Consider the following 72,089-nt stretch of genomic DNA (forward strand, 5'->3'; position numbering starts at 1 on the left):
CACAAACGCCGCTAAAAGCCTTAACCTTTAGCGCCGCTTTTCCCACAAACGCCGCTAAAAGCCTTGACCTTTAGCGACGCTTTTCCCACAAACGCCGCTAAAAACCTTACGTTTTTTGCGACGTTTTAGAAAGCGCCGCTAAAAGTTTTAGTGGCGCCGCTAAAGGCTAAAAAAAGCGCCGCTAAAAGTCTATTTTCCTGTAGTGATTTAAAAAAAAGATTGAAAATTGGAGTGCCTATTTATTATCTCAAAGTGGTAAGGAGTTTTTCATTAAGGCAGTTCTCCAAACCATTCCTTCTTACTCGATAGCATGTTTTCTGTTACTTAAGACCATGGCCAAATTTTGGTCACAGAAAAGTCATGGTAAAAAGGGAATTCATTGGTGTCATCGAAATCTCCTATGTGAATGTAAAGAAGATGGGGTAATGAGATTTCAAAGTATTACCAAATTCAATATTGCTTTATTAGCCAAGCAGGGTTGGCACCTTATTTATTACTTATTTGAATTCTCTTTTAGCTTGTATTTTAAAAAGCAAAGTATTTTCCATTTACATATTTTTTAAATGCAAGGTTAAGAAGTCTACCTTTGTATACCTAAAAGAGTGTTTGGGCTACACAGGGACTACTATAGAAGGGTTTGGGTTGGAGCGTGGGATGGGGTGAAAGAATATCTAGTAGAGAAGACTCTTGGTTGCCAAAGTCTGCAGGGTATAGATTAAATACTACTGTTATTAATGATGATATTAGACTTGTATCAGATATAATTGATGATTGATCTAGGGTTTAGAAAGAAGACCTTATTCTCAATACCTTTCAAATTGAGGTTGCAAATAAAATTCTGCAGATCCCTTTGTCGAGAGTTGCTCATGAGGATATTCAAATTTGGGGTAGAAAGCCGATTGGAGAGTTTACTGTGAGAAGTGCCTATAAACTATTACAAATAGGTTCCTTACTTTCTAATGATAATATATTACAACCAAATCCTAACTACTTTTACAAAAAATTATGGGATTTACATCTCCTTCCGAAAATAAAAACAACAATATAAAGAATTTTGTGGAATTACACGCCTACACTTGCTAACCTAAGGTACAAGAAAATAATAGTGGGTACATTATGCCCAAGCTGTCGCAGATCAGTGAAGGACTCTATTCATATGTTTCGGGACTGCCCTATTACAATTGAGGCATGGGTCAGTCTGAATTTTTCATGGATACTTAATAATCTGTGTAGAAACAGTAGGGAGTGGATTACCTGGGTTTTCCGAAATTCATCAAGTGAGTAGTGTAGATTATTCTGTTGTGGTATCTGAACGTTTTCGACTAGTAGAAACCAACTTGTCCACGAAAGAAAAATGATGTCAGGAAAGGAAATTTCTGACTGAACTATTAGATATATGAGAGAACTTGATGGTATAGAAAGGGGAAAAAAATACCGTATTGAATATTCAAGAGCAGTGGACACCTCCATGCGAATCAATCGTCAAGATTAACTTTGATGGAGCTTTTGATGTCTATCAGGCTAGATCGGGATTTGGGAGTGGCTAGGAACTCCTCAGGGGAAATCTTGGCCTTGATGGTTGTTTGTGATAAGGCGACTCTCTCTTTGTTTGCCGCGAAGGCGTATGTATGTTATCAAGCGTTGAGATTTGGAGTCCGTTTGGGTCTTGATTCAGTTGTAATTGAGGGAGACTCGTTGAAAATGATCAAGATATGCAGGTCGGACAGAAGGGACAAATCGAAGATTGGGACTATTATTGCAAATGTTCAACACTACATGTTTCTAGATTTGGAAGCACACGTCTTCATCATCTGGCTATGGAAGGTTTGAAAAAGAGGGAAGATTTTTACATAGATGGGGCCATTCCGAACTTTGTGTAACGAGCAATGGAGAGGAAGAGGCAGCAGAACCCGAACTGAATGGGAAAGGGAAATGGGTAGCAGATAAAACTTTAGGGTTTTCTTTTTGGAATATGGACAATTAATGGAAATTACTAGAAGCCAGCTTTCTAATTTGCTTGGATAGGACATGTATTTTAATTTTCTTCTTTTATTTGTTTTGGGTTAGATAGATTGTCCTGCTCATGGGTTGAGCCACCCGGCTTGACTAAAAGATTTATCTAAAATATGGGAGAGTTTGAAAAAAAATATAAGTTTAAAAAATAAATTTAGATAAAAAAAAGGTTGGTTTAAAAAATGTGTCAGGTCTCAGGTAAGGCATTTTTGGCTTGGGCTCAGTCTGACTTGACCTGAATTTACTAAAGTACAAAAAAAATCTGTTTTTTAATATTATTTTCTTGTTGTTTTCTCCCTATTTTGCTATCATTTTACTATTATGTTGCTACTATTTTGTTGTTATTATTTGGATATTGTATAAAACTTATTTTATTGTTAATTTTTTATTATTTTAAAGGTATTTGTTAATTTTGTTATTATTTTAGGGACATTTGCTTGTTAAGTTACATCTATATTAGTGTTATTTAAGTATATATATTTTTAAAATTATTTTTAATTTGTTGGAAAATATTTATTTCGATGTTTTCGGTATTTTTAATGTATTATATATATTTTAAAATTATATAAAAAATAATATAAAAGTTAATATGGGTGAGCCGGGTCGGGCTTGGGTTTTAGCATTTTTATCCGAATCGAGTTTGAGTAAAATTTTAAGTCTATTTTTTGAGCTAAGCTAGGCCCGAGTCTAATAAACGAACTTGAATTTATAGTTGAACTCAACCCGAACTTGGCCCGGCCTGACACATGCACACATGTAGATAGGTCTGATAGTGCTTTCTATTTGCTTTTTGCTTGTCTTTTAAGTTTTTTTTCTGTTTTGGGCTTGTTCACCTTTTGGTTTTTCGGGTATCTTTAGATTCTAATTTGTAATTTTGAATTTACATTAATCCAGTCCAGTATTTGTTTCAAAAAATATATAAAAAATACAGAAATAATATTTTTTAATTTTATTTCTTTTAATATTATCTTTTAAATATTTTAATAATATTTCATTCTTAATTTTAAGGAAGATGACAAACATATTTTATGATTTTTTAATATTTAATTTTGAATTAATTTACCAAACATGTAAATTTAAAATTTATATAGATTGAAATTTTGGAAGCATTAAACCTATTTTTGAGCTTTATAATTGGAATCAACGACGCATGCTTTGGGAAAAAAGCGAGTCAATCGAGCAGAACTTCTGTCTCTAATCTAACTTTCCTCTTCAATGGCGTGGCCTCGTTTGTTCACCATTATCGTAATCTCATGTCTTTCTAAAGTGCATCCGCAGCTTCAGTCAGGACTGGACCTGGGTTCGCTGACACGAGAACTGTTGCACTCAGCCAAGGAACCCGCGTTCTTCGATTGGTTAAAGAGGGTAAGGAGGAGAATCCATGAATACCCAGAATTAGCATTCCAAGAACACGAGACTGGTCGACTCATAATGTCCGAGTTGGAATCGCTTGGGATCGACTACTCATGGCCTGTTGCAAAGACTGGTATCGTGGCCTCCGTGGGGTCAGGTGTTGAGCCCTGGTTCGGTCTTCGAGCTGACATGGACGCCCTTCCTATCCAGGTTTTCTTTTGCCTGCAATCCTTTTTTTATTTTTCATAGGTTTTGTTTGGTAAGTTCGGGAGAAAAGTGTTTTTCTTTAAGGAAAAAAAATAGAAAGCTAATATACCAAGAATTCTGGCACTTCAAAAAGAATTTTTGGCTTCGCCCCTGCTAAAATACAGAATTATTTGATTCTTTTAAGACATTGGTCTAATCTGGCTAATATACCAAGAGAATAATGAAGAACTGTAATGAGCGCTGAAAATGGTAGGATGTATAATTGGGTTTGCTCAATTTTTTATGTTTGTTTTGTATATACCTTCTTCCCAAGATATGTCAGAATACAAGTAATATTTTAAGAGAAAATGAAAAGTTAGTATATTGAAGGAATTGGTGGAGTGGGAGCATAAAAGCAAGAAGCAAGGGAAGATGCATGCTTGTGGGCACGATGCTCACGTGACAATGCTGCTTGGAGCATTGTCAACCTGGAGAAGAGTCTTACGCTGGTGCTTACCATATGATAAAAGACAGTGCAGTTGATAATGTCCATGCCATTTTTGGCTTACATGTTTCACCAGAATTACCCACCGGAACCGTATCCTCCAGACCTGGCCCTATGCTTGCTGGCTCAGCCAGGTTCCAAGTCATAATCCAAGGGAAAGCTGGGCATGCTGCTCAGCCTCATACCACTAGAGATCGCGTACTTGCTGCATCATTGGGTATCCTTTCTCTCCAACACCTCGTTTCTCGAGAGACGGATCCTCTTTAACCCAGGGTAAATCTTGATAGACATATTTTCTCCATTCACAATGCTTAAAAATCCGTTTCTCACCAACCTGCAGGTTGTCTCAATAGGGTTCGTTCAAGCCGGTCAAGCAGCAAACCTTATCCCAGAAACAGTAAGCTTTGGAGGCACGTTTCGGAGCATGAGCAATGAAGGCTTGTCTTATTTGCAACAGAGGATCAAGAAGGTATCCATTAACTAAACAAATCGTAAATTTAAACTTCTAGTGTTGATATAAATGATTTACAGGTGATTGAGACTCAAGCAATGGTACATCGATGTACTGCAGCTACAGACGTCTTTGAGGAAACAATGAGACCTTACCCTGCTACTGTCAACGATGAATCAATGTATGAACATGCGAAAAAGGTTGGAGAATATGTGGTTGGGAAATCTAATGTACTAATGATGCCGATGTGCATGGGAGCAGAAGATTTCAGCTTCTATTCGAACAAAATGGTGGCTGCCTTCTTCGTGATTGGGACAAGAAACGAAACAAAAAAACCAAAATACGGATTGCACTCACCTTACTTGATTGTTGATGAGGATGTTCTTCCCATTGGAGCAGCCTTCCATGCTGCAGTAGCCATATCTTATTTGGATAATCATGGCAGGTAACTTTTTATTATTATCTTAGGATGAAGATTGACACATCAAAATTATTACAAGCATCATATTAAACTTGCCACCCAAGCAAGAATTTGAACTCATATATTTACCCAAAAGCAATACCTTCATTCATTGCTCAAATCAAAGCTCTTTAAAAATTGAATCATGATAAGTGAAATTAAGAGATCTAACATTTATTAACCTATCATAGCTCCAAATATTTTATTACTTTCTTTGATTTGAGAGTCCAAATATTAATAATTGAATGGTAAATGAAAGACACCTTGTGTGAGTGTTCTTTTTCATATTCTATTATTAATTTATCCATGAGAAGAGGGCTGGGCAGATGGGATTGTACTAGTTTTTTTTTTTTAACGGAAGAAAAAACTGATTAACTAAAATATCAATAATTATAATATTTATATATGGATAAAATACGATGTTTGAATAAAAATATATACATTTTTCCAAATTTTATATTGTGAGCTAAATAATTAAACACGTATGAAAAATCAAAACCCTTATAAATTATTAACATTTCCTTAAATCAATATAGCTTATTTAAATCTTTCAAAGAAAAAATATATAGCTTATTTAAATAAATTTTTATTTATCCACAGAAATTTTTTGTTTGAAATTAAATTATATGTTTTATGATAATAAAATATAATTTTCTATTTTAATAGTCTATATATTTATAATTTTAAAGAATTGAATTAATTTTTATCAATTTTGAAAAAATTAAAGTGTAATTTTATTATTATTAATTTAAAATTTTATAAATTTTGCTATTTTAATAGTTTATATATTTATAATTTTTAAAGAATTGAATTAATTTTATCAATTTTGAGAAAATTAAAGTGTAATTTTATTATTATTAATTCAAAATTTTATAAATTATAAAGGAATGAAATGAATTTTCTTTTTATTTTGGGGATCATGAACCTCTCGCTTGGCCATTGCTACCATATATAAAAGTAGTATTATGAGGTTTTACTATGTGACACATGTAGCGCTTCTTCCTTTTTTGTCCTTAATACCTTAAACGTTTACTGCCTTTTTTTTTCTTTTTTTTTTGTATCATTGATGTGCGTGATAAGTTTTATATTTATGATTGATCGTACTTGAAAACTAACTATTTATCACGATAAAGACAAGCACACCTATCGAACAGTAGTATAGCTTATAGCAAGACCGGAATGTTGAACCCACAAGAACTAAAAGTACTAGTATTAACTATCTTTTTATTATCTAGCCTAAAAATAAGGGATTTGCTTTATCTAAACTAATTAACTAAACTAAGAATGCGCAGGAAGTAAATTGGGAAAATACTTTTGGGAAAACTGATTGATTTAGATAATATCCAAGGAAGAATCCACCTAGACTTCAGTTGTTGTTTGACTCTGAATTAGATGATTTATTCACTTGACTTGATCCGTAGAAATCCCTAATTTATATTATTATCTCTCTCTCGAGACTAACAACGTCTAACCCTAGGTTGATTAATTAAAATCTCTTTCTAATTAAAACCCCCAGTGTTGCATTAACTTGATCTATGGATTCCCTTATTAGGCTTAACCCTAATCTGACAGATTTATGTCGCCCTATGTTTAGGGGTGCAATCAACTCCGTTTAATTATGCTAGATCTACTCTTAGATAAGGAATTTTGCTCCTCTAAATAAGCACATCAATACTTGAATCAATATCCTGGAATATTAAAGCAAAAATTAAGAACACATAATTAAGAACAAATCAAGTATTTATCATATAATTTAGAAAATAATAATAAGATCCGTCTTAGGTTTCATCCCCCTTAGGTATTTAGGGGATTTAGTTCATATATGTAAAAGAAAATATCTCAGAAGAATAATGATAACAAAACATAAAGAAAACCCAAAAACCCCTGAAGCAAATTGAAGGGAGATCTTCAGTCTTGAAGGAGAATCCAGCTTCTGAGATGGATCAATCGGCTTTCTTCGAGTAATTCCTTGCCTCTTACTCTGTGTCTCCCCTTTAATCCTCCTCTAGGGTGTTTATATAGGCTTTAGAATGCCTCAGAACCCTCGAAGGTGCCCTTGTCCAAGTAGGATTAGACTTGGGCTCGACAGGGATACGGCCGTGTGCAAGTGCTTCAAACCGTATGCAAGTCTGTTAAATAGGCACGGGCGTGTGGTATACCCGTGTGAGGAAATCCAGGCCGTGTTGATTTCCCACGTTGACCCATTTTCTCTGTTTTTGGCCAGTTTCTCTCTCTTTATGCTCACCTAAGTATAAAGTATGAAATTAAAGGATTAGAGCATCAAATTCCATAAATCTAATGATAATTCATCCAAAAATGTGCTAAGCATGGGATAAAAATATGTATAAATTACGACTTACCAATCATAATGGTTAAATTTCAATTTTAATCCTTCTACTATGATTATATTTGGTATTTAATCTCTACATTCTAATTTTATCCTAAGGTTTTACCATCTGACACGAGTAGTGTCTCTTTTTCTTCTTTCTTTTTTGTCCATAATGCCTTATGTGTAGTCTTTTGTCAAATTTCAATTTTAGTCCTCTACTATGATTATATTTAATATTTAGTCTTTACATTTTAATTTTATTTAATTTGGCCATCTATTTTTATAATTTAGGACCTTATCCGATAGTGTTTTTTTTTCTTTTTGGGGATTTATCTTATAATGGTCAAATTACATTTTGATCCTTCTACTATACATATATATAAGATTTAGTGTTTAAATTTTAATTACATAATTTAATTTTCTATTTCTACAATGACATTAATTAGTCCAGGTTGTTAACATTTTCAATTGTTACAATTAAATTGCTAATGTGGTTTTTTAAAAGCATCTTCCTAACAATAAAAGTTAAAAATCTATTCTAGCATGATTATTTGGAATGTGTATTTTTTGCATGTCAACTAATGACATTATAAATATCTTAAGTATATTTTAAATTTCAAAATGTTGCTCAACAATTTAATAAAAATGATAAGTAACCCAATACAAAGCACGGGCAATAAGTAACCCGATACAAAACACGGGCAAGCCATACTCGTAAGTCTTATTCTTTAACGCATAGTTATAGAAGAGGATTTTAACTAGAAAAGGATTTTTAAAGTGACAAAATTAGGTAGAAAATTATCTTTTTGTTGATTTACAATAGACTTATTTACAGGGCAAGTAGCCTATACTTAGGTATAGTTTTGACAAGATTTTAATGTAAATAAAAGTTATTTTTAAAATTTAAATTTAATTATAAAATATTAATATAAAATATAGGGTACATCACACTAGTAGTCTCCTAATTATTAGTCAATTTCTTTTTTAGTCATCCAACTATTAGTAAATTTATTTTTTGGTCATCTAATTAAGAAACGTTATAAAATGATTATCTAGCTATTCAATGTTGTTTTTTTTGTCACCAACAGGATGATGGTGGTAGCTTTTAAAATTGGCATAGTAGTGACCTTAATCTGTTGGAAACACGGTTTTGGAAAACATAGTGGAAAATAAATTTAGGGAAAAATTAGAGTTTTAAATTTTTTTCCAAAACAAGATCTTGGTTGTGATATCTAAAGTAATAAACATTTAATCAAAATTGTACCTTTTTGATTCTTCTAGGATGGGAGCTTTGACCGAGCAGTTTTCTCCGCTATCCTCAAGCTCACGTTTTCTGAGTGTGGGCTCGCTTCGAATCAAAAAAAAAAAAAAATCACAATAGTGGGGTAATTTTGTAATTTTTCTAAACTTTTGAGTCAAGTTGTAAATCAGAAAAATTTCTCTAGACAGTTTCTAGAATAATCTCTTAAGAGAATTTTTTTTACAACTTTCTCTTGAATTCAAGTGTGTGTAAATAATAACCCAACTCTCTTTATATATGGAGAGTTTAGAGAGTTCAACTATGATTAAACTTAATCTTATTAAAATAATAGAATGTTTATCTACAAGATAAACATTAATTAAATTTAATATTAAGATAATCACTTTAATATTAAATTAATAAAATACTATTAAGATAAGTATTAAATTTAATTTAATATTAAACTATTAAAATAATACTATTTTTGTAATAATTAATCTGAAATCAAATTCTCTCATAGAGTCACAGTAGAAGTGTAACACTTCCACTGCTCAACCACTGATTGCCAACCGCTGCCGTCCACTAAGACACCGCCGTCGCAGCCACCAGCATCGTCATGTCTGGTGGTGCAGGTGCAACACCCTTACGGCACTCTGAGCTGGTTCGGTCTAGGTTAGTGACGAATTGATCGGTTCGGTTTAGCCACCGATTGGATCGATAGCCTGGTTTTACATACAGGGCTCAGTTCGACCAGTTTTTAGGTCTTGGTCTCGGTTTTGGGCTCCTAGTGTGACAACCTGAATTAGGGCCTAATCGGAATAGTGGTTTCGTGACCACAAATCCAAGACAGAAATAATTATTTTATAATTATTTTGGGGTTTATGATATAATTTCATGATTTCGTGAAAATTTCGTGATGAAATTCTATGCATTGAGTGCTTAAGTTGAGACTAGGGACTAAACCGAATAAATTGCAAAACTCGTGTTTTAGAAGTTTTTAGTATGAAATTGCTTTGAGATATTAACTAGGAGGTCTTAAATAGCAATTTGACCAATTCCTAAGTTATGGACAAAAGTTGGACATGGAGGGAATTTTTTTAAAAATTTAGTAGTAAGGGCATTTTGGTTATTTGTATATTAAATGAAATAAAATGGGAAAAATAACACAAAATTGGTCATCATCTTCACTAGTTTCTGCCGAAATTTTCTCTCCTCCATAGCTAGGGTTTCTTCAACTTTCAAGCTTCATAGTAAGTGATTTCAAGCCCGTTTTTAATGTTCTTCACATTTTGAAATCCTCGTAGCTTCGGTTCACCTATTTCTACCATTATTTCGAGTTAGGGTTTATGTTTAAAATTTACCCATGAATGATAGGCATGTATTTTTTGTTTGATGGTAGAATATGAATGTTTGAAGTTAGGAGAACGATCTTTTCTAAGCGATTTTAGCAAAACAAAAAAACGACATAATCGATAAAAATACCTATTGTTCATAACTATGTGTTAGAGTGAGAATTTGATGTTGCCATAGAAGAGAAAAATGATCAGCAGGTCATTAAACATAAGAATAAGGGCTGAAATTAAATTTCCGAGCCTTGGGGAAAAATCATAATTTTGTAAAAGTTAGAGGGCAAAAATGTAATTTTTGTATAATGTGATTTTTGGATTAAAATAAATAGTTTGAGTGTTAAATGAGCTAAATATGTTGTTATAGATCAAGAAAGGCATGGAATCGACCTCGAGCGGGGAAGGAAAAGTTTTGGACTAAATTGCAAAATTTCCATATTTTGCACCGAGGTAAGTTTGTATGTAAATAATACATTAATTTCATTTATATTTTTATATTTCAGCCTATTATATATATACTACGATGTTGAAGTATAAATCGACTATTGGAAGAATGGAAATAAGTAATAGAGAGAAATCCGGTTGAACATTCGGAAAGATCGAATAAAATAGATGGAGCGTAGCTAGGTCACATGTATGGTGCTGAGTGCACATCATGTGTACAAGAAAGCTACGACATACTATGTAGTAGCTAGGTCACATTTGTGATACGGGATGTATCCTATGTAGACAAGAGAGCTACGGGAGAGATAAATGTAGCTAGGTCGCATGCGTGATTCCAAGTGTAGGACACCATGTAGACAAAAGAGCTACGAGACAAATTGGCTAGGTCGCATGAGTTGTACTAAGTGTTCACCATGTGTACAAGAGAGCCGAATTAAATGAAATATGATGGTGGGGCTGTGTGCTGAAACCATCAAGTATCGAGGATTAATCCGAATTGTTCAACGAGATGGCTTTGTGGTGACATTGTAATCATGGGCCTATAGTCGTGATGTATGAAATGTGGTGAAAATGATTTGTGATATATATATAAGTTAAAATGGGGTTAGTACAAAGAATGTGTGAAAGAGTGAAATTAGCATTAAAACTGTTTTGGACAGTAGCAGTGATGTGATTTTGAAAATCACCAAAAATAGAAGGAATTTAATTCGAGGTTGAATAAGATGTGAAATTAAAGTTTAATGAGTCTATTTTCATATAAAAGAAATAGAAAGCAAAGGAATTCTATATTTTGAGATATTTACAATTGTGTGTGACTTGCTCAGGATGACTATATGATCCCCTATTCCAACTTTGAAAAATCATTAAAAATTGTAAAAAACAAATTAAGAAATATAGTTTATATGCCTAAATTCCTTATTGAGTCTAATTTTAAATGAAATAGGTTTCATGGTTATTTGAATTGTGTACTGAGATAAATTCAATTCGTAGTGAACAGAGGTCAGATCAATTGAGCTGTGTAACAGGGAAAACTTTAACTAATAAACTGTACTAATTGGATGAACCAAAAATTCTAGAAAAAAATTAGTAAGAATGTTTATGAGTCTAGATTCAGGGAAATTTTACGGATTTGAATTTCGAGTTTCTTAACTCGAGTTATGATTTATTTAGTGATCATGATGCAGGAGGGACAGCTTGATCAAATCGGAGTAAATAGTAAAATTAAAAATATGATATAATTGAGTTATGTTGTAAACATATTAGATTCCTTATTTGTTATTTATATACTTACTTACTAAGCTATAAGCTTACTTTCTTTTCTCTCTTTTGTCTTATAGTGTCATCCATTAGCATAGGAGTTAGAGATCGTTGAAGATCCGCCCACACTATCAATATTTAAACTCAACATTTTGAAATATGGCATGTATAGTAGACTTAGTTATTTTGTTACGTGTCATAATTGTCTAGGTTTAAAATATTAATTATAGTATCAAACTAATCATTTTGTACGAAGTCTTTGAAATTGGTTTGTATTGTTAATGGCATATGTTATAATGATTCATGATCAAATTGCACGCCATATTTTTGTTTGGGTTTTATTTAATAGTATATACTATAATTTGTTAATACCTGTACCTGTTCCGTGGCGGATACGGGTAAGGTGTTACATTTAGTGGTATCGAGCTATGGTTTAGTCGGTTCTCGGACTAATAAAGTGTGTGTAAAAGTTTAGCAATACATGCCATAAAAATATTGTGATAGTGTGGTGACTCTGATTATTCTAAAGCGTGTTTTGTTTTAATATAGTAATGGATCCTGACGGGCTGCGGTGATGATCTTTGCTAATGTCGCCACTCCGTACAAGGGACCGCTTTGTGGAAAGTAGACACGAGACATTGAGACAGGGAGATGAGGCTCGGGATGCCTTTCTTCAAATGATGAACAATTGGTATACTGAGTTTATTCGAGCAAATCCAAATGCTCAACCTCCTCCACCCCCTCCCATACCTCAGACGATTCCTGTAGCTGCTCAAGGCATAGATTTGGTAAGAATGAACAAGAATCCGGTTGACAAGATTCGAAAACAAGGGGCCGAAGAGTTTAGAGCAAAGATCGACGATGATCCCGAGACAGCGGAGTTCTGGCTTGAAAATTCTACCTGTGTATTTGATGAGCTCTCATGTACACTCGAGGAGTGCTTAAAGTGTGCTGTATCACTTTTGAGAGATTCGGCCTACCACTAGTGGAAGACTTTGGTAGCAGTGGTGCCAAAAGAAAGAGTTACTTGGGATTTCTTCCAGGAAGAATTCAGAAAGAAATACATAAGTCAGTGATTTATTGATCAAAAACGGAAGGAGTTCCTTGAATTGAAGCAGGGTAAGATGTCTGTGGCAGAGTATGAACGCGACTTTGTAAGACTCAGCAAGTATGCCCAGGAATGTGTGTCCACCGAGGCCATTATGTGCAAAAGGTTTGAGGATGGGCTAAATGAGGACATCAAAGTGCTTGTGGGAATTTTGGAGTTGAAAGAATTTGTAGTATTGGTTGATCGAGCTCTTAAAGCCGAAGAATTGAACAAAGAAAGAAGAAAAGCTACTATTGAGGCTCGAGATGCCAGAAAAAGGCCGATAAGCAAGTCATTTCAATCTCAATCAAAGAGGTCCAAAGAGACAAACCCTCAAATGACAGTTTCAACTGGGGATTCACACAGAGATCGTGGTAGAGCATATTCGGGGTCTAAAGCTCAAGCTACTTCGGTGGCAAGTGTGGGTAATGTGTGACCTAGAAAGCCCAAGTGTCAGCAATGTGGCAGGCAACATTATGGTGAGTGTTGGGGAAACAAGCGAGCTTGTTTTAGGTGCGGTTCTCGCGAGCATTTTATTGGAGACTGTCCGGAGAAAGTTAAAGAAGAAAGATTTCAGAGTGCTAGACAGAATACACCGCTAGTAGAGGTAGACCATCGAGAAATAATGGAGGTGGGACTAGCAATAAAACTACAATGAAAGATTCAGCGGCGAGATCAGAAGCTAGAGCGCCTGCTAGAGCTTATACTATACGTGCCCGAGAGGATGCATCATCTCCCGATGTCATTATTGGTACATTTTCTCTCTATGATACTATTGTTATTGCATTGATTGATCCCGGGTCCACTCATTCCTATATTTGCATGAATTTAGTATCTAATAAAAAGTTACCTGTTGAGTTTACTGAGTTTACGATTAAAGTGTCGAACCCCTTACGCCAATATGTGCTAGTTGACAAGGTTTGCAAGAATTGCCCATTAATGATTCAAGGTCACTGTTTTTAAGCTAATCGATCTTTGTTACCATTTGATGAGTTTGACGTTATTTTGGGAATGGACTGGTTGACATTGTATGATACCAAGGTAGATTGTAAACAAAAAACACTAGAGTTGAAATGTGAAAATGGAGAAATTCTGTAGGTTGAAACAGATAAATCAAATAAATTGCCTATGGTGATTTCGCACATGTCTGCATAGAAATACATGAGGAAAGGGTGTGAAGCTTATCTAGCTTATGTAATGAATACTAAGTTACCTCAATTGAAGTTTGAATCAATACCGATAGTCTGTAAATTTCTAGATGTATTTCCAGAAGAATTGCCTGGGTTGCCTCCGAACAGAGAGATAGAGTTTTCCATTGATTTGTTGCCGGGTACTACACCAATCTCGATTGCTCCATATAGAATGGCTCCGACTGAATTAAAAGAATTGAAGGCTCAGTTGCAAGAGTTAACAGATAAGGGATTTGTGAGATCGAGTTTCTCTCCCTGGGGTGCTCCTGTATTGTTCGTAAAGAAGAAGGATGGTTCAATGAGGCTTTGCATTGATTACCGTTGGCTTAATAAGGTGACTATAAAGAACAAGTACCCATTGCCGAGGATTGATGATTTATTCGATCAGTTAAAGGGGGCCACAGTGTTTTCAAAGATCGATTTGAGGTCTGGTTACTACCAGTTGAGAGTTAAGGAGTCGGATGTGCCGAAAACCGCCTTTAGGACAAGTTATGGACATTATGAGTTTCTTGTGATGCCTTTTGGCTTAACAAATGCTCCAGCTATATTTATGGACTTGATGAACCAGATCTTTTGGCCATATTTGGATAAGTTTGTAGTAGTGTTTATAGATGACATTATAATTTATTCTCAGGATGAGTCTGAACATGCCGAACACTTGAGAACCATATTGCAGATCTTGAGAGAAAAGAAAATGTTTGCTAAGTTTAGTAAAAGTGAGTTCTGGCTTCGTGAAGTCAGATTTTTGGGACATATAGTCTCAGGTGATGGTATTCGGGTGGATCCGAGCAAGATTTCTACGATTGTTGATTGGAAACCGCCAAAGAATGTATCCGAGGTTAGAAGCTTTTTAGGCTTGGCCGGGTATTATAGACGTTTTGTTGAGGGATTTTCGATGATTGCCTCTCGTATGACTAAGTTGTTCCAAAAGAACGTTAAGTTTGAATGGACTGATAAATGTCAGCAGAGTTTTGAAAAGTTGAAAGCACGATTGACTGAAGCACCAATTTTAGTATAGCCCGAGCCAGGGAAGGAGTTCGTAATTTATAGTGATGCATCATTGACAGGCCTTGGATATGTGTTGATGCAAGAGGGTAAAGTGGTAGCTTATGCTTCGAGACAGTTAAAACCGCATGAGAAGAACTATCCTAAACATGATTTGGAATTGGCCGCTATTGTCTTTGCCTTGAAGATTTGGTGACATTATTTGTATGGTGAAAAATGGCAAATTTTTACTGATCACAAAAGTTTGAAGTATTTGATGAATCAAAAGGATTTGAATCTTCGACAGCGGAGATGGGTTGAATTATTAAAGGATTATGAGCTAGTGATTGATTATCATCCGGGAAAAGTAAATGTAGTTGCTGACGCCTTAAGCAGGAAATCTCTTTTTACTTTGAGAGCCATGAATACAAGGTTAGCATTGTCTGATGATGGGTCAATCTTAGCAGAAATGAGGGCTAAACCGTTATTTCTTCAGCTGATTTGTGATGCTCAAAAGAATGATAGTGAGTTGCGAACCAAGAGAACTCAATGTGAATCGAGTTCGACTCGATTTTTGAGTTGGACCAGATGACTGTTTGATGTTTGAGACGGGATATGTGTCTGAAAAACGATGAATTGATTCGAAAATATTACATGAGGTGCATGGGTTGTTTGTCGGTTCACCACAGGTAGCACAAAAATGTATAATGATTTAAAGAAGTTGTATTGGCGGCCGGTATGAAAAGGACATTTCGAATTTGTAACCAAGTGTTTGATCATCAACAAGTAAAAGTGAACATCAAGTGCCTTGGGACTACTCCAACCGTAATGGTGCACGAGTGGAAATGGGATAAGATTACTATGGATTTTGTAACGGTTTGCCTTTGACTCCTAAAAAGAAGGATCTTTATCTGGGTAGTGGTTGATAGGTTAACAAAGTCAGCCCACTTTATACCAATGCGTCTCGATTACTCACTTGATAAATTAGTGAATTATATATTCTTTGAAATTGTGAGGTTGCACGAGTACCTATGTCTATAATATCGGATAGAGATCCGAGGTTTACCTCAAGATTTTGGAAAAAGTTACAAGAAGCTTTGGGTACAAAATTGAACTTTAGTACGCGTTTCATCCACAATCGATGGTCAGTCGGAAAGAGTAATCCAGGTACTCGAGGATATGCTTAGATGTTGTGTTTTAGAATTTGGAGGTAGTTGGGAGAAATATCTATCTTTGATTGAATTTTCCTACAATAACAGTTATCAGTCAAGTATACAAATGGCACCGTACGAAGCCTTGTATGGTCGCAAGTGTCGGACTCCTTTATATTGGACCGAACTTAGTGAGAAATAGATTCACGGAGTTGATCTAGTTAAAGAAACCGAAGAGAAAGTAAAAGTAATTCGGGATTGCTTGAAAGCTGCTTCAGATTGACAAAAGTCATATGCAGATTTAAAAAGAAAAGAGATTGAATTTCAGGTGGGTGATAAAGTGTTCTTGAAGGTGTCACCATGGAAAAAGATTCTGAGATTTAGCCGAAAAGGCAAGTTGAGTCCGCGTTTTATTGAGCCGTACGAGATTACTGAGAGGATTGGACCAGTGGCATATCGGTTGGCCTAACCGGCAGAGTTAGAAAGAATTCATAACGTGTTTCATGTATCAATGTTGCGACGTTATCGTTCGATCCTTCACATGTGATTTCTCCAACGAAATTGAGATTCAATAGGATATGACCTATGAGGAGGAACCAATAAAGATTTTGGCTCGGGAAATTAAACAATTAAGAAATAAAAGTATAGCCTTAGTGAAAGTATTGTGGCACAGACATGTGATAGAAGAGACTACGTGGGAACCCGAGGAAGCTATGAGGAAGCAGATGCGAACCTCTTTATCGGTAAGATTTTCGGGACAAAAATCTCTAAAGGGAGAATTGTGACAACCCGAATTAGGGCCTAATCGGAATAGTGGTTTTGTGACCACAAATCTGAGATAGAAATAATTGTTTTATAATTATTTTGGGGTTTATGATATGATTTCATGATTTCGTGAAAATTTCGTGATGAAATTCTATGCATTGAGTGCTTAAGTTGAGATTAGGGACTAAACCGAATAAATTGCAAAACTCGTGTTTTAGAAGTTTTTAGTATGAAATTGCTTTGAGATACTAACTAGGAGGTCTTAAATAGCAATTTGACCAATTCCTAAGTTATGGACAAAAGTTGGACATGGAGGGAATTTTTTTAAAAGTTTAGTAGTAAGGGCATTTTGGTCATTTGTATATTAAATGAAATAAAATGGGAAAAATAACACAAAATTGGTCATCATCTTCACTAGTTGCTGCCGAAATTTTCTCTCCTCCATAGCTAGGGTTTCTTCAACTTTCAAGCTTCATAGTAAGTGATTTCAAGCCCCGTTTTTAATGTTCTTCACATTTTTGAAATCCTCGTAGCTCGGTTCACCTATTTCTACCATTATTTTGAGTTAGGGTTTATGTTTAAAAATTTACCCATGAATGATAGGCATGTATTTTTTTGTTTGATGGTAGAATATGAATGTTTGAAGTTAGGAGAACGATCTTTTCTAAGCGATTTTTAGCGAAAACAGCAAAACGACATAATCGATAAAAATACCTATTGTTCATAACTATGTGTTAGAGTGAGAATTTGATGTTGCCATAGAAGAGAAAAATGATCAGCAGGTCATTAAACATAAGAATAAGGGCTGAAATTAAATTTCCGAGCCTTGGGGCAAAATCATAATTTTGTAAAAGTTAGAGGGCAAAAATGTAATTTTTGTATAATGTGATTTTTGGATTAAAATAAATAGTTTGAGTGTTAAATGAGCTAAATATGTTGTTATAGATCAAGAAAGGCATGGAATCGACCTCGAACGGGGGAAGGAAAAAGTTTTGGACTAAATTGCAAAATTTCCATATTTTGCACCGAGGTAAGTTTGTATGTAAATAATACATTAATTTCATTTATATTTTTATATTTCAGCCTATTATATATATACTACCTGATGTTGAAGTATAAATCGACTATTGGAAGAATGGAAATAAGTAATAGAGAGAGAAATCCCGGTTGAACATTCGGAAAGATCGAATAAAATAGATGGAGCGTAGCTAGGTCATATGTATGGTGCTGAGTGCACATCATGTGTACAAGAAAGCTACGACATACTATGTAGTAGCTAGGTCACATTTGTGATACGGGATGTATCCTATGTAGACAAGAGAGCTACGGGAGAGATAAATGTAGCTAGGTCGCATGCGTGATTCCAAGTGTAGGACACCATGTAGACAAAAGAGCTACGAGACAAATTGGCTAGGTCGCATGAGTTGTACTAAGTGTTCACCATGTGTACAAGAGAGCCGAATTAAATGAAATATGATGGTGGGGCTGTGTGCTGAAACCATCAAGTATTGAGGATTAATCCGAATTGTTCAACGAGATGGCTTTGTGGTGACATTGTAATCATGGGCCTATAGTCGTGATGTATGAAATGTGGTGAAAATGATTTGTGATATATATATAAGTTAAAATGGGGTTAGTACAAAGAATGTGTGAAAGAGTGAAATTAGCATTAAAACTGTTTTGGACAGTAGCAGTGATGTGATTTTGAAAAATCACCAAAAATAGAAGGAATTTAATTCGAGGTTGAATAAGATGTGAAATTAAAGTTTAATGAGTCTATTTTCATATAAAAGAAATAGAGAAAGCAAAGGAATTCTATATTTTGAGATATTTACAATTGTGTGTGACTTGCTCAGGATGACTATGTGATCCCCTATTCCAACTTTGAAAAATCATTAAAAATTGTAAAAAACAAATTAAGAAATATAGTTTATATGCCTAAATTCCTTATTGAGTCTAATTTTAAATGAAATAGGTTTCATGGTTATTTGAATTGTGTACTGAGATAAATTCAATTCGTAGTGAACAGAGGTCAGATCAGTTGAGCTGTGTAACAGGGAAAACTTTAACTAATAAACTGTACTAATTGGATGAACCAAAAATTCTAGAAAAAAATTAGTAAGAATGTTTATGAGTCTAGATTCAGGGAAATTTTACGGATTTGAATTTCGAGTTTCTTAACTCGAGTTATGATTTATTTAGTGATCATGATGCAGGAGGGACAGCTTGATCAAATCGGAGTAAATAGTAAAATTAAAAATATGATATAATTGAGTTATGTTGTAAACATATTAGATTCCTTATTTGTTATTTATATACTTACTTACTAAGCTATAAGCTTACTTTCTTTTCTCACTTTTGTCTTATAGTGTCATCCAGCTAGCATAGGAGTTAGAGATCGTTGAAGATCCGCCCACACTATCAATATTTAAACTCAACATTTTGAAATATGGCATGTATAATAGACTTAGTTATTTTGTTACGTGTCATAATTGTCTAGGTTTAAAATATTAATTATAGTATCAAACTAATCATTTTGTACGAAGTCTTTGAAATTGGTTTGTATTGTTAATGGCATATGTTATAATGATTCATGATCAAATTGCACGCCATATTTTTGTTTGGGTTTTATTTAATAGTATATACTATAATTTGTTAATACCTTGTACCCTGTTCTAGCGACGGATACGGGTAAGAGGTGTTACACCCAGACCCAATTTATGATCTCAAGTCCAATTTACAAGTTCAATTACCCATTGGGCCAATTGTCTGACTTGAAAATTAGCTTCCAAAAATATCATATTAATTTTAATTGATTTGATTAATTTAATTTTACTTAATCAAAATTAATTTTTCCAAAAACATTTAGATTTTTCAAATTAATTTTTCAAGAAAATTCTTTAATCAAATTCTCTAGTTAAACAATTCTCACGACCACCTAATTTAATCTAAGAAATTGACTCAATTAAATTATTCCCAAAGTCGTAGAATTTTCTTTTGATTCAAATGTAGTCCGATCGAGCTTTTGTTGAACTAGCAGAGTGTAACACCCTTTACCCGTACCCGAGGCTGGGACAAGGTATAGGGCATTACTATGCATAAACATGACTTTTCCATGAAAATTTCGGGCTATAAAATTTGGTTCCAAATTAAAACCAATTAATCACATTCATAATGTCCCTATTATGGACCTATGAGGCCCAAGACATACATTGAGAATGGTTCGAGACTAAACTGAGAACTTAAGAAAGTTTTTGGAAAATTTCCTAGGTTAAGCCTCACACGTCTGTGTGGAGGCAATGCACACGCCCGTGTGTTTTAGGACACACCCTGTCCCTTACCCGTATGGAATTAGTTGAATTTATTTCTCATTTCGAACCTACAGGGGTTCTCACACAGCCAAGCATACATCCGTGTCCTTCACACGCTTAGACACGCTCGTGCCCAAAAACTCGAGGATTCTGTTTATGGCGTCATCATGCTTTTAGAGAAACACGGCCAAGACACACGCCCGTGTGCTAGGCCATATCCTCCACACAGTTGAGACACACGGCTGTGTCTCTACTTGTGTTTTTACTACCATGAATTCTGACCTAAAAGTTTTAGGTGCAGGGGACACACAGCCATACCACACACCCATAGGGTTGACTGTGTGTCACACACGGCCTAGACACACGCCCGTGTGTCTATCTGTGTGGACCCTTTTAGAGGCTACAATTCTAAGCTAATGGCCACCCTCTATAACCACTCATATTCATGAACCTCAATGATGTCTAACATGGCCTAAATATGTCCGAGTACTACCATAAATGGTTTATTGCATGTTAACCTCATCTCATCGGTTATGTACATGCTAATTTATCCTCTTTGTATATAGGATTTCTATCTCATTCAAAAATACATTTAGACTTGGCTCATTATTATAACTCATTGTCAATTATGACCTAACCATCCCAAGTGGTTTGGTCACATTTCATATGTCTATTTATAATATACCCCATTTAATTATCACAAGAACAATTAACCACAAACAAACACAATTAGTAGGTCATAGCCTACATTAAAATGAGCCATGTATTATGGCCATATACAAAAAGAATAAGTTTAATATTTAAGCCTTTACATAGGCTAACCAATGACACACATCACAAAATAACCAAAACCTATACATGCCATTGAAACAAAATAAAGTATCTATATAGCAACGCAAGACAAGTTGATAGTGTTGACAATGCTCTAATCGTCTTCTAATCTTCACGAGTCCATGAGCTCTGTAAAACAAGGAAAAGAGAAGGAGTAAGCATTAACATGCTTAGTAAGTCCGGATAACGGGAAAGTAAACTTACCGGTTATTTAGCATGCAACCATATAAGATATTTAGGCCAAACATTTATAGTAAAATTACCTATCACATATACTCAACCATCAAGTTAGTCTCAGTCCAGTACAATGTAACATCCTTTATAGATGAGCTCATCAATTTAAACATGTCTATTCCCATTTAACATTTTAATCCCGTCGAATTTGTTGGAATCTTGATGGATATCTCGTTTACCATCAAATCACGCAAGTGATTTTTTAAATACACACTCCCATGAACTTCACTTTTATGGCGGGATTACGAGTCCAGGCTAAATCCCCTACAATGACATATACTCTTATGAGTTCAGGTCTGAATTGCCAGTCCAGGCTAAATTCAGATTCGGATTACCCATCTGGGCTAAATCCATCAAAGCACACATATTCTTCGGGATGCTAGATCACTATAGGGTCACCTGTCTGAGCTAGATCCTTTATACCATTATTTCATTTTCGAGTAATCCATCGAACATTCCTTTTTATTCAATCGGGACATTTCATCATAACATTAATAATTCATGAGTTGTCATACAATAAATATTACTATTATAATTCATACATGTACATACATCTTTAATGTATTTAAAGATCTTTTACATTCGAGTTACATGAACTTACCTGGTAATTGCTTAGGTTTCATACTACAGTTATTCCGAAACCTTTCATTTTCCATGATCGATCTCCGGGATCGATTCCTCAAGGTCTATATCAATAAACATAAATTATTAATACCTCATGCTATTTATTTCAGACCTAAAATTCACCCCTGGGTACTCTTGGGAAAAATGACCATTTTGCCCCTAACATTTCAAAATTTTACAACTTAGTCTCTAGGCTCGTAAAATGAAATACATGCAATTCCTTGATTACCCAAGCCTAGCCGAATGTATTATAAACTCATACTAGCCCACATTTTTCTCTATTTCACATTTCTACCACATATTTTGTACCTTTCGCAAAAAGGTCCTTTTAGGGAGTTTTTTCATGAAAATCATTTAGGAAAAGATGTTTAACACACATCTAACTTTCATATTCCCCCATAAATCATCAAAGGAAAAAACATGTCACACATGGGTCATTTTGCATACATGAACCCTAGCTTAAAATATGGGTAGAAATGGAGAGAACATGTTTTAAGGATCTCAAAAATACAAAGAACATTAAAAACGGGGCTAGGAGTCACTTACTATTGCGCTTGGAAAGTGAAGAAACCCTAGCTATGGTGTCCCTTGGAATTTCGGCAGCAAGAGGGAGAAGAATGGCTGATTTTTGCCTTTATTTCCCCTTTTTATTGATTTTATTACCAAATGACCTAAATGCCCTTCCTTACTAAACTTCCAAAATTTTCCATGCATGCCAATTTTTGTCCAAAGACTTAGAAATTGAGAAAATTACTCTTTAAGACCTGCTAATTAATAATCTAAAGCAATTTCATGCAAATTGATTCTAAAATCCAAGTTTTGCAATTTATTCAATTTGGTCCCTAATTTTCAATTGGACACCTTACACTAAGAATTTCTTCATGAAACTTTAACACATGTTTACTTTCATATTCTAGGCCTCATAATAATCATAAAATGAATATTTTGACATTGGATTTGTGGTCTCGAAACCACTGTTTCGACTAGACCCAATTTTGAGATGTTACACAAAAGGACCAATTGGACATATACAATTAGGCTCTAGTGATTGCAATTATGTCCAAAAGCATCGTTCCAATAATTAAAAATTACTTAATCATGGATTCAGTCCACAAGAAGTACCATGATTGAAAACTCATTATTGTATACTATTTACGAAAGCAATTCATCCAATTAATTTATCCAATGACCTCATCATCTGTGTGTTACCCTTATATTATATTCTTGATTCCTTTGAGTTAAATCTATCTCATTGTCACTATTGTGTATTCTTAATGGCTAATATGATCACTGTTAATAAATGACTACGATAACTTGCTTGTTCGAGAACAAGCAACCCGTGGGCACATTTCATATTTATCAATCCACACACTACCAATGAGAGGATATCATTAACTCTTTAATTGAGCTATGAATTCTACTATTGATAGTAAATCCATGCCATACACAAGTCATGTACCCAACATATCGCCTATGGGCCCGATCATCTTTAGAGCATAAGCCTTAACTTATATCAAAGCACATGAGCTGCATATGCATGGTTAGTGACTAACTCAGGATTTAGGTAAATCAAACCATGAACGTCACAAGTGAATTAATTCACAAACAGATTCAAAATTAATTCATCTTAGGTCCAATCCAATGTATCATTCTATCAATGAATACATATATGTCTCTACTCGTGGAGTCAACTGCTCCGATAGCCAAGACCAGTTATCTCCCCAATTGGAATTGTAGATGACATAATAATCTTTCTCAGCATTTGAATCGAATGCTTACTTTGATTCTTTTACGAGATTATGGACTCATTTAGATTATCTACTGAAGTAAGTTGTCTTTCTCGCAATGTAAACGTTCTTACAATGCCACTTATCTTCAATTTGAACTTAGACAATCAATGAGCTAATATTTATTTGTCATAATTTCTCTATGCATGCAAAATATAAAAGACATAAATACAAAAAGACATAATAGTGAAATGTGAAATTAGCTTTATTTATTTATTCATCATTCAAATAAATTGAAAATAGTAACATGTTTACTACAATATGGACACATTTTCCAACATAATCATCAACATTTATACATTGTGTCAATTTAGTCTTCACCCGTGTCTCTCTCTGAGTAGGGTCACAAAGCTGTGCTACACACCTGTGTGCCAGGCTTTGTAACTATCTGAATTGCCCCACACTTCCGTGTGCCTAGCCATGCTTTAGGCGGTATAACTCACAGACTTGAATACTAAGGAACCCTTAGATGACACACGGTTGTGTTGCTAGGCCGTGTGCCTCATACGACTGTGTCACATGCCCGTGTGCCAAGCTGTGTGAACCCAAAATTAACCTGAAATCAAGCCATTTCATACCCTAACCATGCATAAACAATCTATCCATTTGTTCACACTTTTAAGGGACATAAACACAATTCAAACATACATAAATTTACCATTTCAAAGGCCCTAATTCAACTAACCAATATGCTATTCAAAGGCACCACAAGTATATCCAAACAACACTTACCTAAACTGTAACACCCCTAACCCCTCTCCATCATCGGATTAGGGTGACAAGCATTACTAACACTTCATACAATTAATCAATCATAATTACATACATACATATATATGTATACTAGCCATTAGCAATATAATATACAGGGTCAGGTCACAAACAATTAAATCATATCATACTAGAATATAATACAATCGAATAATGATTCATGCTATGCAATGCTAAACTTGGTCTTCCCCTGTCTACACTCTTATCACTATCTATACATTGCTAAACATAGTCTTCCACTGTCTACACTCTTATCACTATTTATCCCTTCTTGAATGTCAGAATTCAGATACATACAAGACTATTCCAAATATTAGCATCAAAGTATTGGTCCATAATCCGTCTACGATTATCTTTTTGATTTATCTTTGATGATGTTAGTGGAATGCACTTAATTTAGATTTTCTAATCCACCCTAATTCAAAGTAAAAGTTATCTTAAGCCCCTATTACGAGTCTACGAGACCTTAAAAGCAGTTTAAAAATAGGCAGGGACTAAGTTAAAACAATTCTAGAAGTTTAGGAAATAATTATGAAAATTTTGATTTCAGGGGTCACACACCCGTGTGGTCAGGCCGTGTAACTCTCTGACTTGGGTCACACGCCTATGTGTGTTGCCCATGTGGCTGAACCATGTGCACCTAAAAGTATCTTAAGACTCAAGTTTACTGTTTCCTACTTACTTGGGCACTAAACAATTCAATTACCAATTGTTTAACCTATTCGAAACATGATTAAACATGCCCAAAATGCACCAAATTCATCACCTAATATGCCTAACCAATGTACCCTCATTAGTACCACATTTTATATGTTCAAATACATCAACAGCACATCAAACATTCAAGACTTTCATTTATATCACATTTACCGTAATTAGACTATCACTTAGCTATTTACACAACTAAACTTTAATCTAACACATACCAAATATAAACTAGGCTAACATACTAACATAGCCTCAACCACAACCATATACATATTTAAGCATCATTTCACTAGTAACTAAGATAACCACACCTTACAGACGATATCAACAAAAGACTCCTTAGGTACATGCCATTACAAAATGAAATATCACAACACTTGTGCTCTAGATTTGTGATTTGATGCTGAGTAGGCAAAAAATCGAATAGTACCTAACCTGCGCATGAAAAACAAACCGGTACGCTGAGTAAAACTCAGTGGTATTTCTATAATCCGAATAAAATAAGTTTGATATAAGTATTTAAAATGCAAAAAGCAACAAGAAATCTATGTTCATGTGTTTCAATTCAATAGTATAATTTTTGCTCATTCCTTATTCACATCAACTAAGATTTTCACATGTTCAAATATATAAGTATATATCAAAGGCATTTCATTTAACATTTGAATACATCATCTCATGCAATGGCATGATTCATATCTTTGATCAATACTTGAATTCATTCAAGTTTCACATCTCAATTCATCATTTCATATTTAATTTCTCATCTCATAATCATTTCTCATATTTTCCATGTAATAGCCCATTTTTAGTCAAATCAGAACAGTGGTTTTGGGACCACAAATCTAAATTCAAAACTATTATTTTATTAATATTTTAATGTCTACAGTATGATAATATGATTGTGTAAAAATTTTGTTAAGAAATTTTATTGTTTGGTTGGTTAATTTGATTAAAAGGACTAAATCGCGTAAAGAGTAAAAGTGGATTTCTATTAGCTAAAGGTATCTAATAGCTATAGAACCTTAAAGTTAAGGTCCTTAAGTAGTAATTAGATCATTATTATGATAGTGGATGATAATGACATGGCAGATTTGAAATTTTGAATTACTAATAAGGTTAATTTTGGAAATTTATAATTAAAGATAAATAAATAAAAAAAAATATGTTATAATCATTTAGTTTCTTCTTTAACCGAAAATTAGGGCTTGAAGAAGCCATTTTTATATCTTTCATTCGGTCAAAATTCTCATGCTCATTAAGATCAAGAAATGAGAAATACGGACTTAGATCGGGGAAAGAATAAAGTTACGAAATAGTTGACTCGATTTGCCGTTTTAGCATTCGAGGTAAGTTTGTATGTAATAAATTTCAATATAAATGTATTTAATATGCTTTGATATTGCATAAATTGTGTATATGAGACTGTGGACATGAACGATAACGATTCAATGACGATTCGATATTTGAAATCTCGGTTGCACCTTAGGAATAGTTTAGGATGCTAGTGACATATCATTAGGGGATACATTGAGTTGGCTTATGGCCATGATATAGCACTTCAGGTGCGATTTATACTGTTTTGGCTTCGGGCCATACCTATCGGCTGATTTGGCTATGGGCCATGTTATCAGTACATTGTAGAAGTTACCCTGATTTGGCTACGGGCCATGGTATAGGTACTTATCGAGTGAGATCCTTGAGTATCTGAATTCTATTCCGAATGGTTCAACGGGTAAATGAAAGTCGAGAATGTATATAAAATTGATATAAGACAGTACAGGTGTGTGCACAAACCATTTTAGCATTGAATCAAAGAAATGATGATGAAAGTATATTGTAACACCCCAAACCCGTGACCGTCACCGGATTTGAACACGTGGTGTTACCGGTCTTACTTCCCTTATTACTCTCTTTGTAATAATTGATTGCTGTTCCAGGCAGGCTAGCTAACTGCATCACTGTCGCCTTAAAAATCATATCTCGAGTTTCAGAACTCAAAAACTGATTCCGTAAATTTTTCCTGAAACTAGACTCATATATATATCCATGGATTTATTTCTAGAATTTTTGGTCGGGCCAATTGGTACAGTTTATTAGTTAAAGTCGCCCATGTTACAGGGGTCGACTACACTGACCTTCGTGCGTTACAACTTGAATATCTCTCTGTACAGGGCTTTAATTCTGGTGCCGTTTGTTTCTAAAGAAGCTAGACTCAAAATTGAATCTGAAAATATAAGGCATGACTTCTAATTCTTTCTGGATAATTTATAGTAAATTTTAAAAGTCGCGACAGGGGACCCAGAAAGCGTTCTGGCCCTGTCTCACGAGAACTCTAATATCTCTCAGTATACTGCTCATATGGTCGTTTCGTTTCGTCCATATAAAAATAGATTCATCAAGGTTCAATTTCATAATTTATTCACTATTTAATTCTACTTCTACTATTTTTAGTGATTTTTCAATCTCATCTCACTGCTGCTGACAGCAACAGTTACTGCAGTAGACTATGCCAATTTCATGAATCTTTCCTTGGCCTTACTAATCATCCATCATACATGACACAAATTATGGCCACTTTATCAAAATTAAAGTTTCTAAGACTCGTGGCTATAGGTTCTAGCATCCCACTCGACGACCACATAGGCCATTTTCACATGGCTTAAAGTTTACAACCCACAATTCAACAAAACATAATAGCCTATACATGCCAATTGTTCTCCTAGTTCAACTACGAAGACAATACCAAAAGGTTTCCAGCCGGTGAGATGACTTCAACGACGGTTCCGAGCACGCGACAATACGAGTCCAAGAGACCTAAAATGGGTGACAAGAAAACATCGAGTGAGTTTATAACTCAGAAGTCATAAGCATTCATCAACCATCCATTAGTAAAATTTTCACAACATGAAACAAGAACGAGGCTAGGTACTTCATCCATATCGAACTATACCATAATTCCTCGGACCTTCGATTCAATCTCATTCCAAGTCATACATCCACATTTCATATTCTATACAATAAGATAATTGAGGCATTTTACACACCAACTCATTCACACCACAATCATACAATTGCAATCATCACATAGATTTAAAGCTTACCACGCTCAACCCCGAGCAAGAACGTATTGCCTATTCGTCATGAGCTCAAGGTACTTACCTGATCCGCTGTCCATACTCAACTCGATGGAGACACACCCTCCATATAATTGTTCGATTGGAGATATATATATATATATATAGAGTACGCGCACACAGTGCTTAATACTCGATTTCGCACACTTAGTGCCATGCGATTTAAGCCCGCACACACAGTGCCATACCCTTCGAGCTCGCACACTTAGTGCCATATATTTCCAGCATGCACACTTAGTGCCATATATTTCCAGCATGCACACTTAGTGCCAATCTCGTCACCGTACACTCGTATTGCCCGCACATTTAGTGCCGAAAGCAACTTTCTACACATTTCACTATTTCTTTTACATTCAACAAATGTCATCATTCCATACACATACATTTTCATTTGTAAATATATATATCATCCCATTAAACACAATTGCATAAATTTTACAATCATTTAAGAAATATCAAAAACGTGCTTAATGACTTACCTTGTGTTCGGTAAATAATTCCAAGTCGGCTACTCGATGATCTTCGATTTCCCCTTGTTGGACGCCTCTCCTTTAGGATCTTGAGCTTAAACAAATAAATTAGCTCATTCAACCGTTTTGGTACATATATTGGTATCCACATTTTAATGATCTTATGACATACGGAACGACATGGTAAAATTTTTATCTTACTACCTTACGTTCTTAGCTATTCGGCTAATAGCCTTTTGCAATTACCATACTATCAATAATCCAATCATATTCATTACTCAAGTATAGTATTTTCACATTCGGCAATAGTATTACATACAATAGCCGATTCTTCTTACTTTGTATTTATGCATCTATTTGATCATTAGTTTAGTTCAAACACCCATACACCAAGATTTATCAAGTTTAGCATGAAACATAACCTTAATCCTCAATGACCACTATGGCGAAAATCCTAGTCAACCCAAAATCACAATTTCTAACACATAATTGTTCATAACACAATTAAAGCATCCTCTCCATTCCAACACTTCAAGACACATGCATTTCCCACAAATCTCCAACTTCATATTCGGCCTTAGTGTACATACACAAGCCGATTTTTTCTTCCTATCATCCAACCTAACTATATGAATATTTAACTAGCTCACACTTCACCCATCCACAATCACTCATTTAACACAAAGAAAATAATCAACTCCCTTCACTATCTACCATGGCGAATACTTCATGCACCACCCAAATCCAAAATTTTAACATGGGCTAGTTAAAGAACTTAGTAATCAACTTACATTAAGCTGAAATTTCAAAATCTAACATGAATTACTAACCTTGTTTTGAGCTTAAAGTTGACCGAAATCTCCCTTCCCCCTTTCTTTCTTCAATTCGGCTAAGAGAGAACCAAAGGAAATGAAGCTCTCTTTTTTCTTTCTTTGCTCCATTCACGGCAAGGGGGGGCAACCACACACACACACATTTTTTTTTTCTTTCTCTTCCTACAACCTTAATATTTTATCAATTTTGACATCAACCATTAACAAAACATGTTTATGACATGTTTTCTTTTGCCCATCATCCTTGTCATGGCGGCCACTAGGCTATCTTTAGGAAATTTGACATGCAAATCCCTTATTTTCACAACATGCATTATTAGGCCACTTTGCATTTGCCTAGCACATTTCTAAATTTTCTCACACAAGTCCTTTCTAGTGAAATTCACCTTTATAACACTAAATCAAATCATCAAAATGTCACACACAATTTAACACATATCATAGGCATCACAATAAATTTTAAATTATTTATATGCCTCGGTTTTGTGGTCCCAAACCACATCCGTCTAGGGTCAATTTTGGTGTCACAACTCTCCCCACTTAAGAAATTTTCGTCCCGAAAATCTTACCGTAAATAGGCTCGGGTATCGCTCTTTCATAGAGTCCTCAAGTTCCCAAGTGGCTTCTTCAATTCCGTGTTTATGCCACAACACCTTCACTAACGGGATTTTATTATTGCGAAACTCTTTTACTTCACGCATCATAATGCGAACAGGTTCCTCTTCATAGCTCAAATTAGGTGAATCTCAATCTCGACGGGGCGATTACGTCGATGGATCGAGACCTATATCGTCAAGCATCGAAACATGGAAAACGTTGTGAATCTTTTCGAGCTCGGGGTAAAATTAATCGATGCGCTCTTGGCCAACTCGTTCGAGATACTTCATACGGACCGATGAACCTCGGACTCAATTTGCCCTTACGGCCAAATCTAAGCACTTTTTCCGGGTGAGACTTTGAGAAATACCTTGTCTCCAACCCGATATTCAATATCTTTTCTTTTCAAATCCGCATACGACTTTTGGCGATCCGGCGACTTTCAAACTTTCACGAATTACTCGAACTTTTGCTCGACATCCTTAACCAAATCAACCTCAAGATTTTTCCTTCACTAAGTTCAGGTCCGAATAATGGGGTACGGCATTTACGATCGTATAAAGCCTCGTAAGGCGCCATCTTGATACTTGATTGAAAGCTATTGTTGTGCGAATTCAACCAAAGGTAAATACCGTTCCCATGCACCACTAAACTCAAGGATGCAACATCTCAACATATCCTCGAGTATTTGAATTATCCGTTCGGATTGACCATCGGTTTGGGGTGAAAAGGTGCTAAAATGCACTTGGTACCCAAAGCCTCTTGTAATTTCTTCCAAAATCGCGATGTAAATCTTGGGTCTCTATCCGACCACGATAGAAATAGGCACCCCATGCAATCGAATAATTTGGGAGACGTATAATTCGCCAATTTATCAGCGAAAAATCCGTGCGGACAGAATAAAATGAGCGGACTTGGTCATCTATCAACAATGACCCAGATCGCATCCTTTTTACTCGCTGACAATGGCAGTCCGGATACAAAGTCCATGGTGACTCGATCCCATTTCCACTCGGGTATCGTGATCGGCTGAAGTAATCCCGATGGCACTTGATGTTCCGCTTTCACTTGTTGACATATCAGACACCTTGAAACAAATTCAGAAATGTCTCGTTTCATACCGGGCCACCAAAATTGGCGTTTCAAGTCATTGTACATTTTAGTACTACCCGGGTGGATTGACATTCGACTACTATGAGCCTCGTTCAAAATCATCGAAACAAGTTCCGAATTCCTTGGAATACATAATCGACCCTTAAACGTCAAGCAATCATGGTCATTAATCTGAAATTCCGATTCCTCATTCGAAACACATTCGGCTCGCTTAGCGACCAATTCGGCGTCGACCTTCTGAGATTCAAGTACTTGATGAATCAATAACGGTTTGGTCTCTAATTCGACTACTAGCACCTCATTGGGTGAAACGGATAGATGAGCATCCATCGCTCTCAAAGCAACCAGTGCCTTACGACTTAAAGCATCGGCCACCACGTTGGCCTTTCCCGGATGATAATCAATGATGAGTTCATAGTCTTTCAACAACTCAAGCCAACGTCTTTGTCGCAGGTTTAAATCTCTCTGAGTCATCAAATATTTTAGACTCTTGTGGTCAGAATAAATGTGACACCTTTCTCCAAACAAGTAATGCCGCCATATCTTCAAGGCGAACACTATGGTCGCTAGTTCAAGGTCATGGGTCGGATAGTTTCTCTCATGCGGCTTTAGTTGTCTCGACATGTAAGCCACAACTCGACCTTCTTGCATCAACACACAACCTAACCCAAGCAAGGATGCGACATCAGATATGACAAACTCTTTCTGGGACTCATTGTACTAATACTGGGGCCTCGGTTAAACGGGTCTTTAGTCGATCGAAACTTTCTTGACAGCGTTCACCACTCGAACTTAACATCTTTTGAAGTAGTTTTGTCATCGGTGCGACTATCACCGAAAAACCTTTCACAAATCGTCGATAGTATCCAAGAAGCCCCAAAAGCTCCTAACTTCGGTAACATTCCTTGGTGGTTTCCAATCGACTATGGCGAAATTTTGTTCGGGTCCACCACGACACCGTCACGGACACCACGTGCCCCAAAAGCTAACCTCTTTCAACCAAAATTCACATTTATTGAAATTTGCGTATAACTCGCTTATCTCGTAAGATTTGCAACACTAGCCTCGGTGTTCAAAGATGTTCGGTTTCATCTCTCGAATAGACCAAAATGTCATCGATAAATACAACTACGAACCGATCCAAGTATGGCCTGAAAATTCTATTCATTAAATCCATAAACACCGAGGGCATTAGTGAGCCCAAGCGGCATCACCAAGAATTCGTAGTGACCGTACCTCGTTCTAAAAGCGGTTTTGGGTATGTCCGATTCTCGGACCCTCAACCGATAGTACCCGATCTCAAATCTATCTTTGAAAACACCGAGGCTCCCTTTAATTGATCAAACAAATCGTCAATTCGTGGCAGCGGATATTTGTTCTTTATCGTCACTTTATTCAACCGGCGATAGTCGATGCACAATCTCATAGTTCCATCCTTCTTCTTCACAAACAATCTTTGTGCGCCCATGGAGAAAAACTCGGTCGAGCGAAACCTCTATCCATCAATTCTTGCAATTGAACCTTCAATTCCTTTAATTCCGTTAATGCCATACGATACGGGGCTATTGAGATCGGCGTAGTACCGGTACAACCGATGCGAATTCCACTTCTCGAACCGGTGGCAATCCGGTAACTCCTCGGAAAAACATCCGAATACTCACAAACCACTGGTACCGATTCGAGTTTCCTTTCCGTCTCTTTACTTTCAAACACATACGCAAGGTATGTTTCACACCCCTTTTTCACATACCTCCGAGCGGTCATTGAAGATATTATCGTTGGCACTCCTTTTAAATCAGTAGACTCGACTCGGACTACCTCATTATTTGCACTCCTCAAATCAATGGTTTTCCTTTTGCAGTCCACCATGCATCATGTACAATCACCAATCCATACCAAGAATAACGTCAATTCATCAAATGGTAGAAGCATCGGATCGGTAGGAAAAGCGATTCTCGAATTATTAGGGGCATCTCTTGCACACTTTATCAACGAGTACGTATTGACCCAAAGGGTTTGACACTCGAATTACGAACTCAGTAGACTCAACAGGTAGAGTCTTACTGGATGCTAAGGTTTCACATACATATGAATGAGTAGAGCCGGGGTCAATCAATGCAATCACACTAGTATCAAAGAGAGTAAAAGTACCAGTGATAACGTCAGGGGAGGATGCCTCCTCTCGTGCGCGGATGGCATATGCTCTAGCAGGAGCACGGGTCTCGGATCGAACAGCCGTATCAGAGGCTCCTCTCTGATTACCACCCCTACCTCCAGAAATTCTCGGGGGCCTACCTCTAGCCGTTGTTCCACTAGGTCTTGCACCTTGCATCTTATTCTTCTCATCTAGCTCCGTGCAATCTCTAATGAAGTGGTCCTTCGAATCGCATCCATAACAGGCCCTATTAACAGACTTACCCCAACATTCACCTAGGTGTCGCCTTCCACATTGGGGGCATTCAGGTCTCTCTTGACGATTATTGCCCACACTAGCTACCGAAGTAGCTCGGGAGTCCGTCAATGGTCGGGCTCTGATGGAAATTCCCGCAGTCGCCCTCGACTTATTAGTGTCCTCCCTGAACTTCTTTCTTTGAGAACGGAGCTTTAGTCGCCGATCTTTTACGATAATCTCTTGCTTCAAATTCAGCCTTCTTCTTTTCCTTTCCGAGTTCTTCCGCCTTGCAGGCTCGTTCGACTAGTGTTACGAACTCCTTTATCTCCAAAATACCCACTAGCAGCTTTAAGTCTTCATTCAATCCTTCTTCAAATCTTTTGCACATAGCAACCTCATCAGCTACATACTCCCGAGCATACCGACTAAGTCTTACGAACTCATGTTCGTATTCAGATATGGTCATCCGGCCTTGCTTGAGTTCCAAGAATTCCTTACGCTTCTGATCGATGAACCATTGACTAATGTATTTCTTTCGAAATTCGGATTGAAAGAAATCCCAAGTAACTCGTTCATTTGGGACTATGGAAATTAAAGTCCTCCACCAATAGTAAGCTGAGTCTCGCAACAAGGATATAGCACACTTAAGACATTCATCGGGTGTGCATGACAGTTCATCCAACACTCGAATGGTGTTATCGAGCCAGAATTCGGCTCTTTCGGCATCATCAGTGACTATGGCCTTGAACTCCTCGGCCCGCTTCCTAATCAAGTCTACGGTGGTTTGCTTAGCCTCACGGATCGATGCTCGGAGGCATTGCGGACTCTTGGGGCGGAGTATTTAAATTCGGGAATGGTTGGACAGTCGGGTTGGCTCGGGCATATTGTGCGACCCACTCATTCATCATGGTGAAGAAGGCTTGTTTCGCCCCTTCATTTTGATTATTCGCGGATGACTGAGGCTCAACAGGCGGTGTCCCTTGCGCGGGAGCAGCCGCTACACTTTCAACGTCATCCGCCAATGGTCTCTCTACCCCGGGCTCCATTGCAAATCAAAACAAAAATTTCAACCGTCAGAAGTCATCACATTATTAAGCACTAACAATTTGGCATGTATAGCTAGACTCACACGCGCTATGGTAGTCCTAGAACCGACTAAACCATAGCTCTGATACCAATAAAATGTAACACCCCAAACCCGTGACCGTCACCAGATTTGAACACGTGGTGTTACCGGTCTTACTTCCCTTATTACTCTCTTTGTAATAATTGATTGCTGTTCCAGGCAGGCTAGCTAACTGCGTCACTGTCGCCTTAAAAATCATATCTCGAGTTTCAGAACTCGAAAACTGATTCCATAAATTTTCCCTGAAACTAGACTCATATATCTATCTATAGATTTATTTCTAGAATTTTTGGTCGGGCCAATTGGTACAGTTTATTAGTTAAAGTCGCCCATGTTACAGGGGTCGACTACACTGACCTTCACGCGTTACGACTTGAATCTCTCTCTGTACAGGGCTTTAATACTAGTATCGTTTGTTTCTAAAGAAACTAGACTCAAAATGGAATCTGAACATATAAGGCATGACTTCTAATTCTTTTTGGATAATTTATAGTAAATTTTCAAAGTCGCGACAGGGGACCCAGAAAGCGTTCTGGCCCTGTCTCACAAGAACTCTAATATCTCTCAGTATACTGCTCATATGGTCGTTTCGTTTTGTCCATATAAAATAGATTCATCAAGGTTCAATTTCATAATTTATTCACTATTTAATTCTACTTCTACTATTTTTAGTGATTTTCAATCTCATCTCACTGCTGCTGACAGCAACAGTTACTGCAGAGAACTATGCCAATTTCATGAATCTTTCCTTGGCCTTACTAATCATCCATCATACATGACACAAATTATGGCCACCTTATCAAAATTAAAGTTTCTAAGACTCGTGGCTATAGGTTCTAGCATCCCACTTGACGACCACATAGGCCATTTTCACATGGCTTAAAGTTTACAACCCACAATTCAACAAAACATAATAGCCTATACATGCCAATTGTTCTCCTAGTTCAACTACGAAGACAATACCAAAAGGTTTCCAGCCGGTGTGATGACTTCAACGACGGTTCTGAGCACGCGACAATACGAGTCCAAGAGACCTAAAATGGGTGACATGAAAACATCGAGTGAGTTTATAACTCAGTAAGTCATAAGCATTCATCAACCATCCATTAGTAAAATTTTCACAACATGAAACAGTAAACGAGGCTAGGTACTTCATCCATATCGGAACTATACCATAATTCCTCGGACCTTTCGATTCAATCTCATTCCAAGTCATACATCCACATTTCATATTCTATACAATAAGATAATTGAGGCATTTTTACACACCAACTCATTCACACCACAATCATACAATTGCAATCATCACATAGATTTAAAGCTTACCACGCTCAACCCCGAGCAAGAACGTATTGCCTATTCGTCATGAGCTCAAGGTACTTACCCGATCCGCTGTCCATACTCAACTCGATGGAGACACACCCTCCATATAATTATTCGATCGGAGATATATATATATATATATATATATATATATATATAAATCGCACACACGATGCTTAATACTCGATTTCGCACACTTAGTGCCATGCGATTTAAGCCCGCACACACAGTGCCATACCCTTCGAGCTCGCACACTTAGTGCCATATATTTCCAGCATGCACACTTAGTGCCAATCTCGTCACCGTACACTCGTATTGCCCGCACACTTAGTGCCGAAAGCAACTTTCTACACATTTCACTATTTCTTTTACATTCAACAAATGTCATTATTCCATACACATACATTTTCATTTGTAAATATATATATCATCCCATTAAACACAATTGCATAAATTTTAAAATCATTTAAGCAATATCAAATACGTGCTTAATGACTTACCTTGTGTTCGTAAATAATTCCAAGTCGGCTACTCGATGATCTTTGATTTCCCTTGTTGGGCGCTCTCCTTTAGGATCTTGAGCTTAAACAAATAAATTAGCTCATTCAACCGCTTTGGTACATATATTGGTATCCACATTTTAATGATCTTATGACATACGGAACGACATGGTAAAATTTTTATCTTACTACCTTACGTTCTTAGCTGTTCTACTAATAGCCTTATGCAATTACCATACTATCAATAATCCAATCATATTCATTACTCAAGTATAGAATTTTCACATTCGGCAATAGTATTACATACAATAGCCGATTCTTCTTACTTTGTATTTATGCATCTATTTGATCATTAGTTTAGTTCAAACACCCATACACCAAGATTTATCAAGTTTAGCATGAAACATAACCTTAATCCTCAATGACCACTATGGCGAAAATCCTAGTCAACCCAAAATCACAATTTCTAACACATAATTGTTCATAACACAATTAAAGCATCCTCTCCATTCCAACACTTCAAGACACATACATTTCCCACAAATCTCCAACTTCATATTCGGCCTTAGTGTACATACACAAGCGATTTTTTCTTCCTATCATCCAACCTAACTATATGAATATTTAACTAGCTCACACTTCACCCATCCACAATCACTCATTTAACACAAAGAAAATAATCAACTCCCTTCACTATCTACCATGGCGAATACTTCATGCACCACCCAAATCCAAAATTTTAACATGGGCTAGTTAAAGAACTTAGTAATCAACTTACATTATGCTGAAATTTCAAAATCTAATATGAATTACTAACCTTGTTTTGAGCTTAAAGTTGACCGAAATCTCCCTCCCCTTTCTTTCTTCAATTCGCTAAGAGAGAACCAAAGGAAATGAAGCTCTCTTTTTTTCTTTCTTTGCTCCATTCACGGCAAGGGGGGCAACCACACACACACATTTTTTTTGTTTCTCTTCCTACAACCTTAATATTTTATCAATTTTGACATCAACCATTAACAAAACATGTTTATGACATGTTTTCTTTTGCCCATCATCCTTGTCATGGCGGCCACTAGGCTATCTTTAGGAAATTTGACATGCAAATCCTCATTTTCACAACATGCATTATTAGGCCACTTTGCATTTGCCTAGCACATTTCTAAATTTTCTCACACAAGTCCTTTCTAGTGAAATTCACCTTTATAACACTAAATCAAATCATCAAAAATGTCACACACAATTTAACACATATCATAGGCATCACAATAAATTTTAAATTATTTTTATGCCTCGGTTTTGTGGTCCCGAAACCACATCCCGTTTAGGGTCAATTTTGGGCTGTCACATATATACTTTTGTAAATGAGTATTTGAGAGGTTTGTTAGTTAATGTAAGTTACATATTGGTGTATTCAAATTATTGAATTATGTTTATATGGTTGCTTTAAGTTTGTTTCATACAAGATTACTAAGCTTTATAGCTTACATCGTTTAGTTTTCTATGTTTTATAGTGAATACAAAGCTAACTTAGGTTCAGTGATCGTCGGAGATCACTTCACATTATCCACCTATCTTTTGGTACCTATGAACTTTGGTATTTAAGTATATGACATGTATAGGTATTTTGAGTCATTTTGATTATGGGTTGATAGTGATTTTGGTTATTTGTAATGACTTGTAATGACATATGTTTTGGTTTGTAAATATGGCCATAAGTGTTGGCTTAATTTGGTGGAATTGGTTATGTGCATATATGGTTGATATTTTGAGTTCATGGATAGATATGTGAATGGCTTATATTATGAAGCTTGTGGATCTTGATATAGTATATGTTAAATGGTTGATAATAGATAAGAACTATGTTTGTGAATTAGTGCAAAATGATATATGTTTGGTAAAGATTTAGTTAATTGATTTGTATATGTGTTTTGGTATATTTTGATTGAGTAAGACTTGAGGTTATAAAGATGTTAATTGTTAGTATTGGAAATGGTATGAATTAGCCTTGATAGTGGCTAAATTAGATGTTCATTTATGCTATGATTTGGTGTCGTTTTGGTGGTGTAGGTGTATGCATATTTGGGTGGCAAATTGGCTTGGTAAATAGCCTATTTTTTTTGTCCACACAGACGTAGACAAGGGCGTGTGTCTTAGCCATGTGTGATACACGATCAAGTACACAGTCGTGTGTCCCCTAATGTTTATTTTGAAATTAAGTCAATATGCTCCACACGACCTCACAGACGGGCGTGTGTGTTGGCCATGTGACCCAAGTCAGAGAGTTACACGGGCTAAGACACGACCATGTATATCCATTTCGAATGTCCACACGGCCTATGACACGGGCTTGTCTGGTGGCCGTGTGAGACACACAAGCTAGCCATATGGGTGTGTGTTCCCTATTTTGAGAAAAATTTCCTAAGTTTCGTGAAAGTTCCTTGAGCTATCGGTTTAGTGTCGAACCACTCCCAAAGTATGCTTAAGGCCTCGAAGGCTCGTTTTAGGGACATTATGCTTGAGTTTGATTTGTTCTTGCATGAAATGTGAATTTATATGTGAAAAGTATGTATTAATGTGTTGTAAGTCCGGTAATGCTCCGTAATCCTATTTTGGCATTGAATAAGGGTGCAGGGTGTTACATTCCATTTCAATATTTTCTCATCTCATATTCATTTCTCATCTTTTCCATTCCAATTTCAATCACATAAATTATTATTTTACTTTCCCCTATTAGCACGACATGGACTCAGATGGATACATGGATCCAACCAACACACCAGTTTGACACCTAGTGCCTCATTGGATAAATCCGAGTAATAACTATGTCCAACGCTATATAAATTGACACCCAGTGCCTCATCGAATCGATGTTGAAGTAATACCTAAACTCTTCTTATCTTATGGCATACCATCTATATTCGACTCAGCCCGATACAGTTAATAGGGATTCATTTCACTTTTCAATAAAACCAATGTCTCAATTTCATGAATGTATATCATCACATATAAACATATATTCAATTTGATAATAATCACATTTTCTCAATACACATATATTCATAATCAATATATTTCATAATATACAAAATCAATCCATTTCATTTCAATTATGAATTTAATTCAATCCCAAAGTACCAAAGTACTCACCTCAAATGCTTACCATATGCAAAAATTATATATGTAATAATCTACTATTTAATTCAGATTATAGAAACACAAACTATGAATTCTAAACTATTTGACTTCGATTTTATCCTTCCACTTTTTACTCGAGGATTTCTATACGACGTTAGCTACATAATAAAACAATTAAATCACATTAATATTACACATTTCAATTTCAAATTAAATTTCAATTTTTGTACTATATTTGGCTTATTCTTCAATTTAGTCTCTAAATTGAGACTAATTTTAATCATCACATTTAACTTCATATTTTAATATTAATTTAATTCTAGACCAGATTTAGCTTCTTCTTCTCCAATTCGAACCCTTAATTTCTAATTTTTCACAATTTAGTCCCTATTGTTCAAAATCAACAATTAATTCCATAGTTTAGCCCCTTTCCATTTTTAACTTAAAAATATATCTATTTAATCCTTAATACTTAAACTATTCAACAATATCAACATCTAAAATCTTTAACAATGCTAAAAACTACAATATGGGTCGGGTAGTCCTCAGTACCGGGATTCCAAAAATATAAAAATTACAAGTGTAGGGACCAAAATTGCACTAACCATATTGGATTAGAACTTCAAACTCCCAAGTGCCATAAGCTTCTTCTCCCTTTCTTTCTTTCTTTTCTTTCTGTTTCTTTTCTAATTTGCATGCATCCATTTTCATCTCTTCTTCTTTCTTTTATTATATCTTTTGTTTTTAATTATTATAATACATATACATTAAAGTTAACATACATTAAATATATATTCATGCATTTTGCTAAGCCCATGGCCGACCACCTATTTACCAACATTAATTAAGTGGCATAATTGCTACTTTAGCACCTTTAGTTTATTTCAATCTATAATTCAACTTTTAACCCTTACGCTATTTAGTCCCTGTACCTTAATAACTCCTAATTTCACGAAATTTACAAATTAAAAAATTTTATTAGCTACACAACTAACTTTGTAAATATTTAATTAAATATTTACAAGTCTGGTTTACTAAAATAAAGTCCTAGAAATACACTTTTTGAAACCCCTGACTATCGGGTCTTTATAATTCTCTCCCACTAAATAAATTTCTTCCCCGAAGTTTACCTGAAAAGAGGTAGTGATATTGAGATCTCATCGTTTCTTATGGCTTCCATGTCGCTTCCTCAACACTATGACTATGCCATAGAACTCTTACTAACGGAATACGTTTATTACACAATTCTTTCACCTCGTGAGCTAAAATTTTGAATGGTTTTTCTTCATAAGACAAGTCAGGTTGAATCTCAATTTCTTCTGTCGAAATAACATGAGACGGATTCGATCAATATCTTCTAAGCATTGAAATGTGGAAAACATCATGCATTTTCTGTAATTCCATAGGCAAAGCTAATCGATATACAACTGGTCTCACTCTTTCAATCACCTCATACGGTCCAATAAAATGAGGACTCAACATCCCTTTCCTGCCAAATCCCAGAACTTTCTTCTGGGGTGACACTTTTAGAAACACCTTGTCACCAACAACAAACTCAATATCTCTACGTTTCAAGTCTGTGTATGATTTCTGTCTATCAAAAGTTGTTTTCAATCTATCTCGGATCATCTTAAGAATGTATTCCATTTTTTGAATCAATTCCGGCCCAACAACTTTTCTTTCACACAATTTCATCCAACAAACAGGTGTTCGACACCTACGACCATATAAGGCTTCGTACGGAGCCATTTGAATACTCGATTGGAAACTATTGTTATATACGAATTTAGTCAAAGGAAAATAATGTTCCCAACCTAATTCAAAATTGATTACATAGGCGCGAAGCATATCTTCTAAAATCTGAGTAACATGTTCAGATTATTTTTTGTCTGTGGGTGAAAGGCTTTGCTGAAATTGAGTCTCATGCCAAGAGATTCATGCAACCATTTCCAAAATCTCGAAGTGAAATGCTGATCTTGATTAGAGATAATCGACATAGGGGCACTGTGCAACCTCACAATTTCTTGAATATAAAGTTCGACAAGTTCTTGAAGTGACCAATTAGTCCTGACTGCAATAAAATGAGCCGATTTTGTAAGTCGATCAACATCAACCATACAACATTTTTCTTGCTCGGAGATAATGGTAACCCCATTACAAAATCCATCGTGATGTATTCCTATTTTCACTCAGGAATAGAAATGGGCTGAAGTAATCCTATGGGAACCTGATGTTCTGCCTTAACTCGTTGACAAGTTAAGCATTTAGCTATGAACTCAACTACATATTTTTTCATTCATGGCCACCAATACACTTCTTGCAGGTTGCGATACATTTTTATTCCTCTAGGATGCAAAGAGAAAGGACTATCATGAGCTTCGTGAAGGATCAACTCTTTTAATTCTACAACATCTCGAATACATATTCGATTTTGAAATCTCAAACAATCACAATCATCGATACAGAAACTTTCTATTATGCCATTTTGAACCATTTCTCTGTTCTTTCCTAACTTGACATCATCTAACTGTGCTACTTTAATCTGATCAAACACAGACTTACAATTCAATTTAGCCAACAAGCTTTCATCATCATTGATACCAAGTTGGGCAAACATCGTTCGCAGCTTAATGACTATTTTCTTGTTCAACGCGTCAGCTACAATGTTAGCTTTAGCAAGATGATAATCAATAACACAATCATAATCTTTTAGAAGCTCGACCCAACATCGTTGTCTCAAATTCAACTCCTTTTATGTTAGGAGGTATTTAAGACTTTTATGATCGGTATAGATGTGACTTTTTTCATCGTACAGATAGTGTCCCTAGATCTTTAAAGAAAATACCATATCAACTAACTTTAAGTTGTGTTTCAGATAGTTACGTTCATGCATTTTTAGTTTACGAGATGTATACACGGTCACTTTTCTGTCTTGTATCAAGACACAACCGAGGCCACTCAATGAGGCATCACTGTAGATTACAAAATCTTTTCCCGATTCAGGTAGAATTAAAATCGGTGCATCCATCAACATCTATTTTAATTTCTCGAAACGCTATTGGCATTCCTTGCTCCAAACAAACTGAACATTTTTGCGCAACAGCTTTGTCATTGACAAAGCTATCTTGAAAAATCCATTTACGAATCTTCTACAATAACCAGCTAAACCAATAAAACTGCAAACCTCTAACACATTTCTCGGTGCTTTCCACCAAACAATGGCTTCAATATTTTTCGCGTCAACTTTATCTCCATCTGCCGGGATAACATGTCCCAAAAATACAACTTTTGATAACCAGATTTCACACTTACTAAGCTTTTCATATAACTGTTTCTCTTACAACATTTGCAAAACAATTCTGAGGTGTTGCTCATGCTCAGATTTGGATTTCGAATAAATTAAGATGTCGTCAATGAAAACTGCCACAAATTGATCCAAATATTGTTGGAAAATATGATTCATGAGATCCATGAATGCTGCCGAAGTATTAGTTAGCCCAAAAGGCATCACCAAAAATTCATAGTGGCCATAACGTGTACAAAATTGATCTTAGATGTAACACCCTATACCCATACCCTATGCCGGGACGGAATACAAGGTGTTACCTACCTTGAACACATGCATTCCTACGTTTCTGAATCATGAAGACCTGGTCAAATTTAAAATTTTGTTTAAACTTCTTCAATATGGCCTACGAGACTCCAAACGTTCATTTAGAAACCAATCAAGACCAATTCAGCATGCCCGTGTGGAAGGGACAACACGCCCGTGTGGCCAATTCGACATGATCGTACTGTTAGCCCATGTGGCTCATACGACCTAAGCATACAAGGACACGCCCTTGTCCTTTACCCGTGTGGAATTAAATTCAATTTTGAACCTACAGGGGTTTTCACACGGCCTAGCACACTGCCGTGTCCATGGCCCGTGTCCCTCACACGGCCATGACATGCCAGTGTGTAAAAACCTGGACATTCTATTTTCGACGTCAGCAATTCTTAAGCGTCACATGGCTAAGGCCCATGCCCGTGTGCTAGGCCGCATCCTTACACGGCTGAGACACACGACCGTGTCTCTGCCCGTTACCATGCATACTGACTTACAAATTTTACGTGCAGGTGACACACGGCCGGATCACACGCCCGTGAGGCATATCATGTGTCACACACGGCCTATACAGACGCCCGTGTGTCTGCCCGTGTGGGCAAAAATAAGGCTATCTACCAAGCCTCTTTGTCACGCTTACTCACATAACCTACACAAAATTCAATCAACACCAATACAAAAATGATCCACATAACTAAAACAGCCACAATAGACAACATTTCACATATGCAATATACTCATCCATGAAAATAACATTTTTTATGTATATATAAAAAATGAATATTAGCCCTCATTCAAGGCTTTATACAAAATAAAGGGTTTTAGCCCAAGCCAACACATTTGGCCAATTCCCAATGACACAAAACATTAAAGCCTAAGCCTTATACACGCCATACTCAAAACAAGTAATCTAACGATACCGAGTGCTTCGACTGATAGGGTGATTGTTGGCTCCGACTTCCGTTGGTCCTCAAGCTATTTAGGCGGCATTATAAGAAAATGGAAAGGAATAGGGTAAGCATAAAGCTTAGTAAGTTGCATGTAGTAAATATAACAATAACTTTACCATTCATCATCATACTCATAGTACTTAAGTAGGCATAAGCACAACTTACTCATCACTAGCCAATACATTTCACATAGCATATATTGAGCTCACATCTCATACATTTCAAAGGTGTACCTATACCACTCACAACATGGTTATACTTTCCTTTTTTAACTTAACCTGTGACTCCCCGTTGAACCATTTAGAATGCTATCAGATATTCACTAAGCCTCAAACATAGGGTATAATGCCGATGCCATGTCCTAGACATCGTCTTACACTGACACATCTTGTAGCCGATGCATGTCCCATACATGTCTTACACTGGTTTACATCTTGAGGCTGATGCATGTCCTAGACATGTCTTACACTAGCTCTCGTTTCAATGCCGATGCCATGTCCCAGACATGGTCTTACACTGGCTCTCGTAATGTGGCCGATGCATGTCCCAAACATGTCTTACACTAGCACACAATTAACCCGAATGTCATGGCATGAATATTCGATTTGTTTCTAAGGTTCACCCGAAAGTTCTACTATCCCAAGATTCATCATACATGATCATTTCCGCAAACAAGAAATTTATGCTATATCAATTCAAATACATATAATAACAATGTAATTGTATTAATTACATACAACTTACCCGGTATACAAAATGTAGGCTACTCGTTTGGCTTAGTCCAATTGCTTTTCTTTTCCCCAGTCTAGGCCCAGATTTTGTAATTCTTGATCTATAATGATAAAAATTCACAAATTTAATCATTTTATTGATCTAGGTACTCAACAATTTTTAATTGGGCAAAATGACCATTTTACCCCTATACTTTTACAAAATGTCCATTTTACCCTTAGGTCTGAAAATCGATTATCGAATTTCTTCATATCTTAAGCTAGGCGGACCCTTTTTACTCTTATAGCAACCCAAAATTTTCATTATTTCTCACATCTATGATCTAATTTTCAACTTATGCAAAATAGTCCTTACTACTTCACAAAACTTGTTTATTACACAACCATAACCCATATTCTTCTATAAAATTTTAGAAAACAACATGTTTACTATCATGGAAAAACCCTAAACTTTCAACATTTGGCAAAATAGTCCCCTCATTTGAAAGCTCATGCTATAAGGGGTCCAAAAATACAAAAATCATCAAGAAAAACTATCAAAATCACTTACTAGTGAAGGTAAAGAGTGGCTGCAATTTTTCAAGCTTCTAAACTCCTATTTTTGTTGGTATTTTCGGTGGTGAAGATGACACCTTTTCTTTTTTATTTTATTTCATTTTGGTAAAATAATTTACCAAATTTCTACCTAATTTTGACTTTCTCCATCTTTTGTCTCCTAGGGCCGACCATCACCTATTCAAGGGTCTACTTGCCCTTTAAAGACCCCCAATTTTGGTTCTTTAGCTATTTAACACCCTTAGCTATCAAAATAGGACTTTTACATTTTTATGCGATTTAGTCCATTTTCACAATTAAGCATGAAATTGCTAAAATTAACTCACCATTTTCATACTCTCATATAACCATGCCACTACACATAAAATAATACTAAAAAAATAATTTCTCCACCCTCGGATCAGTGGTCCCAAAACCACTGTTCCGACTAAGACCAAAATCGGGTCGTTCATTAGAGAAGATAGAATCTCGCTTTGGTTGATTAAACAAGTCATCGATACGAGTTAGAGGGTATCGATTCTTAATCGTCAACTTATTCAATTGTCTATAGTCTATAAAGAGTCGCATTGAGCCATCTTTCTTTTAAATAAATAACACTAGAGCTTTCCAAGGTGATATACTAGGGTGTATAAAGCCACAATCCAACAAATCTTGCAATTACACCTTCAATTCTTTCAGCTTTGTGGGTGCCATATGGTAAAGGGACACTAACACCAGTGCCGTACTAGGAAACACTTCAATTGCAAATTCAACCTCTCAATCTGGTGGTAATCCAAATAATTCCTTGAGAAACACATTGGAGAATTCACAAATGGTACGAATCTTATTGCTCTGACTATCACCCTAATTTGAGTTGATAACACAGGCTAGAAAAGCTTCACAGCCTTGATTGAGAAGTTTATTAGCTTGAATTTTCGAAATGATACAAGTTGACCCATTTGTTCGAACACCATTCACTTTAATTATGTTACTGTCTTCACTCTGAACCATAAATTTCTTTTTACCATAGTCAAGAATCACTCTTTGCTAAGTAAGCCAATCCATTCCCAAAATTAAATCAAAGTCTCCAAATAGCATTATCAACAAAACAACAAGAAATGTTACATTTTGTATTTCTAATGGACATCACCTACACACCTGATCCATTATTACGGACTGTCCCAAAGGACTTGACACAACTATTGATACTCTAGATGTCTCAACTTTTAAACTTATTGATTTAACTAATTCAGTATTAACGTATGAGTGTAAAGATTCTGGGTCTATCAAAGCAAATAGGTTCTAAATGAAATAAAGATATACCTTCCATAACATCAGTAGCATCAGTATCTTCACGTGTCATACAACATAAGCTCGTGTTGGTGCTCTAGCCTTTGCCTAATGAGTAACAGTATCACTTCCCTGTCTAGCACCACCTCTAGTAAAAGAACCGCCACGACTTGTTTATCGGCCTTTAGATGCAGGTACAGACCACTAAAAAGAAACATGAGTAGCATTTTCATTCTTTAGACACTCTCGAGAAAAATGCTCTATAGATCCACAGCGAAAACAAGCCCGAGTTAGCTTCCAACATTCACCATGGTGCTTTTTCCCACAATATTTATGATTTGAAATATCAGTATCCCTGGTTAGACCTCGTACACTACCCGTGGACATAGTCGGTTATCGATCACAATTTCTATCATATCTGTTGGACTTAAAAGTCAATTTTCAGCCACCGCAAAATTCCTTAGCTCATTTTGGTTGTGGATGTGACCTATCAGCTCCAAATCACTTCCTAGTAGTTTGAGCAACCTCAGCCTTTTTATTTGGTCCCAATGCTTGTTCTACCACCTTTGCTTGTTTGACTAGTTCAACAATTTCTGTAATTCGAGACGATATCAACTTTACCCACAGTTCATCACGTAACCTACGTAGAAATCACTTACAACTTTCGATTTCATATGGTACAAATTTAGTAGCGTACTTACTAAGTCGTACGAACTCCCGTTCATAATCAGCCACTAACATCCGACTCCAATAGCAAAAACTCTTGTCTTCTATCTTAAATGTATAATTCTCTGACATATTTCTTTCTAAATTCCTTTTGAAAGAACTCCCAATTGTCCTGTTCAATAGGCACATGGCGTGTCACTGACCGCCACCAGGTTTATGCTTCTCCATGCAGTAGAGAAACAACACAAATCATGCTTTCACATGAGTTGCATTTAAGTTGCTCTAAAATACGTTTAGTGGATTCAATCCAAACTTTCGTTGTTGAGGGATTGACCCCTTTCAACCCCAAAAACTCAGCCGCACCATATCATTGTACTTCTTTTACCAGACCCAATCGAATGGTAAGTGCAGGTGTTGTAGCGAATGTAGTTCCCGTAACACGCTGAAGTGCATCGGCGATAGCTCTAAGTAAATGTGAATCACTTACTCCATCATTATCATCTCGCTCAACATTAGGTCGTTGAGCATCGGTTGGGTTAACATTTAGAGTTACCGACTCCGTTGCCTCACAATCATCACTAGAGTAGAACTTTTGTTCCAGTTCATTATTTGATTCATTTGTCATCTTTTAACTATAAAACAAAAATAATTTTATTCAACATCCAAATTCTGACTCAACTTGACTCAGCTATGACATGTACATCTAGACCCAATTCTGAGCTCAATTTAGTCTGAGAATCGACTAAACCTGTAGCTCTGATACCACTAAATGAAACACCCCTAACCCCTTTCCATCGTCGGATTAAGGTCATGGGAATTACAAATACTTCATACAATTAATTAATTATAATTAAACATATATATACTAGCCATTAACAATATAATATATAGGGTTAAGTCACAAACAATCAAATTATATCATACTAGAATATTATACAATCGAATAATGATTCATGCCATGTAATGCTAAAATTGGTCTTCCATTGTCTACACTCTTATCAATATTTATACATTGCTAAACTTAGTCTTCCACTGTCTACACTCTTATTACTATTTATCCCTTCTTGAATGTCAGAATTCAGATGCAAACAAGACTATTCCAATTATTAGCATTAGAGTATTAGTCCATACTCCGTCTACAATTATCTTTTTGATTTATCTTCGATGATGTTAGTGGAATGCACTTAATTTAGGTTTGCTAATCCACCCCCATTCAGAGTAAAAGTTACTCTTATAGACCCTATTACGAGTCTACGGGACCCTAAAGTAGTTTAAAAATAGACAGGGACTAATTTGAAATAATTTTGAAAGTTTAGGAAATAATTATAAATATTTTGATTTTAGATGTCACACACCCGTGTGGCAAGGCCGTGTAACTCTCTGTTGGGTCACACACCCATGTGTCTTGCCTGTGTGTGACACACGTGTAACAACCTGACTTTGGGGCTAGTCGGAATAGTGGTTTTGGGACCATGAATCTGACGTAGAAAATCCATTTTTATTACATTTTTACGGTCTAAAATTTTATGGAACTATTCTGTGAAAATCTCGTTCGAAAATTTTGACGTTTGGGCACTCAATTTAGTTAAAAGGACTAAATTGTAAAAAAAGTATAAAGGTTGAGTTGTACTTGTTAAAGGTGTCCAATTGCTATGATATTTTAAATTAGAGGTCCTTAGTTGGTAATTAGACCATTAGATAAGTTAGTGGACAAAAATGGACATGAATGGGTAAAATTTCAAAGTTATGCATTAAGGGCATTTTGGTCATTTGGTAAAGAAAAGAATAAAAAGGGAAAATAAAGTCAAAATTGATGTCCATCTTCTTCACCATAGTCAAAATTCCCTAAGGAGACCATAGCTAGAGCTTCTTCAATTTTCAAGCTTGATTGTAAATACATCCTAACCCTATTTTTAATGCTCTTTACATTTTTGAAGTCGTTATCATCCGATCTATCTATTTCTACCATTATTTTGAAGAAGGGTTCATGTTTAAAAATTTACCCATGTGTGACGTGTATGATGTCATAAGCAACTTTTAATTAGTGATTCTTAGTGAAAATGAATAAAAAGGACTTATTTGTAAAAGTTGTTAAAATGGGTGGTAGAAATGTGATTTGATGAAAACAATGTGGGTTGCTATAAGCATGATTTAAGTTCAACTAGGTTTGGTAACAAAGAAAATGGATACATTTCATTTTACGAGCCTAAGGACTAATTTGTAAAAATGTGAAAAGTTAAGGGTAAACTTGTAATTTTCCATAATGTGTTTTTTGGGACAACAATAAGTAATATGAAAATTAAATAAGTTAAATTTGCTATTATAGATCAAGAAAAATGAAGTTCGGACCTTGATTGGGGGAAAAACAAGGTTATTGACGATTAGGTCCATTTCTTACTATTTTGTACAGAGGTAAGTTTCTGTGTAAATAATGCAATATTATATTATGTATTTAATGCTTAATATTGTATAAATTGTATGATTGTTTCTATGGAAATATTCAATTAAGTTTTGACGATGAGAAAATCCCGATTGAACCTTAGGAATAGTTTAGGATACAGGTGACATGTCATTAGGAAACCATGTGTTATGTGATCTATGTGAATCTGGGTACTGGTCATGTACGTCCTACCGGTGGCTGGGTAGTCTAGCATGTGTTGCGAATACCTGATAGCTTGTGTGAACAACCCTTGTAGCTATCTCTTGACTGACAGTTGTGTGAGCAGGCCTGTGATTAGCTCGTGTGCGAGGCCTATGTGTTATAAGCTATGAGGTAGCATTGACTACATATGTGGCACTTATGTGCAAGGCTTTCCGTGTATCCGATAGTATTCCAAGTGTTTAACGGGTAATCTAAAGAGTAAGTCAAAGATGACAAAGCATGTGACTATGTTATGAGTTGGTACAAGTATGTATGTATAACTCATGAGTATGAACTTTGGTATGTGATGAACTCTTGGTAAGAATGCTAATGAGTGAATTATGCTTAAGATACATGATGATATTTATGTTAACTTATGTTGAATAATTATATGATCAATTTATGATTAATGTTGCTTATTATTACATGCAAACTTACTAAGCTTTAAAGCTTACTCCTCTTTTCTTTCCATTCCTTATAGTGTCGCCAAACTAGCTCGAGATCAAGGGTCGTCGGAGCTCGATTCACACTATCAAACGATTGCTTTGGGTATACTTGGTTTCAATATTTTGAGTATGGCATGTCTATAGACTAGGTCATTTTTTTATGTGTCATATTGGTTTAGCCAAATGTGTTGGCATGGTAATGGTTAATGATTCATTTTGTATATGGCCATTGGAAGTTGGCAAATATTAATTTTATTGGTCATTGGTATATTTATGTGATGAAACTTATCATGAAGATGAAATTGGCATGAATGGAAAAGAAAGTATGTGATGTTTATGCATGATAGATGTTAGTATGTGTAATTGATGTATTGACATCTTGTTTGTGGCTAATTTGGCTGTATGTATATGCTTGGATTTGGTCTTGCTTGATGTTGTGCAAGTTGGTGCAAGTAAGGGTGGCAAAATGGCTTGGTATATAGCCTTATTTTGGCCACACGGCCGTGTGTCTCAGCCGTGTGAAGGACACGGCCTAAGGGCATAGGCGTATGAAGTCTGCATCTATTTTAAGAAAAATTTTGAAAATTAAATTTGCCACATGGTGTAACATCGTTAACCCCTATACGTCGCTGAAATAGGGTTACGAGGCATTACCGAAAATCACACACAATTCATATTCATTCATACATTCATAATCAAAATTTATTCAAATCAATCACAATATCCTTTGTAAAGTTCTATGAGACCTTAAAACATGCTTGGAAGTGGTTCAGGATTAAATCGATAACATTCACAAACTTTGGGACACATAGAAAATTTTCAAAGATATAAAGCTCACAAGCCCATGTGAATTGGCTGTGTGCCTCACACGGCTACTAGACACACCCATGTCACAAACTGTGTGAAAACAGGGCATACATACTGACTTACACCACACGGCCGAGGACACGCCCGTGTGCCAGACCGTGTGCCACACATGGCTAGTAGACACGCCCGTGTATCTAAGCCGTGTCAAAACTATAGGGTATATTGCCTTTAATTCGAAGGGTACTCCAGGGAACACATGGTCGTGCAACATGATCGTGTGTCGTACATGACAGAGACACACGACTGTGTCTCTGCCCGTGTGGACAAAAATAGGCTCTTTGCAAAGCCAATTTGCCACCCTAACCACAAGCATACATAGCAACCAAATAGCACCATTTCATTACATCAATAAGTGACCAAAACCTACCAAATCATACTTATTTCATGCCATCTATTCATAACAATTCAACCTCTCAATTCCATATTCAAAACATACCAAAACAATGTACCATAATCATCACACTTTATCTCATTTCCAAATTCATTAATTCATCAACCTATCATCCATTTCAAGTCACTTAATATACCATATGATCATTTCAAAATCAAGCCACAATATGCCAGTTTCCCAACATTATTACCATAACTAATAACAAATCAAAGAGCAACAATTCTAAACAATCCAACACTTAGAATATATTATACATTTCATATATCATATATCAAGCATATAATTCAAGCCAACTTAAATGGCCATATACTAAAATTTACAAGCCAAATCACATGGTTAAACTCACAACTCAAAAATATACCAAAATGACACCAGCTTATACATGCCATATACCATATATTCAAAGCTTCTAAAAATACCAACAAGATGATCGATAGTGCAATGATGTTTCCCGATGATCCCAGAGTCTGAGCTAGCTTCGATATCTATAAAAACATGAAAAGAACACACAAAGTAAGCTTTAAGATCCTAGTAAGCCATATACAAATAATCATAACACATAAGATAGACTTAAACCAATTCATCCATAGAAAGATCATACAAATCACAATTTCACTTCATAAATCACATCTAGTTCACTTGTTCATAGTTCACTTACATATAATCACATTTCATTCTCTTATAATTCACCTGTCACTGTTTATAACATACTCACCTTTCATTCTTGAATGACATGTACTTTTTATATGTACCTGAATTGGATACTCATTCACATATTAATTTCTTTCTTGATAATTCCCGTTGAACCGTTTGGAGTCTATAAGGATACTCAGATAACTCGTAAAACTGGTACATTTCCATATCCCAAATATGGTCTTACCTGTTATCAAATATCGATGCCACTATCTCAGAGAGGGTCTTATATAAATTATATATGATACCAATGTCTCAGACATGGTCTTACACGTAAATCTCAAATCGATGCTGATGTCCCAGACATGGTCTTATGCGATATCACATCTTGGAATCATATGTCATGACATATGTATCCTGTTCTATTCCTATGGTTCGTACAGGACTTTCAGACATCGTAACACTGTCGATTCTTTCTCAATTTCACATATTTATCTTCCATGGCCATTCATTACATTTCAATATCATATAAGCATGAATAAATCAATTCAAATACATTTATTTGCATATGAACTTACCTTGTAGTCGGAATAGATAGACGGAATCGACTATTCGTCAACTTTTGTTTTTCCCCGATCTAGATCCGATTTCTTTCTTTCAGGATCTATATGTATTCAAAATTAATCTATTTAATCACCAATTCAAACAATTTCATCCACAAACACATAATTTAACTAATTTGCATTTTGGCCCTAAACTTTTACATTTCTTGCAATTTAGTCATTATTTCACAAAATCACAAATTACACAATTTCTTTCTAATTTCATGCTAGCAGAATTTCATATAGCTTTATATCATCCCATATTTTCATTTATTCCACACATTTAACCACACATTTTACGTTTTTCTCAATTTAATCCCTAGTTGACATTTTTGTCAAAAATCACTTAACAAAACTTTAATATCTAACATCAAGCTTTCATAATTAATCAACAATCACGCAAAATCTCAAGCATTCAATAATGGAAACTCAGAAATTCATCAAAAAATTTAGAAATTAAGGTACGGGCTAGCTAGTACTCAAAGCAACGATCACAAAAACATAGAAATCATAAAAAAAACCAAGCACAATACATACCTCAATTAAGCTTATCAATGGTCGAACCCTAGAAACATGAAAAATGGTTTCTTTCTTTTTTAATTTCGACTAAGTATGATGAATGATGAAACAAAATTTGATTTTGTTTTAATTATAATAACTTAATAATCAAATTACCATTTTATCCATTAATTAAAACTACCAAAATTCATGATATAATGCCCATTAATGTCCATTAACATTATTAATGGGTTAATAACATCATAAGGACCTCATAAATAACAAACCATAGCAAATAAAGACTTTTAACTTATAGCATGCCACTTTTGCATTTTACGCGATTAAGTTCTTTTTCTCAAATTGAGCTATTAAACGATAAAATTAGCTCACGAAATTTTCACATATACATATTCACATGCTGTAAACACGTAAAATAATATTAAAATAATTTCAAAAAATAAGCGGATATCTTCATTCAAACCATCTTCAAATCTCTTGCACATAATTGCTTCAATCAAAACACATTCTTGTGCGTATTGACTTAATCTAAAAAATTCTCGTTCATATTCCGTAACAGACCTATGGCCTTGTTTCAACTTAATAAACTCTTTGCGTTTCTGATCTATGAATCTCTGACTGATGTACTTCTTTCTAAACTCAGTCTGAAAGAACTCCCAAGTGATTCATTCTTTCAGAACCACTAATATCAACGTTTTCCACCAATGGTATGCTGTATCTCTCAGAAGTGAAACAACACATTTAAGACATTCATCAGGAGTACATGACATTTCATCAAACACTCGTACCGTATTCCTGAGCCAAAACATAGCTCTCTCAGCATCATCATCAATAGTAGCACGAAACTCTTCAACTCCATATTTTCTAATTTTATCAACCGGAGGCATACTCAATTGAATCAGATTAATAGCTTGTGGCATGACAGGGACTTGTGGAGGATTAGGCAGGGGTGAAGGTTGTGAAGCAACCGGATTTTTAACACCCCTAACCCGTATCCGTCGCCGGACTAGGGTTAAGAGGCATTACCAGACAAATTGGAACATTTAACAATCATTTCACAAACATCTTAGCATCATAAATCATACATCAGTACAAAGTCCCTAACATGGGTCTTCGAGACCTTAAACATGCTTTAAAAATAGGTCGGGACAAAATCGAGCACATACAAAATTTTTCAAAACTTAAACATTTTTCAAAGTTATACAAGTCACATGCCCGTGTGAGCAGGCCGTGTGCCTCATAGGGCATTAGACATGCCCGTGTGTCTAGGCCATGGCAAAACAGGGCATACATACTGACTTGTCCACACGGCCACAAGCCACGCCCGTGTGCCAGGTTGTGTGAAAATTAAGGAGGCTACTGACTTGAGTCACAAGGCTAGTCACACGCCTATGCATCTAGCCCGTGTTCAAAACTGACTTGGACACACGGCTTAGCACAAGCTAGTGTGTAGGACAGTGTGGTCTGCCCAGCCTTATTTCGACATGGCCATTGAGCAACACGGCTAAGACACACTTTCGTGTCCCTGCCCGTGTGGGCAAAAATAGGACATTTACAAGGCCAATTTGTCACCCATTTAGGATCTTCCCTATAAGTAACATTCAAGCATCAAATACATCATATTTCCAACCAAATTCAACCACAAAACATTCATCATTCATAACATATATTCATCAACCAAATTCATGCTCATTATTCAAACCAAAACATGCTAAATCATAAACCAAAAACACATGTTTCCTAATCTCAATATACCTCATTCAATCTCATATCATGAACACATCAAATTAGCATATTTGCATCACAAAGTTATAATTATAATTCATTCTTATACACAATCAAAATCAAGCCATATCACATGGCTAGATATACACATTACAGAACATATACAAGTACTTCTAGCCTATACATGCCATACTTCAATATTTACACTTTCAAAAGGTACCAAAATAGAGTAGATAGTGTGGTGATGATCCTTGACTATCCCCGAGATTTCGGTAGCTTCGATATCTAAAAAAGAATGCAAACACACATAAAGTAAGCTTTCAAAATCTTAGCAAGCCTTATACAAATAAACTTATCATATAACACAATTATAAACCAAATTAATCATGTAGTTCAAGGCCAAAAGACTATCACTTACTATATAATTCATATACAATTCACATAATCCTAATTCATTTGCTCATATAGCATATTTTCTCATCCTTGTTTCATATATCATCACTTGCACATGTACTTACCTTTTATTCTCAAACATAGTATACATTTCAAACATACCTGATTCGAATACACATTTCATATATTCACATTTCAAACGTACCTGATTTGAATACACATTTAATATATTCATTCTTTTCTCAGAATGCCCATTGAACCGTTGAAAATCATAAGGATACGCAGATAGCTAAGAAAGCTCATAAAATGCCAACGTCCCAGACGTAGTCTTACATGTACCAAATATCGATGCCATTGTTCCAGACAGGGTCTTACACGAAATCAAATACAATGTCAATGTCCCAGACATGGTCTTACACATAAATCATAAGTCGATACCAACGTCCTAGATGTGGTCTTACACGAAAACACATATCGGGTCCTATGTCATGACATATGTATCCTAACCATTCCTATGGTTCGTACGGGGCTTTTCGGACGTAGAAACTTTGTCGATACTTTCTCAGATATCTCATGCTCAACTCATATAACCATTCATCAATGTTCGATATCATATTAATAGTAATAATTCAATTCAAAACACGTTTATTTGTATATCGACTTACCTTATACGGAAATGAATAGAAACGAGTGACTATTCAACGACTTTTGTTTTCCCCCGATCTAATTCCGTTTTCTTTTGTTCTTGATCTAAATCAATTAAAATTTAACTTATTCAAACTCACATTCATTCAAATCAATTCAAAAACACATATTTAGGTCATTTTACAAATTAGCCCTCATATTTTCACATTTGAACACTTTAGTCCCTATTTCACAAAACCACAAAATACACAATTTCTTTATACTTATACTTGGCCAAATATTCATACTATTCATACAAGTCTACATATTTAATTTATTTCACATTTTAGTCCCTCAAAATCACTTTTTTAAAATTTAGCCCAAATTACTCAAATTCATCAAAAATTTAAAGACAAAATATGTTAACCCAACAACAAGCTTCCATATACTATCATCAAACTTCATAAAACTCATAGCTTCATCAATGGCATAACTTAAAATCATCAACAAAATCAGAAATTGAGACATGGGCTTAGTAAAACACAAAGCAACGATCATAAAAACGTAGAAATTATTGAAAACAGAACAAAAACGAACCTTCAATTGAGCTTTAGCATGGCTGAACCCTATCTAACTCTTTCTTTTCTTTTACTTCTATTTTCAGTTGATGAACCAAGAAATAAAGAATATGATAGTGTAACGCCCCGTACCCGAGACCGTCGCCGGAGTCGAACACGAGGTGTTAACAGACTTAATTCATTACTTAAACAACTCAAACAATTTATTTTTAAAATTTTCAGTCAAGCTAACAATCTGCGTCATAGTCGCTTAAAAATTCATATCTCGAGTTACGAAACTCAAATCCAATTATGTAAATTTTCCCTGAAACTAGACTCATATATCTACTTAATAATATTTTTCTAGAATTTTTGGTCCAGCCAATTAGTACAGTTTATTAGTTAAAGTATCCCCTGTTTCAGGGTTCGACTGCTCTGACCTCTGTGTATTACAAATCAGATATCTCCCTGTACAGAGTTTCAATGACTATGACGTTTAATTCTAATAAAACTAGACTCAATAAGGAATCTTTACATATAAATCATGACTTCTAATTATCTTCAAAAAATTTATGGTGAATTTCCAAAGTCAGAACAGGGGATCCAGAAATCGCTCTGGCCCTGTTTCACAAAAATTTAAACATCTCATAAAGTATAACTCATATACCTATTTTGTTCCATCCATATGAAAATAGACTCATAATTATTCAATTCCATATTTTATTCACCACCTAATTGTATCTCTACTATTTTTAGTGAGTTTTCAAACTCAAGTCAGTGCTGCTGTCTGAATCTATTTTATGGTAAATTTTACCTATTTCATGTTTTCCATGGATTAGCTAGTAATTTAGCATACATAACACCAAATATGATCATGATTAGCCATTCCAATGGCTAATCATTACCAAGCATTTCCATACCACTCAATAACCATATCATAAGACCATATATACAAAATGATTATAATGCTACTCAAAATATGCAAGCCATTATGCCAAGATGGTATACTGATATAGTGTGAGCATGCCTCCGACCGTTCCCGATTTCTGAGCTGGCTTCTCAACACTACAAGGAATGAAAAGGAGGAAATAAGCATAAATGCTTAGTAAGCTCACATGCAAATAGCAAGTAACACAACTATATAAGCAAACATAAAACATCGTTTGCATAATCATCACCGAGACATTCATATCACATTTTCATTTATCATCTTACCATATTGTTGTTATATCGAGTTTTCAACCCGAGGGTTAAGTACATACCTGTTCAAAGTATTCATTTCACAACACTTACCAATACGTCCCTTTCGTCTTGAGTATTCCTCCATTTGAGTAGAATTTTACCCGTTGAACACATCGGAATATAATTCAGATACATGGAAAGTTTGCACATAAGTGCCACATATGTAGCCAAGCTACCATGTAACCCGCCCATAAGTGAACTCGGACTCAACTCAACGAGCTCGGGCGTTCGCATCCATAAGTGAACTCGGACTCAACTCAACGAGCTCGGATGCCTAGTTACATCTCTCGAACTCGGACTCAACTCAACGAGTTCGGACATTCGCATCCATAAGTGAACTCGGACTCAACTTAACGAGTTTGGATGCTCAACCATCCTAGTGACATGTCACTTGTATCCTAATCTATTCCTAAGGTTCAAACGGGATTTTCCTCGAACACATCTCCTTGCCATCTTCCGTAAAATACCGAAACCAATACTCGATAGTACTTTATATTTAACAATTAATACACATAATTTGCATTTTATTCGAAAATAACCACAAAGCATAATATTTCATGATAAAAATCAGCATCATATCATATAAACAACATTAAATTGCTTAAAATGAAAATTATGTTACTACATTTACACATGAGCTTACCTCGTATGCGAAAATGGCTACTTTTACCATTTCGTCCACAACTTGGTATTTTCCCCATTTTAGCCCAAATTTTAGTTTTCCTTGCTCTATCATTTAAAATATAGTCTAATTAGGACTCACATTATTCAAATTGACCCAAAATCATATTTTGGCAAAATTATAGTTTTGCCCCTAAACTTTTGCATATTTACACTTTTGCCCCAAAGCTCGTAAATTAAAATTCAGCCTATTTTCTTATGTTTTATGACATGCTGATCATTTTTCCCTTCTATGGCAACATCAAATTCTCACTTTAACATGTACTTATGACTATTAGGTATTTTTACCGATTAAGCCCTTTTTCTAGTTTTCGCTTAAAACCGAGTAGCACAAGTTGTCTAACATAATTTAAAACCTCATATTCTATCATAAAACACCAAAATACACAAATTTCACCTATGGTTATTTTTCCAAATATGAACCTTAGGTTGAATTATTGCTAGCATAAGCTTAATCGAGCTACCGGGACTCCAAAAACGTAAAAATCATTAAAAACGAGGCTAGAACGGACTTACAATCGAGCTTGGAAGCTTGAAAAACCCTAGCTATGGTTTCTCCTTGCTATATTCGGCCATGGGGTTGAAGATGAGCAAAATTGGCTTTTAATTTTGTATTTTAATTCATTTTACCCCTAAATGACCAAAATGCCCTTACTACTAAGCTTTCCAAAAATTCCATCCATGTCCAATTTTTGTCCATAGACTTATAAATTGGTAAAATTTCTATTTAAGACCTCCTAATTAATATTTCAAAACAATTTCATACTAGAAACTTCTAGAATGCAAGTTTTACAAATTATTCGATTTAGTCCCTAATTTCAATTTAAGCACTTTATGCATAAAATTTCTTCACGAAATTTTCACATCATGCAATCATATCATAGACCTCAAAATAATCATAAAAAAATTATTTCTATCTCGGATTTTGTGGTCACGAAACCACTATTACGACTAGGCCCAAAATCAGGATATTACAACTCTCCCCCCCTTTAGGGATTTTCATCCCCGAAAATCTTACCAGAAAAGTGGTCTTCACTTTTAATCTCATATTCGGTGCCGAAGAACTTTCACTTAGGCTGTACCTCCAATACATCTCTTTAATTTCTCATATGATCTAAGAGCTTACAGTCTCAACTCTCAACTGTTCTTAAATTTTCAACCCTTCTCAGTTTCCCATGATATCATGACATAAAACCCAGATCTCAACTTGATTTAATGGAGACCGGAATTCCAAGAAATCCAACAATCAAAGAGACTTGAAATTCCATGAATCTGATGAGTAGGAATTCATTCAATACCGATATGATTTATAGATCTTGCCAAACATTTAACAATAGGATACATCACATTTTCCTCTTTCCGCCATGGAAATAATTCTGATATGGCCTCAAGAATAATCCTTCTCATTTCCATCCCAATATCAACACTGGCAAGGTTAATTTTGATAGATCCCAATGTTCGGCTTTAACCCCTTTAACAACTCTGATTTTATGTAACATCGAATGCTCTAAACTATCACATTACCTCACTGTCTTGAAACACATCACAATTCATACAACGGTACATTACTGAAAGTCAGGAAGTCTTTACTCAATGTAGACTAGTCTAGTTCAGACGTTTCGGTTACCAATATTCTCATCTATCCGAACTCTGTCAACATGTAATAAACTTTTCAGCTTTCACAAGATGAAAACCGTATCATTCATAGTGACTTTAACTAATATCCAACTCTTTCTAATAAATATACACTTCTCATTCAGACTATTTACTCTTTTATCTGTACAAAATGAAATTCTATTATCAGACTTGAGAAAAATAATCCTGACATATTTGTCACATGAAATCTTTCAAATAAATAATTCACCATACCGACTGAAACTCGCGCTTTTATCACCTATGCCTTTACTGATGTCAAATCCTTACACAGAAATTAGAAAAAATCCCAATACTAAAATCACCACATTACCAAGATCAAATTAGAAGTATAGTCATATTTGACATGATTATCACGAGCTAAAGAACGCACTTCGAACACGAGTCATAATTGACAAATTATTGAACAAAGATAACAAGGAAACCGAATAAAGAAATCCAAGATAGAGAAATCCAGAATAAAGAAATCCAGAATAAAGAAACCCAAGATACGATACTATACCGAGAATCGAAAACCAAACTCATAGAGAAAATACGAATACCCGATAATTCTTCAAAGAAAGAAAGTCCGAAGAAAACATCATTTAATCCCAATTGAAATGAAATATAACAAGATCAAGATATCTTCCCATACATATATATCAGATGAAGCATCAAGTAGAAGAAACAGAATCATAATATCATATGTATTCTCTCATCAATTCTTATCAGATGAAATGAAATAGAATACCCGATGAAATAGAGCAATATAAATTATAAACCAGTCAGACTACCAATGCTTTCATCCAACACCAGGATTAAAAGACATTCCCATATAACAAGAATTTCTTCAGAAGATCAATAGCCATAGAAATATTTCTGAGAACGGGTAAACACATAGAACATCTCAAAGGAGATCGCTAAATCTGTCCATCATAATCATCACACTCGAGATAGTTCACATTTCAATTATCATTTCCCCAACTAGTTCTGCGTCACAAATTTCATATTAAACCATTCACTAAAGAAGGCCGTTCAAATAAATTTCGATTTACACTTTTCTCGACCTTGCAATCGAGTAATTCGGTTTACCAAGGAGAATTCCTTTTCTAATCGAGACGATGCATAACTCCAATAATCTTTACGTTAATCCGATACTTTACTGGTTCTGACTTTACTTATCAGCTCATTTTCAATCTCTGATCATACTTATAATTATTTTATCACTGAACTGTTTGGGTTCTCAACCGAAAACTTATTCAATACAAATCTCATGAAATTCCATTATAAGTACCACTTTGGTAAGGGGAGGGTTGTAGGACCTCGACTCGACTTTCTTATACATACACATATGACACAACTCCCATCATCATAGCAACATCATCAAAATCATGTCATTCATTCATGTTGGCTTACACCAATTTTCCTATTGTCCCATTTAGACAATATACTTATGCATACATTCTATGTTTTCTAGATAGCTTTACTTATCCATTCATTTAATTAAATTAATTCATGCTCATGACATCATATAAGGCCAAACAAACATAGATATTTGCATCACAATCACAACTTTCATTTTGTGCATCATCATGTACATATCATTACAATCATATAATTCAGTCAACAATTTAACATAGATAAGTTCATTTCATTATAATCCTTTATCTCATAAAAAATTATATATCATTAACATTCATCAACATTCAACGTCCAATCAAGACAAGGACATTTTCATTCGTATCATGATATTATGACCTTTATTCATACCTCTACTACTTTCTATTTATTCCGTTCATCTTATCAAGTAAGCCACATACACTACATCGTATGAGCATTAAGCAAATATGGATATTTATCACAACATGAACTTTCATCTCACATATTATCACATATGTATCATAAACTTTTATTCATACTTTTCTGAACCGAGACTTATCATAATCATAACTTTACTCAAATACCTTCACATAACATTGAACATGGTCAGCGTAGCTCGGTTGGAGAGTACCCTGTCTAAATAAGACAGTACTCATACGCGTCGGAAGACATCACACTATCACAGATCAGTGGCATGTATAGCTAAACTTTTACACATGCTAGGTTAGTCCGAGAACCGACTAAACCTACTCTGATACCACCAAATGTAACGCCCCGTACCCGAGACCGTCGCCGGAGTCGAACACGAGGTGTTAACAGACTTAATTCATTACTTAAACAACTCAAACAATTTATTTTTAAAATTTTCAGTCAAGCTAACAATATGCGTCATAGTCACTTAAAAATTCATATCTCGAGTTACAAAACTCAAAATCCAATTATGTAAATTTTCCTTGAAACTAGACTCATATATCTACTTACTAATTTTTTTCTAGAATTTTTGGTCTAGCCAATTAGTACAGTTTATTAGTTAAAGTATCCCCTATTTCAGGGTTCGACTGCTCTGACCTCTGTGTATTACGAATCAGATATCTCCCTGTACAGAGTTTCAATGACTATACCGTTTATTTCTAATAAAACTAGACTCAATAAGGAATCTTTACATATAAATCATGACTTCTAATTATCTTCAAAAACTTTATGGTGAATTTCCAAAGTCAGAACAGGGGATCCAGAAATCGCTCTGGCCCTATTTCACAAAAATTTAAACATCTCATTAAATATAACTCATATACCTGTTTTGTTCCATCCATATGAAAATAGACTCATAATTATTCAATTCCATATTTTATTCACCATCTAATTGTATCTCTACTATTTGTAATGATTTTTCAAACTCAAGTCAGTGCTGCTGTCTGAATCTATTTTATGGTAAATTTTACCTATTTCATGTTTTCCATGGATTAGCTAGTAATTTAGCATACATAACACCAAATATGATCATGATTAGCCATTCCAATGGCTAATCATTACCAAGCATTTCCATACCACTCAATAACCATATCATAAGACCATATATACAAAATGATTATAATGCTACTCAAAATATGCAAGCCATTATGCCAAGATGGTATACGGATATAGTGTGAGCATGCCTCCCGATTTCGAGCTGGCTTGTCAACACTACAAGGAATGAAAAGGAGGAAGTAAGCATAAATGCTTAGTAAGCTCACATGCAAATAGCAAGTAACACAACTATATAAGCAAACATAAAACATCATTTGCATAATCATCACCGAGACATTCATATCACATTTTCATTTATCATCTTACCATATTGTTGTTATATCAAGTTTTCAACCCGAGGGTTAAGTACATACCTGTTCAAAGTATTCATTTCACAACACTTACCAATACGTCCCTTTCAGCTCGAGTATTCCTCCATTTGAGTAGAATTTTACCCGTTGAACACATCGAAATATAATTCGGATACATGGAAAGTTTGCACATAAGTGCCACATATGTAGCCAAGCTACCATGTAACCCGCCCATAAGTGAACTCGGACTCAACTCAACGAGCTCGGGTGTTCGCATCCATAAGTGAACTCGGACTCAACTCAACGAGCTCGGATGCCTAGTTACATCTCTCGAACTCGGACTCAACTCAACGAGTTCAGACATTCGCATCCATAAGTGAACTCGGACTCAACTCAACGAGTTCGGATGCTCAACCATCCTAGTGACATGTCACTTGTATCCTAATCTATTCCTAAGGTTCAAACGGGATTTTCCTCGAACACATCTCCTTGCCATCTTCCGTAAAATACCGAAACCAATACTCGGTAGTACTTTATATTTAACAATTAATACACATAATTTGCATTTTATTCAAAATAACCACAAAGCATAATATTTCATGATAAAATCAGCATCATATCATATAAACAACATTAAATTGCTTAAAATGACAATTATGTTACTACATTTACACATGAGCTTACCTCGTATGCGAAAATGGCTACTTTTACCATTTCGTCCACAACTTGGTATTTTCCCCATTTTAGCCCAAATTTTAGTTTTCCTTGCTCTATCATTTAAAATATAGTCTAATTAGGACTCACATTATTCAAATTGACCCAAAATCATATTTTGGCAAAATTATAGTTTTGCCCCTAAACTTTTGCATATTTACACTTTTGCCCCAAAGCTCGTAAATTAAACTTCAGCCTATTTACTTATGTTTTATGACATGCTGATCATTTTTCCCTTCTATGGAAACATCAAATTCTCACTCTAACATGTACTTATGACTATTAGGTATTTTTACCGATTAAGCCCTTTTTCTAGTTTTCGCTTAAAACCGAGTAGCACAAGTTGTCTAACATAATTTAAAACCTCATATTCTATCATAAAACACCAAAATACACAAATTTCACCTATGGTTATTTTTCCAAATATGAACCTTAGGTTGAATTATTCTAGCATAAGCTTAATCGAGCTACCGGGACTCCAAAAACGTAAAAATCGTTAAAAACGAGGCTAGAACGGACTTACAATCGAGCTTGGAAGCTTGAAAAACCCTAGCCATGGTTTCTACTTGCTATATTCGGCCATGGGGTTGAAGATGAGCAAAATTGGCTTTTAATTTTGTATTTTAATTCATTTTACCCCTAAATGACCAAAATGCCCTTACTACTAAACTTTCCAAAAATTCCATCCATGTCCAATTTTTGTCCATAGACTTATAAATTGGTAAACTTTCTATTTAAGACCTCCTAATTAATATTTCAAAACAATTTCATACTAGAAACTTCAAGAATGCAAGTTTTACAAATTATTCGATTTAGTCCCTAATTTCAATTTAAGCACTTTATGCATAAAATTTCTTCACGAAATTTTCACACAATCATGCAATCATATCATAGACCTCAAAATAATCATAAAATAATTATTTCTATCTCGGATTTTGTGGTCACGAAACCACTATTACGACTAGGCCCAAAATCAGGATATTAGAGATAGCTTTTTTGTTAATTATTATAAGTTTATTTTCATATTTACTTTTTTAACCTTTGTTTAAACATAAAATAAACACATAATGGATGATTATTTATGTCCATTAACCTTATCAATGGCATAATAACAACATAAGGACCTCTCATTTAAAAGACATAGCAAATAGGCACTTTTAACATATGGCAAACAACTTTTACATTTTACGCGATTAGGTCCTTTTATCAAATTATGCACACAAACAATCAAATTTTCGTACGGAATTTTCACACATACTAATTCACATGTAAAAAGCACAGAAAATAATATTAAAATATTTTTCTAACTATAATTTGTGGTTCCAATTCCAAAACCACTATTCTGATTAGGGTCTAAATCGGGTTGTTACAACTCTCCGCCTGTTAGGGATTTTCGTCCCCAAAAATCTTACCGTTAAATAAATTCGGATATTGCTGTCTCATAGCATCTTTGGGCTCCCACGTAGTCTCTTCAACATTGTGTCGATGCCACAATAATTTAACTAACAGAATTTTCTTATTTCTCAATTCTTTAATCTCACGAGTTAAGATATGAATCGGTTCTTCTTTGTAGGTCATATCGGACTGAATCTCAATCTCATATGGAGAAATCACACGTGATGGATTAGATCTATACCATCAAAGTATCAATACGTGGAATACATTATGAATATTTTCTAGCTCAGGTGGTAACAATAATCTATAAGCAACCGACCCGATACACTCAATAATCTCATATGGCCCGATGAACCTTGGACTTAATTTGCCTTTTCTACCAAATCGGAGTACTTTCTTCCACAGAGATACTTCTAAAAACACTTTGTCACTGATATCAAATTCAATATCTTTTCGTTTCAAATCTGCATAAGATTTCTGATGATCGGAAGCTGCTTTCAAACTATCTCGGATCACTTTTACTTTATATTCAATCTCTTTTATGAAATCAACCCCGTGTATCATATTCTCACTGAGCTTAGTCCAATACAAAGATGTACGACATTTTCTACCATATAAGCTTCGTACGGTACCATTTTAATGCTTGATTGAAAACTGTTATTATAAGCAAATTCAATCAATGGAAATTACTATTCCCACGTACCTTCAAACTCAAGAATGCAATATCTTAACATATCCTCGAGAATATGAATAATCTGCTCGAATTGACCATCCGTTTGTGGGTGAAATGCTGTACTGAAATGCAATTTCGTACCTAAAGCCTCTTGAAATTTCTTCCGAAATCTTGAAGCGAATCTTGGGTTTCTATCTGACACAATAGACAATGGCACACCGTGCAATCTCAGAATATCAGAAACGTATAACTCAGTTAATTTATCAAGTGAGTAATCAGATTGTATCGGAATAAAACTTAGCCCTCTTAGCATCATCATCAAGCTAGCCCAAAATTCTTTAGCCCCATGTTTACAAATCTTATCGACAGGTGGCTTATTCGATCGAATCGGATCTACTTGTGGCACAATCGAGACTTGTTGAGGGACAGGTGGGGGTGGAGGTTGTTGAGGAGCCAGATTCATTCGTATGAATTTCGTGAACCACTCAGTCATCATTTGGAAAAAGGCTTGCTTAGCTTCTTCTCCTTGACTACTAGACATCGTGTAACACCCCGTACCCGAGACCGTCGCCGGGGTCGGACACGAGGGGTTAACAGACTTCGTTCACTTAATTTCACCGTTCATAAAAAACATTTTCCAGACAGCTGGCTAACTGTGTCACTGTCACCTTAAAAATCATATCTTGAGTTATACAACTCGAAAATCAGTTTCGTGATTTTTCCCTGAAACTAGACTCAAATATCCATCTACAAATTTTTTCTAGAATTTTTGGTCGGGCCAATTAGTACAGTTTATTAGTTAAAGTCTCCCCTGTTCCAGGGTGCGACTACACTGACCATCATGCATTACGACCTGGATACCTCCCTGTACAGGGCTTCAATACTGATGCCGTTTCTTTCTATAGAAACTAGACTCAAAAAGGAATCTATACATATATGGCATGACTTCTAAATGTCTCGGGTTAATTTATAATGAATTTCCAAAGTTGGAACAGGGAATCCAGAAACCGTTCTTGCCCTGTTTCACGAAAACCTAAATATCTCTTAACATACAACTCATATGATCGTTTCGTTTCTTCCATATGAAAGTAGATTAATCAAGGTTCATTTACATAATTTATTCATTATTTAATTCCATTCCTACTATTTTTAGTGATTTTTCACATCCACATCGCTGCTGCTGTCAGCATCTGCCTTTAAGGTAGACTTTACCTATTTCATAGTTTCCATGATTCAATTAGCCCTTTTTGCATACATAACACAAAGTATAATCATGATTAACCATTCCAATGGCTAATCGTTTCCAAACATTTCCATACCTCTTAGTGATCAACATACAAACGATTATAGTACTATGCTAAAAACGTATATAAGCCATTTTCGCATGGCTATCCAAAGTTTTACATACCAAAGTTCAAACAAACATAATAGCCTATACATGCCGAAATGTTCTCTTAGACCAACTAAGAAGAAGATACCAAAAAGTTGCAAGCTAGTGTGATGACTTCGATGACGGTCCCGAATACGCAAAAAGTCGAGTCAAGAAAGCTAAAATGGGTGACAAGCAAACACCGAATGAGTATATAACTCAGTAAGTCATAAGCATTACACTACCACCCATTAATAAAATTTTCACAAGAGGACACAACGAAATGAGGCTAAGTACTCCATCCATACCGAACTATGCCATAGTTTCTTAGACCTTACGATTCAATCTCATTCCAAGTCCTACATTGACATTTCATACGCTATTCAATAGGATAATTGAGGCATTTCCATACATCATTTTATTTTCGTTACAATCATACAACTAAACGAACTTTCACCTATTCCACGATGAACCTTATGTACGTGACTTCAATTATAATCATCATGTAGGTTCAAAACTTACCACGCTCAACTCCATATATAAACATAGCACCTATTAGCCATGAACTCAAGGTACTTACCCTTTCCGTTGTTCGAAATCGATTCGGTAAGGTCGCACCCTTAATATAAATAATTGATAGAAAATATATATATATATATATATATTTATATAGAGTGGGTTCGCACACATAGTGCTTAATAATCAACCACGCACACTTAGTGCCATGTACTTTAAACTTGCACACTTAGTGCCATGCATTTCAAGCCCGCACACTTAGTGCCATTCTCTCAACCGTGAACACTTATTGTCCGCACACTTAGTGCCGAAAACCAGCCACTATATACGCTCCACTTCCTTTTTACATTCGACAATTTCATCTCTACATACATATACATTTGTATACATTTCACCTCATTAAACACAATTGCATAGGTATTACGATCATTTAAATCAATACCAACTATATGCTTAATGACTTACCTTGTGTTGGGTAAAATAATTCCAAGTCGGCTACTCGATGACCTTCGATTTCCCCTTGTTGGACGCCTCTCCTTTAGGATCTTGAGCTTAAACAAATAAATTAACTCATTCAACCGCTTTGCTACATATATTGGTATTCACATTTTAATGATTTTATGACATACGAACGGCATGGTAAAATTTTTATCTTGCTACCTTATGCTCTTAGCTATTCGGCTAATAACCATATGCTATCGCCCTACTATCAATAATCCAATCACACATGCATATATATATATATGGCCGAATGTACAAAGCTTAGACTCATCATCACCTATGCTCTTAATTTGATGGCCGAATATGCATACATATATATATATATATATAATATCAACTATACTATCATCTTTAATTCACCTAAACACAAAATTTCATCTCATGAACACTTGACTAAATTTTTCCTAATCTAGCATGGCTTCACAAATATTTGTAACATCCTATAAATCCACATATATCACATTTCTACATAAATTTTCTTTTACTTTTCCTCTACTTCCATTCACAACATCAAAAGCACCATACACATGTATCATTACAAAGCTTCACACTTAGCATGCAAATGACATCAACACAAATCCACCTTAGCCGAAACTTAACTCATCTTCATGCCTCATCACCACAACATCAAACATCAAACATCAACCAAGAAGACAACACCCATGGCCGAATATCATCCCCATCTCATAGCAAAGATTTAAACCATGGGCTAGGTAGAACTCAAACTAACAACTAAAACATGCATGAATCTCATGGACAACATCAAACATACCTTAGTCTAGCAATCTCCCATGGCTGATTTTCTCAATCTCTTCCCCCTTCTTCTTAGAACATTCGCCAAGCCAACAAAATGTGAAAGGATGGACACTTTTTTTCTTTTCTTTGTTTTCATCATATTCCTTTTCATTATTTATTCTTTCTAACATAACCACTAACTAAACATGTTTGCAACATGTTTCCATTCATAGCATGGCCGGCCACTATGCTTAAATTTTGGGTAAATTGACATGCAAACCCAAAGATTTTCACAACATGCATTTATAGGCCACCTTACATTTGCCTAGCACATTTCTAAATTTTCTCACATAAGTCCTATTTGATAAAATTCACTTACAATTAACAAAATCCAAACATGAAATTTTCACACATGCATATGTACATATAATGAGCATCAACTATGACGGTTAATTATTTTTATGACTCGGTTTAGTGGTCCCGAAACCACTTTCCGACTAGGGTCAATTTAGGGTGTCACAACTCTCCCCACTTAAGAAATTTTCGTCCCGAAAATCTTACCGTAAATAGGTTTGGGTATCATTCTTTCATAGAGTTCTCGTGTTCCCAAGTAGCTTCTTCCATTCGTGTTTGAGCCATAACACTTTCACTAACGGAACCCTTTTGTTTCGCAACTCTTTCACTTCACGAGCTAGGATACGGATCGGTTCTTCTTCATAACTCATATCGGCTTGAATTTCAATCTCGGAGGGGTTTATTACATGCGAAGGATCGGATCGGTAACGTCGAAGCATCGAAACATGAAAAACGTTGTGGATCCTTTCGAGTTCAGGGGGTAAAAGCAACCTATATGCAATTGGGCCAACTCGTTCGGAGATCTCATACGGCCCAATGAATCTCGGACTCAATTTGCCCTTACGGCCAAATCTGAGTATCTTTTTCCAAGGTGATACCTTGAGAAACACTTTGTCTCCCACCTGATACTCAATATCTCTTCGTTTTAAATCCGCGTACGACTTCTGACGATCTGATGCTGCCTTCAGACTCTCACGAATTATACTTACTTTCTGCTCAAAGATCTTTAATCAAATCCACTCGAAAATTTTACTTTCACCGAGCTCGGTCCAAAACAATGGCGTACGGCATTTTCGACCGTACAAAGCCTCGTAAGGTGCCATCTTAATACTTGACTGAAAACTATTATTGTAAGCGAATTCAATCAAAGGTAAATACCGTTCCCATGAACCACTAAACTCGAGGATGCAACATCTCAACATATCCTCAAGTATCTGAATTATCCGCCGGATTGACCATCGGTTTGGGGGTGAAAAGCGGTGCTAAATGCAACTTGGTACCCAAGGCTTCTTGAAATTTCTTCCAAAATCGTGAGGTAAATCTCGGATCTCTATCCGACACAATAGAAATCGGTACTCGTGTATTCTCACAACTCGAGAAACATACAATTCAGCTAGTTTATCCAATGAAAAATCCGTACGTAAGGGGATAAAATGAGCCGCCTTAGTCAGTCTATCAACAACAACCCAAATCGCATCTTTCTTACTTGTCGACAATGGCAACCCAGACACAAAATCCATCGTGACTCGATCCCATTTCCATTCAGGTATCATGATCGGCTGAAGTAAACCCGTAGGCACTTGATGTTCCGCCTTTACTTGCTGATATATTAAACACTTCGAAACAAAATCGAAAATGTCTCGTTTCATACCATGCCACCAAAACTGACGTCTCAGATCGTTGTACATTTTCGTACTCCCGGGTGAATCGACATTCGGCTACAATGAGCCTCGTTCAGAATCATCGAAATGAGTTCTGAATTTCTTGGAACACAAAACGACTTCTGAACCTCAAACAATCGTCATTTTCAATTTGAAACTCTGATTCCATATTCGGAACACATTCAACCCATCTTGCAACCAACTCATCGTCGACTTTCTGAGCTTCACGAATTTGATGAATCAATAATGGTTTGGCCTTTAATTCGGCTACTAACACATTGTCGGGTAAAACAGACAAGTGTACATTCATTGCTCGTAAAGCAAACAGTGATTTCCGGCTTAAGGCGTCCGCAACCACATTAGCGTTTCCCGGGTGATAATCAATGACCAGCTCATAATCTTTCAACAACTCAAGCCAACGTCTTTGTCGCAGATTTAAGTCTCTTTGAGTCATCAAATATTTGAGACTTTTGTGATCCGAAAATACATGGCACTTCTCACCAAATAAGTAATGTCGCCATATTTTCAAGGCGAATACGATGGCAGCTAATTCGAGATCATGGGTCGGATAATTTTTCTTATGTGGCTTTAATTGTCTCGACGATAGGCCACAACTCGACCTTCTTGCATCAACACGCAACCTAACCCAAGTAGGAGGCGTCACTATAGATGACAAACTCTTTGCCCGATTCGGGCGCACTAAAATTGGGGCTTCACCAAATAAGTTTTCAGTTGATCAAAACTTTTCGACATTTTTCCGTCCATTCAACTTAATATCTTTTGAAGTAGCTTCGTCATGGGTGTGGCTATCATCGAGAAACCTTTTACAAACCGTCGGTAGTAACCCATGAGTCCCAAAAGCTCGAACCTCA

At 35.6% G+C, this 72,089-nt stretch overlaps 2 long non-coding RNA genes and 1 pseudogene across 3 annotated transcripts; 2 read left to right on the forward strand and 1 right to left on the reverse strand.

The window, feature by feature from the left end:
• Nucleotides 1–494: 494 nt before the first annotated feature.
• LOC108459377 (uncharacterized) lies at nt 495–2,019 on the reverse strand. Of its 2 annotated transcripts, XR_001867347.2 has the most exons (4): nt 1,436–2,019; nt 1,255–1,336; nt 811–1,172; nt 495–701 (listed from the first exon to the last, which is right to left on the reverse strand). It is a non-coding gene; the product is annotated as an uncharacterized LOC108459377 (long non-coding RNA). The 2 variants fall into 2 exon arrangements; XR_001867348.2 differs by lacking the exon at nt 495–701 and having other exon boundaries at nt 882–1,167.
• Nucleotides 2,020–3,142: 1,123 nt separating this feature from the next.
• Nucleotides 3,143–5,128, forward strand: LOC108459180 (IAA-amino acid hydrolase ILR1-like 3; annotated as a pseudogene).
• A 5,177-nt stretch (nt 5,129–10,305) lies between these two features.
• On the forward strand, nt 10,306–19,161 carry LOC128291728 (uncharacterized). Its single transcript, XR_008281549.1, has 3 exons — nt 10,306–10,333; nt 17,707–17,791; nt 19,131–19,161. It is a non-coding gene; the product is annotated as an uncharacterized LOC128291728 (long non-coding RNA).
• The last annotated feature ends 52,928 nt before the right edge of the window (nt 19,162–72,089 follow it).

Source organism: Gossypium arboreum, chromosome 4 (genome assembly GCF_025698485.1).
Source record: "Gossypium arboreum isolate Shixiya-1 chromosome 4, ASM2569848v2, whole genome shotgun sequence".
In the NCBI taxonomy this organism is placed as follows: Eukaryota; Viridiplantae; Streptophyta; class Magnoliopsida; order Malvales; family Malvaceae; genus Gossypium; species Gossypium arboreum.